The 60,948-nt window shown below is 38.3% G+C and overlaps 2 protein-coding genes and 1 long non-coding RNA gene across 4 annotated transcripts in view; all 3 read left to right on the plus strand.

The window, feature by feature from the left end:
• Nucleotides 1-241, plus strand: part of LOC145778419 (uncharacterized) — a 2,804-nt gene extending 2,563 nt beyond the window's left edge. For both annotated transcript variants that reach the window (XR_014290434.1, XR_014290435.1), the window contains one exon: nt 1-241. This exon is cut by the window's left edge and continues 169 nt beyond it. This is a non-coding gene — a long non-coding RNA (uncharacterized LOC145778419).
• A 29,505-nt stretch (nt 242-29,746) lies between these two features.
• LOC145778261 (dnaJ homolog subfamily C member 25-like) lies at nt 29,747-38,759 on the plus strand. Its single transcript, XM_082589718.1, has 4 exons — nt 29,747-30,352; nt 31,020-31,193; nt 37,150-37,336; nt 37,802-38,759. Exons 1-4 carry the CDS (start codon nt 29,820-29,822, stop codon nt 37,919-37,921), a joined length of 1,014 nt encoding a protein of 337 aa, XP_082445844.1. The 5' UTR covers nt 29,747-29,819; the 3' UTR covers nt 37,922-38,759.
• Nucleotides 38,760-44,906: 6,147 nt separating this feature from the next.
• On the plus strand, nt 44,907-60,461 carry LOC145778903 (TLC domain-containing protein 4-B-like). Its single transcript, XM_082590491.1, has 7 exons — nt 44,907-45,079; nt 47,464-47,553; nt 50,383-50,441; nt 57,025-57,122; nt 57,324-57,397; nt 58,040-58,195; nt 59,910-60,461. Exons 1-7 carry the CDS (start codon nt 44,943-44,945, stop codon nt 60,097-60,099), a joined length of 804 nt encoding a protein of 267 aa, XP_082446617.1. The 5' UTR covers nt 44,907-44,942; the 3' UTR covers nt 60,100-60,461.
• The last annotated feature ends 487 nt before the right edge of the window (nt 60,462-60,948 follow it).

A 60,948-nucleotide genomic window follows, 5' to 3' on the forward strand; every position in this document is an offset into this window, starting at 1 on the left:
CTGACATGAATGTTGCATACTATGTTGCTGGGTATATTGGCAGAAGCACTTCTCGTCGTAGGAAATGTAATGCTTGCAAGGAATTTCTTGTTGCCGGTCAAGATGACACTTTAGTAAAAGAAAGCAATGAGCATTGCAAGCTTCTTGCTTTAGCTGATCGTGATGGTTTATCCAAGCCAACAGAACTATGTTTTATTGTAACCTCTCTTGCAGTGCACCATTATTATACTGTGTTATTAGAGTGGGAAATTAAAAGGAGACTGTTCACGTTTGGAAATCAACGTAATATTTTTGTTTCCGCTCTCACGGGGTCAGTGTCTCAATTTGATCCATTTGATCACCTTCTTGGCATCGTATCTTTAAAGTGTGATTCTAGTCATGCAAACTTTAAGGTGATTGTAGAAACTGCTTTCAATTGTTTCGCAAAGAATGAACTTAAACGTTTTGAAGACATTAAAAAAGATTTGGTTGCCAGTTCATCAAGGAAAATTCAAAAATTATCTTCAGAAAACTAACTGTATGCAACCATTAATATACTGTATATTGAGAAGAGGTTGATTGGTTATAGAACCATATTTACATTGTGTAATTGTTTACTTTTGTACATGACATTTTTTGATATATGAATATTGTTTATAATGCTATGGTATGTGAAATGTATGCAACATAGCTTTTTATAGCCTGTGGCATATAATATGCATAGGCCTATGCCATTTTATTAAAAAAACGTCATATAAGCGTTTTGATACATTTATTACTTTATTAGAACGTTGTTGCCAATCTTTAGTGACAATACATTCATATGTTCAAAATTGATGGTGCTGTTCGATGTGACTGCGTATCTACTTAAATTGTGCAGTGACCCTTCTGGTGTTGGCGGATAAACGGAGTTTCGCGTCCCGTAATATAAAGTCCCTACCCTAACCATAGAGTAATCTATGCTCTAACCCTAGCTGATCGCAGTTTCCGCAAATATTTTTCCGCTGTTCCATTTTTCCGTAGTTTCCGCTAACCCTAACTCTCGAGTTTGTTTGCTGAAGCTCCGATCAGCGAGTTCGGCTTTGTGCTATTAAACTGCAATCAGCGACTTCGGCTTTTTTTAATTTTTTCTCTCGATCTTTTCAGGGTACGAACTGAGGGTACGAACTGTTCAGGGTACGAACTAGGTTGCACCTAGGGGTGTTCAATTTCGATTATTTGAATATTCGAAATTCAATTTATTTTCGAATTTCGATTTCGAATGTCACAACTATTCACCACACTGCAAAATGTGATTTTATTGAAAGAAACGACATGAAAATTCGCTAGAAAACGCGAAAAAAAGCCATGAAAATTTGCGAAAAAAGAACACAAAATAACGTCTACAGCTTCAGGCCCGTGTTGGTGTTTATGAACACAAGCTGATCGACATGGTCACCCGTCAGTCGGGATCTCAGTTTCGTGACGGTCAAGCCAGCTTTTGAAAACGATCGCTCCGCTGGAGCCGAGGTCGCTGGGATCCCAAACACTTCAAGTTCATTTTCACAGCGAGCGATTCACTGCCGCGACATTTCACTGCAGAGTGCAGAGGTTTCGACCCGAAAGCGACGTCGAGTATGTTTGCAAGCGCATAAAGCTAAACGCACGCTCCGTCTACGTAGCAAATTATGTTGTTTTTGGGTGCATTCAACATCTGATGACATTGAATCGACACAAAATGATAGATATTTGCTATGTCCCAGGCAGCAAATCAGTCATTTTTAGATTGATTTAAAGTCTGCAGACATTAAATCATTGTAAAAATGACAGATTTTGTTGTCTGGTGTTGGATTGTAGCATCGCAACTCGTTCTAGTGATTATTTATCGCGAAGCTGTTGCGGTTTGCATTTAAAAAGTGTTTTCCTGCTGCCGATCGCTAGTTCATCTATTGTTTTATGTATCAATACAGCATAAAAAGTTGCCTCCACACAGAAATATGCGTGAAGGCCTGGCCCCCACGCAGGCCCGCAGCCAGCCGGAGGCCATGGGGGGCCTCGCCCCCCCTTGGCCTAATCTCAACATTCTCGAGCAACAGCTACAATTATAATGATTTTGCCCATTTAAATTTTTTCGGCCCCCCCCTAAAAAAAAGTTGCCCCCCCCTTTGCTCTGCGGTCTGGCTACGGCCCTGCCCCCACGGCTTAGGCGCCTATGGATTCGGTAAAAAATGGATAAAATTGCGACAAAGCTCACGCTACACTTTCTGCTATTGCACAACCTAGCTATCTTCATTCTTGAGAAATTTGTGAAATTTGGCTTTAAAAATGCCAACCTGGCATCCCTGGCCGTTGGACCCGCGAGAGCGTGTGATAGTCACGTGATCGACGATGCGCATGCGTCGAAGTCTTTTTTCGCTTGCAAAATGCGACAAGACAGATTTCGCGCCACTCGCGTTACTTTCAACCGCGTTCAGCCGAAAGGGCGGCTATAATTTCGAATATGTCCGATACGAAAAACGAATTTCGAATATCACCTTAATCGAAATCGAATCGAAAATCGAAATTGAACACCCCTAGTTGCACCCGAATAAAAACACCTAAATAAAATACCAAACTTTTCTTAAAGTTCTCTCACTAAATTTGTCCATGAAGTTACTGATTCAGAAAAAATAGCAGAAATTGATCTAAGTTTAACCTTGGTTTAACCAACGAGATATAACACAATGAGTGGAAACTCACTCTTCTCTTAGTGTTTCTCTTTTATCTCTCTCGTTTCTCTACGTCGTTCGTTTCATGGTTCACTGCTTGCACATGGAAGGCTACAGACTGCGACCGTACGGGTGTACGGCGTGCTAAGAATGCACTAAAGCAAGGCTAAAGTGACGGCGAATACCACGAAGCAATTGGACTGTTCCGACCACAGTATTATTGTTAGGTGGTTTAAAAGTTTATTTTCGTTACCGCTTGTCTTTTCAGATTATTGTGTGAAATTTTGAAGTAGGTTAATCAGGATGTTACAGGTCAATAAGCAGGGTAAATACATAGGCTCTTGCTAACAACAATATTAAATTAGTATAGGGTAGCAAAGGTCTACGAAATACGATACAAAACGACTGACTGTAGGCTATATGGTTATCAAAGTTTATCTTATCCAGCTATAAACAACCAACAGGGCTAGAAGAAGTTTGGCTTTTTATAACAGTGCAATGGAAAACAGTTCTGATAATTTAATCGTCGAGTATCTTGTGGAAATAATCGAAGATGAAGAATTTCAAAGTATTCCCATTTCAACGAGCGCGTCTACAGTGCAACGTGAATTTGGGTAAGAAAGCGTTTCAAAGGACCTCGCACCTCTAATTAAATTGTGCAGTTGTGTGTTGAAAGCTGAATAAAATTGTTTGGATATATTATCCGGTATTTTTGCAGATGTCACTTATGTCCGAAAACTTACAAAACCAACGGGGGATTGCGTTTTCATGTCAAGTCAAAGCACGCTGGAAACACATGTAATAACACCAGAAAAGGTATGGTACTACAGTTCCGCATATTACCTGCCTGTAGACCGGCAAGACAACTTTATAGCCTGAATCGTCCATTTACACATTGTTTCTACGTCTGGCGACGACGGATCAACGTTAAAATCTGACTGCAGTCAGCCACTTGTGTGTAACAATTGCTGTGGTAGGCATATCCAGTCTGCCAAATTAAAACATATCGCAAATATTGCATCTATTCAACACCTGCCTACGTCGAATCGACGTAAAAAGGGGAAATTGTTAGACCACATTCCAGACGTCAAAATAGCAAAATGAGGCCCCTAATTTCTTGAAACGGAGGCCCATACCCCCTTCAGGTTGCAACTAAAACATCATATATCGCGTTTTCGTTTGCAGAGGAGGCATTGGTCCCCCTGACCCCCCTCTCGGGAGCCCTGATTCTACTGAATAGCGTCATTACACCAATATATAATGGAAACATAAGCTACCGGGACGCATCTTTTGAAAATGTACCATTACATAGGTGTATAGAGGGAATGGACCAATCAGAGGGTTAGGGAAAAGGATAGTAATAATATAGTTGCTAAGATCGAGTTTTCGACCAAACAACATGGCGTAGAGAGTATGCTATTGGCCAGAAGACTGGAGGTCGTTGGTTTGAATCCTCTATTTTGGTTAAGATGTCTTTGATTTGGGAATTTGTAGACAAGTTTCCTTTTAGGAAACGTATTGTGGTACACTTTCAAAAGGTGCTACCGGGACATCCGCCACTACATGTAGTATTCATTACACAATTTGTATTTTTTTAGTGTCTGAATCAACAGTACAGAAGATGTGGTTACAAATTGGCGGTTCACTTGATAACTTCACTGATGCAGCTCTTCAATATTACATTCGTGCATTCGAATCCACCACAAATGGGAGCGAACTTTTTCACAAGTTTAGCTGTGATGCAATTGAAGTGATCCCAGCCGCTCTGATATCAATCATTCATTAATCTGAGCGGGATATAAATGCTATCATTACTATTATTATTATAATTTCACGATTCAACTAACAACAGTGCAAGACTATAGTAGGGTGTTTCAAAATTTCACCACTTTTAAATTTCAAAACGAGTACCTTTTTTTCTGATGGAGTTTCGGCCGCTGATTACGAATCTGGCATTATTTTTTCATTATGACGTCATCTTGAGGGTGCCCCACGCAATTTTTCGCGTTTTTTTAATATCTCGAAAACTACTTGGGCTAGACGTATGGAATTTGTATCAAATGATGCAGAATATACAATTTTCTATCTCTACTTAAGAGTGTTTAAAGTCGCATCTGCTTCAGGAAAAAAGTTATTTGAGAAAAACACTTTTTTATTGTTTTTACATCCATTCCATATCTATAATCTTCGAGCTATGTGACAATACATTGTGATGTCAATTCGGTAATTGGTAATAACAATGGTAATTGTTTGTAAATCAACGATGATAATTGTTTGTTGACAATACGGGTCTTAAGGGATAAAAACAATTTCCAATTTGAATTTAGTTGGTCAGTTTTAAATGCAGTATAAGCAGGGATATGGCATGGTTGAGATCTGTTGAGGTTAAGTCTCTGATAGTCTCGAAAAAGTTACTTGGAAATACATTACCAACGTGTAGAGAAGTTATAGAGCACTATCATTATATTCAGCAGCTTTTAATGGATACAGACACTAAATTTTTGAAGAAAACTCCAGGATTCAATGATATCAAAGATGTAGTTATGAATGACATAGTTTAACTGTGGAGAAGAGCCAGCTTGCCTGCTATCAAGTTGAGAAGTATCCATACAAAACTGAAGCAACTTATTCACAAGTTTGCTGTGGCAAGAAAACGTGCCAAGAAATTGAAACTTATTTCAATCAGCGATGGCTGGCTCGACCAGCTCTTTGACATAACCAAGTGCCGGTGTGAAATACCAGATATATTTCAAACGTATAAAGATAAGCTGATTTGTAGTTGCAGTTTTGACCACAGAGTTCCAGAAAAAGAAATTATGTTTCTGAAAGATCAAAGGTCCGATAAAAGAATGATTTTATCTTCATCCAAAGATGCACTGTTTAATATACACAAGCTGCAGAGTGTAATCAAGCTCAAGCGACGCACCACGGCGGAAGATGATATTGAGAACCCCACATCCAGTAAATTAAGAGCTACAATAAACGGAGGCCTATCCATTATCCAATTCTAAAGTTTTGTTCAATTCGTTGAGACCGCGCCAGTTCGATTTAAATATAAATTCTAATGAGAGCAATGATGATGTTTTGGAAGCAGAGATAAGTGATAATGTTAGGGACACGTCAACCTATTTCGACCTGGATTACCAACCTGCTCCCAAGCATCTTGCAGGAGGAAAAGCTTACCTTAAAAAACGTTCATTTTCGATCAGTACCAGTGACTGTGTTAAAGCAGACCGTCGTTTAGTGTCGATTCGCCAACAATTCGATCTGCAGCGATCAACTGTTGGAGTAAAAAATATTTCTGCTTCGCCAACAACTGTACTGCGAAAGCGCGAGCAGTGTCGACTTGAAGCTTTAAATCAATGTGAGTAAGAGCTGAAACATGCTAAAGCAATAAAATTATGCTATGATGGAATAATCATAAACAAAATGGACAGGTACATCTTTTTGGGACAATTTGTGGATACAGGAGTCAAGTGTGAAAAAGTTATAGCTGTGAAAACTTTTTTGGAAGGAATTTCGGTAACTTCTCAGACCATTTTTAACTGTGTTACCGAGCAAATTTGTGAGGATACTTTAAATAAAATATATTCAGTTGTGTCAGATACTACTGCATTAAACACAGGGAAAAAATCTGGTATAAATAAGCGCCTGGCCGATTTCTTCATGGAACGGCATGGTCGAGGCATCCACACATTGGAATGCTTATTTCATGTTAATAAAATATATTTTACTCATGTCATCTCAAATATCGAAAATCACAATTGTAATTGTCATATAGCTCGAAGATTATCGATATGGATATAAAAACAATAAAAAAGTGTTTTTCTCAAATAACTTTTTTTCTGAAGCAGATACGACTTTAAACTCTCGTAAGTATAGATAGGAAATCGTATATTCTGCATCATTTGATACAAATTCCATACGTCTAGCCCAAGTAGTTTTTGAGATATTAAAAAAACGCGAAAAATCGTGAAAAATCGCGTGGGGCACCCTCAAGATGACGTCATAATGAAAAAATAATGCCAGATTCGTAATCAGCGGCCAAAACTCCATCAGAAAAAAAGGTACTCGTTTTGAAATTTAAAAGTGGTGAAATTTTGAAACACCCTAGACTATAGCCTAAGGTTTTAAAAATATTGTAAGACTTACGACGCTAGTCTAGACGGCTTATTAGAAATTCAGGTCCTTCAAAATTGATTAAGTTGCTGACAGGCTAACAGTAGCCTGGCTGGGTTAACTTTAGGGCTGCACTAGAGTTTAATTTTAGGCTTCTGACAATAACATAATGTTAAATAATAGGTTGAAAATAGCCTAACATGTGGATAGCACCTTACCCATGGTACAAAACTATATTACTAATTAGCCAAGCACCTTAGGCGGTGAGATAGCTCAGTGGTAGAGCTCAACGCACATAAAATCGAAGGAACATCCCATCTAAAACTCTTGTGATGTCCATTTAATCTACTGCGCAAGTGTCTGTAGTGAAGCGTGACGGCCGACACGTAAAACGGAGCAAAAAGAGGAGTTTCCACTCATTGTGTTATATCTTGTTGGTTTAACTATAGCGTGCAGTGGCGTACGCAGTATTTTCTCAAGGGGGGGGCATTGAGAGTAGTGTAGCCAGGAATTTCTCAAGGGGGGGCTTTGACGACCGGCGGGCGAAGCTCGACGACGTTTTCGCTTAAGACGACACCCAGCGGAGGGGGGGTCTGGGGGGCCTCCCCCAGAAAATTTTGAAAAATTACTTTGAATTTGGTGCATTCTGAGAGCATTTTCAACGAAAATGTGGGTATGAATATTCCTGTAAAATGGTGCTGTCAGGTGGCATAGCAAAAGGATAAGACCATGTTTTCTTCGACATTTTTCGGAAATAAAGCTAAGTCTCTATGTTTTCTTGCTGTTAATTCCTGGCTGAGATGTTTAAATGTTTGGTATTGGCAAAACTCGCTCTTTTAATGCAGTTTTGTTTAAAATTAGGCAAGTTTTTTTTGGACTGAAAGCATCATTCCCAAGCATAAAGAGACTGAAAGCATCATTCTCAATATCGTGACGTCACACGCGTGCCAAAGGGGGGGTTATAACCCTCAACCCCCTCCCCCCCCCCTTGGCTACGCCACTGGCCATTGATATCCCAGACGTCTTCATGATATCCCAGTATGGTTTTAGTTTAGACTTTATCCATTTCTCTCACTAATCACTATAATAGGCTTACAGAACACTATTCTACATTGGCATACCCAAGTAGCAAAGATCTTTGGCGTCTAGACAGCTACACGCTAGCGAAGTTATTGGCGACGCGCCAGCGATAATCGCCAGCCAGCCGCCACCGATCTGCTCATCGTTTAACCGGCGTAACGCTGGCGAAAATCGACAATAAAGTTGGCGGCGCGTAAACGCCCCAAACACGAAAGTCGCTCAAGTCAGTTAACGGCGCGCTATCTGTACGTCAACGAATTTCGCTAAATTTACTGGCACGTTTTTCGGGCTGCGCGCGCTGTCGCTGGACTGACGAATGTCGCCCTGCTGAAGCCCTTTTTTTCGGCCACCATCAGCAGCTGTTGTTTTGCGAAATTATCAAAACAAAACACTAAAATTTTTTGAAGCATTTTGTGTATTAATTGTCTTTTTGTGATTAAAGCCAGACGCAATTCAAGAATGTAAAACAACGAAAACAATGAAGATTTTTAATACACAGTCTTAGTCATTTACCCTAGGGTAAGGGTAAGTAAAATTTACTCCCGATTAGAAACGAATTGTGTACTACTTACTACAGTATCATAACTATAGTTATAAAACTATAACTATATATAGTTATATTTAGTTATTTTCCGTTATATATAACTATATAAATTGATTGAAACTTTATCGTGGCGGATGGAGGCTGTCCTTAGTAATTCTGGAGCTTTTTTCTGCAGATTGGATTACGGTTATAATATTTAATATCTTTTCAGGAATGCAGGTTTAGAGGGTTTTTTTGCAGATTAAATTACAGTTGTAATATTTAATATCTTCTCAGGAAGTACAGGTTTAGAGATTTTTTTTTTGGCAGATTAAATTACAGTTGTAATATTTAATATCTTTTCAGAATTATCGATTCTTTACTGTTTACATGTTTTTTCAGACCTTCTGATGATCCGTTAGGTGAAACAATTTGTAAAGGCTTCAGATAGTAATAACTACATTTGATTTAACTATATATAGTAATATATAACTGTAAAGTTATACAACTAGTTTCGAAAACCAAGAAATTTAATAGAATTTCTTCCTTAAAAATTATTGTTTGCGCGAAAACTGTCAAAATTCACTTAACAGCTGTGGGGCTTTTACAAATAAGCAATAAGCATATATGATAGGTATTCCAATACGTCAAAATCACAGCACTGGAAGAAAATACACAGCAACATCAAGAACACTATTGCTTCCACTGTACTCTATGATGTAGGCTAATAAAGATTAATATATAGCCAGCAGAGAAATCCAAATTAATGAGTTTTTTGTGCTATCTGGCTTTGATGGTTGCCACCACGGCAACCACAATTATAGGGAAGGGCCGCCTGAACGACGACCACAACGCATTTTCGTTTGCACATTTGTTGTGGCGGTCATGCTGGCAACCTTCAAAGCCAGATAACACAAAATTCAAACCCTCATAACATAAAATTCAAAGAAAATGAAGGGGTGTACCAACAAACATCTATAGGATTGGCCCATGATACTAGAGAAGGATCCACAGAGGATACAAACTGATATGAATGAATCAACAAGTGAAATAACATAGCCTACCATTGCATGAAAAAAACGTAAACCCACGTAGGATATATGCAGTATATCAACAATCATCAGTGATTATTGCGTTTCAACATCCATTAAGTAAATATGAAAAAAAAAACTGGGAACAGGTCGTTTTGACGCCAAAGAGCTTGGGTTCGGGGCAATGTTAGGGATTAGGACTGGCGGCAAAACATGCCTACGAAAACACGTTTGAATAACAACAGTAAACATATTAAAAGTGAACACTAAAAGGTCAACAAACAATCAAAAAACGGTAGCGTTCATGTGTTGTCGGAAGTTTTATCTGCGCCGAAAGTTTTGTTTGCCCAGTTCTTTTTTTTTCGTTTCTGTCACCAGCCGCCTTCAAATATCGCTTCATTGCAGATTCGATATCTTTGTCCGTCGCCTTGGCTTGCCTTCGAATCACATCTGTAATAATACAAAATGAGCTCTCTGTGAAAACAATTTTGCTCACAACAACTTAATTACACTACTAACTCACAATTAAATGTACTGTATATTGGTATAAACCTCCAATGACGTAGCAAGACGGGTAGTAATATAAAAAATACGTCAAAAATTGTAATTAGGGAACGTTCAAATATTACGTAACGCCTTCGACGGGGTGGGGGTTATGTAAAGCGTTACGTTAGCGTCATATTGGGGGAGGAGGTTCAAGCCAAACGTTACGTAACGCTTTCGATAACATAAGTGATATATATAATATACCGGTAATTCATCAGTGATAAACTCAGCATTACTGAAACATCTTTTGTGATCAGGTGCTGCCGAAACCAGTGTTTTATCCTGCAACAACAACCACGCATGTGATATTGGGAAGGGAGGGCTAAATAGTAGAAGCTGATCTAATACTGGACGTTGTCACATTTTAACGTTTATATTACAGAAAAATATTCCATTCCTTGATAAATCTTCCAATTTGTCAATCCTCAGTTGATTTGATTTATATTTAACTTGCATTCATAAAAACAAAGAGGCCTGGCATTTTCCGCCATCGTTCTGTAGTATGCATGGTGTTAACATTGGCAGCACTTATTACTGACGGTAGCTCGTAAAACTACGTAAATATACAATTATAGAAATACAAACTTACCAAATAACACTTTTTTATTTTCAGATCAAGAAAGGCAGTTTTTACATTTTTTCCAGTCCAATTAAACTGAGCGGCCAGATCGTCATTCATTAAAATTAAGTCGCATAACTCTCCACACAGTTTCGGTACAATCGACAATCGTTTCCTCCAACCGTTGTTATTTTCCATCGCTGTTAAATGAACATCCACACGTTACTCAATAGTCAGTTTAAAACTGAACAAGGTAACAAGCCAAGTCTAGATCGTGAACTCAAACCAAACAACTACACGTTCTATATATTGGTTAATCGTTAGGTTATGCATTAAAAATCATCATAAATTGGTCTAATAAACATGATTCTATTTTACAAACTAAAGTATTTCTGCACACAAAATGTATGTGGAAGCGTTTAGAGCAGTGGTTCCCAACCTTTTTTTTGTCACGGACCCCTTTAGACAAATTATTAAATCTGCGGACCCCTACCTAAATTTTGCCTGAAACTCAATTAACACACCGGTAGCCAGTGATGGGCATTATCGGCGATAATTTATCGGCGATAATTTATCGGCGATAATTTATCGGCGATAATTATCGGCGATAAATTTTTATCGCTTATCGTTATCGCTTAATTATTTTTTCAGTTATCGTTTATCGTTATCGCCAAAGGCAATATTTGATTATCGCCGATAATTAATCGCCGATAAATTTTATTTCGGATCAACACACAAGTGGAAAGACAATGAAAAGTAATATTTTTACTAGCCACCTAGTTCATGAAACTAAAATTAAAACCAGTTCTTCTTCAGTGCCTGAAGTGTGTGTGCACAGGTCGTTGTCATGGGAGGGGCACGCCTCCTGCAGCGACGGCCCTGACAACACAATAATTTTTAGAGTTGCAAATCCATGCAACAAGCCTCTTGTTGTTTTGCTGCAATCGGCAATCGCGAGTGAATTTTACAATTAAAATGTAAGCGCACAGGCGGTACAGATTCCTTTGAAGCGAAGCGAAAAAAATTGGCAAGTGGTTTATGAAAGTGTCGCAATACGAGGCCGCTTTTACATCGGAAACATGGTCTTTCGCGCCACCATCACTGAAACAAGTCATTGCAGAATATGATATTGCTTGAAGCATTTGACATGCAGACCGACATCACACTTTTTGCATCTTGTAGTACTTTTTGCATGACAATAGGCGCATCGAGTTCGAGTTGCGTGGTAAAATTATGCTAAATACAGTATAACCTTTCTCATTTACCTATGCTGCATAGACGAGTGGTGAGAGCGCTGGAACGGCAATCGAAAGGGTGCCGGTTCGACACCGCTCATGAGCAAACAGTTGCGTATCGAGTTGCGTGGTAAAATTATGCTAAATACAGTATTTTCATTTACCTATGTTGCATAGCCGAGTGGTGAGAGCGCTGGAACGGCAATCGAAAGGGCAGGACACTTAAAGGCATGCCTGAAGGTGGACATGAAGATTGGCTTCCTTGCTTTCCCGTCCACTTAATCTAAATCTTCAACCACCGGGCGTAAGCCTGAATACGACGATGATTTACCTATGCGACATAGCCAACGCTCAATCAAATATTTTTATTCCCACTAATAATGCAGTGCCTATATTGTAATTCTTATTGCAACAACTCAGCGTTCTGCCATTGCTTGATGGTGTTCACAAAGAAAACAGAAAAATTTATCTGAAATTATCAGTAAATTACGATAATTATATTATTGTTCTTGAACAAACACGACTAATTTGACAAGCTTGATGGATTTCACAGTATGCATATTTTTACTACCAATAACGCTTAAGATTACTGATAAATTTTTAAGCATTTTGCGTTTTTTAGAATTTTTTCAATTATTGCTGACTTTGCTGTAAACAGCCCGTAGAAAGCAAAATACAAAGTTTGGAATTTTTTATGGTATTTTCATTTGATTTAATTATTTTGCCTACTGCACGTAAGCGGCAGTGTAACTCAATTGATAAAAGCATCCAACTGGTAACTGAAGGTATAATTATAAGCACGGCGGTTACCTCAGTAGTTTGATTCTGGATCAAGATTCAAGAGGTTGAAGATTGATACCTACTGCCGCTGTTGCGATTCTATTCATGCATAACTTACAAAAAGTTTTGTCCCTTTACAGTATATTATGTTCGATTTTTCGTCATGTTAATGAACACAGTTCGTGCTGCATGGGATGGGGCAGCGCTAATCGAGAAAAAAAATTATCGTTATCGGACATTATCGGCGATAATTTATCGTTTATCGTTATCGCTTAACTTTTTTTTGATTTATCGTTTATCGTTATCGCTTTAGGCATTTTTCGTTTATCGATTATCGTTATCGCTTAACTGAAAAACGAGTTATCGCGCCCAACACTGCCGGTAGCCTACTATTGACTATTGCAAAGAAATTTATTTTCGCACCAGTCAGTTCAATCACAGCACTATTGACTATTGTAATAATTATGCTACTCAACTACCGTACGGTGTCATATTGCATTGCCGCTGTGACTCCTGCGGCAAATATCAGTTGCTCAAAGTTGAAAATGAATGGATTGTTCAAGAAATGTCAGCAGTATTTGAACATTAAGGTGACCGAAAGTGCCATGCCGAAACTTTTTCAACGTAAGCAAATTTATTGAGATAGTTGTTGTTGCCTTTCCTGAACTAAACGACTGAACTGATGTTGAGTTTGTGACAATGCAACACGCATGTCATCTTCAACGTCCACTGTCCAGGCGATTTCAATGTTGCTTTTATTGTAACAAGAGCTGAGAATCCTGCCTCGCAAAGGTTAAGTGGTTATGAATGGTAACAAAACAATAATCGCTTGCTTTGCCAAGAATGGGTAGGTTTGCAGTTGTAAGCACCAAAATTCTTCCACAGTTTTTGAATGAAACTCAATGCGTAATAACTCTTTTGATCTCAAATCAATTAGGTCATCCTTACTGAGATCGTCATCGCTAATGTTGTTCAAGTCAAAGAGAAAAGGATTTCGAATCCATGTTTCAACTTTGTTCGGCAGGTGTTCTAAATTAAAATAACGTTGAAATGAAATTTGCAGGGTTTCAAGTGTGCGCAAAATTTTTCTCTCATAGAGATCAAAAGAGTACATTCTCTTTGAGTTTCATCCATCAAGATAAGATCTTCTAGCCTTGGAAAGTTAGCGTAATTACCTGCTTTCAATCTGCGTTTCCAAACTGGCAACTTGGCTAAAAACGCTTTCAGTTTTTTAGCTGCATCAATTATTGTCACACCTGGTCCTTGAATGCCACGATTAACATTGTTAATAATTAATATGACCCAAAATATCGGCTAAGTAGGCCATGCCGTATAGAAAACTTTTACTCTGGAACAATTTTGAGAGGGGACTTCCTTTTGCTTTCAAAAGAGTTGATACCTCATTTTTTAGCTGCTGCAGTCGTTTTAAACCTTCTCTAGATAACCAACGTACCTCAGAATGGTACAAAAGTACTCCGTAATCTGACCCTACTTCTTGATAGAGCGCTTTAAAAGTATGGTGGTTTAGAGCTCTGCTTTTGATGAAATTAACGACTTTCATGCAATTCGTCAGAATTTGTTTGAGACTTGCTAGTAAAGTTTTTGCTGCTAAGGCGTAGCCTACCTGTGTAAGGAGCAATGGGTAACAACCACGCGAGGAGCTTCGTTTTTACTAAAGCAACAAATCCAGATTTGTTCCCGAGCATAGGTGGTGCTCCATCCGTGCATATAAAACAATTTTTTTTTCCAAAATTCATCAAGGTAATCACGGACCCCCAAATGCTTTCTCACGGACCCCCAAGGGGTCCGCGAACCCCAGGTTGGGAACCACTGGTTTAGAGCAAAACAAACAAATTAAAAAAATTAAAACTGAGCAGTTGAATAATTAGAAGGTTCTAATCTTTTTTAAGTATGATTTATATACCGTAGTTACCACCAGCAAAGCGAAAAAAAACATGAACATCTGTAATGTAACATTAACTCACTTTCTGAAGAAGCAGCAGCTCCACGTTTTGATGCACCAGGTTGATATTTAGACGCATGAGCATGATAAAGCAATTTATAACTAAAATATAAATCAGGAGACAGACAAAGCTTAAATCTAAAATGACAGCCAATGGCGTTAGTGAGTGTTAAAAGTCCTTAAAGTTTCGAAATAGAACTGAATTTCCTTGATATTGAGAGCCCTGAAATCATAGCCGTAGGAGAGTAAAACATTTTTTTTGGGGGGGGGGGGCGAACAAAATTATCCCAAATTATTACTCACAATCTCTGAGGTAGTGTAGTCTAAGAACTCCATACTCATCAAATGTAAGCCGACAAAATGCAAGCCTATTATAAGGTACGGTAGGCTATGCTAGCTACTTTAAACACTTTTCACATTTATTTGAAAATTTCAAGGGGTCGATCTTAACTTTTTTTTCACTAGCCCGCACGATTTTTCACTAGTCTGACCAGTTTACTGACTTTTCACTTGTCTGATGACGTATTAAGATAAGTGCTTTGGTTTGCTGGCTTCTCTGACCTCTCTGTGCAAGCGTGCTCACTACCACACGTGTCATGTCTAGCAAAGTTGCGAGAAAAAAGTAGTCACGTGCCCGTTGACCTACTTTGCAGCCTTCGTGCAATTTCGCCTCTTGCAAGCAAATATTTGCAGTATTTCAGAGTGACGTCACCAACCGCCATTTTGTAAACCAAAACTTTTCACCGGCGAATATTTTCACTAGCCAATCGGACTAGTAGCCTACTGCAACATTTCTACTAGTCCGCGCAAATTTTCACTAGCCATTGGCTAGCGGGCTAGCGTTAAGATCGAACGCAAGTTTTGTGTGTATTGTTTAAAGTATTTATGCTAAATATCTCAAATTTGGGTTACGCGCCGGGCTCAAGATCACACGGCGCTGGTTCGACTCTCGGGGTGTGCGTTTGAGCAACGCATTTCAGGACTGCTCTCCATTCAGCGGCACCTAGTGAATGGAATAATTTCTCGGCAACAAGACTTCAACAATCGGAAAACTTCACTCTGCCAATCTCGGTAACCGGCCCTGCGTCAAGTGCCTCTACAAGTATGCGAACAAGTACCAGGAATAACCTATCAAGGCTTTGTCAGTCCGAGGATAAAGATACAAAACCAACCAACCAACCTTGGTCATCATTGGGTGTAACCAGACAAAAAACTTGCTGTCCACTTTGAAAAGCACTACAAACACATTGATGCAGACAAACAAAAAATAGGTGGGGCTACTTTAAACACTGTCCAAAGTTATGCACACCAACATAAAGCTAAATCGCTAAAGAAAAAAACGCTAGAACACTAGATGCAATCCAAAATCACTAGACCTGGTGAAAAAGACTAGAAGTGGCACCACTGACAATTAGACAAAGGACAAACAGGCTTCAACTCAATTAGCCTACTCAAATCAACCGCTTGTTTGAAATGGCACGTGACTTCAATCAAGCGCAACTAAAACGGTATGATGACGAATTTTTCTAATCAAGCACGAAGCGCGGCCTGTCGTAGGAAACTCGACGGCGCGTTGTCAGCGGAAAACGAGCGAATATCGAAAGCGCGTCTCTCGCGCGAAAGTCGATGGCGTGAAGCCAGCAGAAATCGATAAACATTAAAGAAAAAAATTCATGACGATATTCGCCATTCAAGCGCTAGCCTACTGCTAACGATTTTCGATGTCGCCAATGTGAGCGCTCGCCGCCCTGATGACGCCAGCTGCACGTCGACTGTTGCTACCTGGGTACCTGGGGTGGGGTAGGTGGATTGGGCCATGTGTTTCGTATTGGCTTAGTCTATAAAACAACATTGTTACAGTGATTGCTTTGACAGAGCAATGCAAAACATATTAAATGCCTTAATTTACGTCGTTAACTACTAAACCATTTTTAAGGGGGGGGGGCATGACTTAATGGCCCCCCCTGCGTACGCCACTGATAGCGTGCCATGCATCTATTCGCTCAACTGATCACATTGGTGATGTGGTGAAGTTTTGTTTTATCTTTATCCTGCATTGCGGGAAAGCGGACTTGAGCGCTATGCATCGGTGTACGCCTTCCAACGTACACCTGACCCACGCTGCAGCCGACGACAATGTCTGTTTCCGGTTGTCTACTCTACTTATGACTTAAATTTGGTACTACCCATTACTCGAAATCGATCACTGGGTAGAGGCAATTATCGTGAAGTTTGTTGCCTAGAAAAACAACAGCAAGTGCGGGTGGCTGGAGTCGAACATGCAGGCTCTCGACTGCGAGCCCAACGCGCTAACCACTCGGCCACTGCTGCCGGCTAATTATACGACTGAAGTATCATTATCGTGGTAATATTTTCACTAGTTACTGCTGTAAAAACAAAGCGTAGAAACAGAATACAAATTCAACTATTGGAAGTTGTCATAAGAATTCGTTCTCACCTGTTGGACCACAAAATGTGTTGCAAAGACTTCAAGTGCATCCCAAATATGATTGAATTGCACAACAGTGCAGGGCCGTAGCCAGACCGCAGAGCAAAGGGGGCCAACTTTTTTTTAGGGGGGGGGGGCAAAAACGAAAAAACGGGAAAGATGGGCAAAATCATTATAATTGTAGCTGTTGCTCGAGAACCTTGGGATTTTGCCAGGGGGGGAAAAGTTTTTTTCAGGGGAGTCGAGGCCCCTGGCCCCCGGCTGGCTACGGGCCTGCAACAATGAGAATTTGTATATTTTATCAGAAAATGAATAAACCAACTATTTAGAAGAAATTCTTCAATAATCCAATAAAATATAAGTAAATTTGTTAAATATATGTAATTATTTAACATATATTTAACAAATTTAATTAACAGGTATATTTCATTATTTTTAATATAAACAGGTAAATAGCCTATCCATTTAGCCTTTTTTATCTAATATTTTCCTTGTTTTGGTCTTTTTTGTATTATTTTGCATTAAGACCTTTTCATAGTCTGGCAACCGTGATTATACAATGCTTATTTTATCTTGTTTGAGTTTGGCTTATTTTTGGCCTTTTTTCTGCCTATTTGGCCTTAAGTTGGCCTTTTTTCTTGTTGAGTTTGGCCTTTTTTACAATCTTTAGTCTGGCAACTTTGCTCAGTAGCTGTACGCTGTACTGTAGCCACTAGCCAGGGGTCCACGTTTTTTAGGCGCAGACAGTTATGCGCCGGTCTAATAGGCGCGCACACTGTGGCGCCCGTTCATTTAGGTACTATTTCTAGTGAAGTCTGCAGATTGCATCAGCTTGGCTGGTAGGGCAATGCTTTTCACACGAAATGTTATATTGAACAGAAAAATATGTTGTTTTGTTAATGCGGGTGTGAAGATGAGGTGCGAGACAATGCTCTACTACTCTTGACATTAGCACATCTCCACAGGACATTTGCTATGCATCCTGAACACAGGTTGCAGCCAGGTGGAACTTTACTTAATGTGTTATCTTGCGCAATTACTTCTACTCGGGATGGATTGGTCGTGTGGCGAGTTCGTATGAGACAACGCTCTACTACATGAATACATTTCTATAGGAGGGCATATGTAATATAATAATAATCGTGTTTTTATTTGCGCCCATTGCGATAACATACAGTACACTGCGATCACAGATGCGATACAACAGACTACAGGAAGCAGCGAAGTGACATATAGTCTTCGAGTCAGCTGCTCCCCTTGTTTTGGCTTGCCATTAAGTGTCTTTGCTGAGACACAGCCGCGTGTTCTGGAGCGGTGTCGAACCCACGTCCTTTCGAACGTCGCGCAGACGTTCTCACCACTCGGCTACGCAGCCGACAAGTTGCATGAGCCCTGGCTACTGGTTGCAAGCATAATAGTGTGACTTTGCTCGTTATTATACCTAGTCGGGGTTTTGACAGAAAACTAAGTTACTCTTCACTCAAGCCTACCACCCGCTTGAATATAGGCTACCGGTACGGTATATTTTTGACTGATGTTTAGCGGAATGGCCCGTTTCGGCAAGTCCGATTCGGCGAGTCCGATTCGACTAGTCCGATTCGGCAAGTTCTCTATTCGGCGAGAGCCTTTTTCGGCGAGAGCCTTTTTCGGCCAGTGCCCTATTCGGCAAGTTTTTGAAATTTTTAAAAGGAAATTATCGGGTACCGTAGCCTAATTGCAATTGCCGTTTTTACATCGTTTTAACGTCGCTAAACGTTGAAATCGTGCAGAAAGGAATAAAAATAAAATGTTTGAACTATTAAATTACAATTCGTCATGTCAGTTCAGTTATTTTTATTTTTGACCATCATATCAAAAACAATACACGTCAACATAGCAAAGGTAGAAGCGACAAAACGCGAATGTTAAAACGTGCTTGAATTCGTCATGTCAGTTCAGTTAGTTTTATTTTTGACCATCATATCAAAAACAATACACGTCAACATAGCAAAGGTAGAAGCGACAAAACGCGAACGTTAAAACATGCTTGAATTCGTCATGTCAGTTCAGTTGTTTATCTTTCTGATCATGATATCAAAAACAATTCACGTCAACATAGCAAAGGTGTAGAAAAAGGTAAAAGCGACAAAACGCGAACGTTAAAACGTGCTTGTGACCGAAGTAAGTTATTCAGTTGAAAGAAATTTGGCAAGGTTGCATCACCTTCAGAAAAATTTAAGATATGAAGGAAAAATAAAACAAAGAAAATGTTACAAAAAAAATAATGTTTATGTCTATAAGTTAGTACTTTTGAATAGTTAAAATCATAGGCGCCTAACTATTTTTTTGGCCGTGGGGGCGAAAGCGTGTTTCATCAGCAGCAACGTAAATTCAGCGAAATGTCACGCAGATGGATGACGTAATTATGTCGGCACACTAGGATTGCATTTATTGCCACACTCGGAGTTATCGCTACGTTCGACCTACCGTTAATTATTATAAACAAAGCTTGACCAAAACACATGCTATGCGTCTGCGTTGGCTAGCGGTTGATGGACTGCGACTCTGTAAGCTAAGCGCAACATAAAGTTTAGCAACAAACTAGATTTATTAGCATGAAACAAGAGACGAAAAGGTTTACTAAAAGGTATACTGTAAATGGAATGAAAATACTAACTTGATCATATGCTTGAAAATATACCTGTTGAAAGCCAAATCATTCATGTTTACAGCAATTTAACAGCACGTCACCTTTAATAAATTTAAAAGTTGCTGACATCCGTAAACAGCCCTTGAAAAATAGTTACAGAGAGACGTTTGATTAAGTTTTCGACTTGACATTGCTCTCTTTTCACTACAATATCGCAACTTATGGCTGACCAGCTTTCAAGTTTCAATTCGCTGTAATACGCCCGTTTTCGTGTTGCAGATGAAACAAAAGATGCGCATATTCCCCGCCTTTGATCGGGTTTCTAAACTTTCTATGGCAACGGACGTGTGTGCGCCATGCAGTTTGCGCGAGGTCGTTGTTGTGTTGATTATGCCGCTTGTGCGACTGTGGGCAGTGCGGTTTGTACCAGCCCTTGTTACGTTGGTTAGTGGTAACCTCGGGCCGAGACTTCAAGTTCATTTTCACAGCAACCGATTCACTGCCGCGACAATTCTCTGCAGAGGTTTCAACTTTTGAAAGCGACAGCGAGGCTGTTTGCAAGCGCATTAAGTTAAACGCACGCTGCATCAACGTAGCAAATTATGTTGTTTTTGGGTGCATTCAACATCTGATGACATTGAATCGACGCAAAATGGTAGATTTTTGCTATGTCACAGGCAGCAAAATCAGTCATTTTTACATTGATTCAACGTCTGCAGACGTTAAATCAACGTAAAAATGACAGATTTTTTTGTCTGGGGTGGGATTGTAGCATCGCTACTCGTTCTAGTGATTATTTACTGCGAAGCTGTTGCGGTTTGCGTTTAAAAATCTTTTCCTGCTGCCGATCGCTAGTTCATCTATTGTTTTATGTATCAATGCAGCATAAAAAGTTGCTCCCACGCGGAAATATGCGTGGGGGCCTGGCCCCCACGGCTTAGGCGCCTATGGTTAAAATGATTAGTTTGGATCAACAAATGTGTGACCTACACTCCTACAGCTTAGATTGAAAGGAAATTATCGGGTAGGCCACCGTAGCCTAGTTATCCCGACCAGCAAAAATTTGTTCCAAGAACCCAGTTAGCATAACAGCTCATTTTTACATTGTAGTAACAGAATGAAAAGGCTAAGCAAATGTGTGGCCTATCGTTTTAACGTCGCTAAACGTTGAAATCGTGTAGAAAAGAGTGCTTTTGCTGACTAGGATACGTTGAAACTGAGAAACATTCACAGAAGCCCTACGATACGTTGCATTTTTAAGATAATGTATTCAGACGTTGAATCAATGTACAAATGAAATGTTATGCTAAATGGGTTCTTGGAACAAATCGTAGGGCTTCTGTGAATGTTTCTCAGTTTCAAAGTATCCTAGTCAGCAAAAGCTCCCTTTTCTACACGATTTCAACGTTTAGCGACGTTAACACGATAGGCCACACATTTGCTTAGCCTTTCATTCTGTTACTACAATGTAAAAATGAACTGTGTTCTTGGAACAATTTTTTGCTGGTTGGGATAACTAGGCTACGGTACCCGATAATTTCCTTTCAATCCAAGCTGTAGGCCACACATTTGTTGGTCCAAACTAATCATTTTAACTATTCAAAAGTACTAACTTATAGACATAAACATGATCTATTTTTTTTTTTTTTTTGTAACATTTTCTTTGTTTTATTTTTCCTTCATATCTTAAATTTTTCTAAAAGTGTTGCGACCGTGCCAAATTTCTTTCAACTGAATAACTTACTTCGGTCACAAGCACGTTTTAACGTTCGCGTTTTGTCGCTTCTACCCTTTTCTACACCTTTGCTATGTTCACGTGTATTGTTTTTGATATCATAATCAGAAAGAAAAACAACTGAACTGACATGACGAATTCAAGCACGTTTTAACGTTCGCGTTTTGTCGCTTCTACCTTTGCTATGTTGACGTGTATTGTTTTTCATATGATGGTCAGAAATAAAAACAACTGAACTGACATGACGAATTTTAATTTAATAGTTCAAACATTTTATTTTTATTCCTTTCTGCACGATTTCAACGTTTAGCGACGTTAAAACGATGTAAAAACGGCAATTATAATTAGGCTACGTACCCGATAATTTCCTTTCAAAAATTTCAAAAACTCGCCGAATAGGGCACTCGCCGAAAAGGGCTCTCGCCGAATAGGGAACTCGCCGAATCAGACTAGTCGAATCGGACTCGCCGAATAGTAGCAGACCCGATGTTTAGTGTAGTTATTACTTGACTAAAAGTGAACTCAGTCATGTTCGAAAACTTGAATAATTTATTGATAAAGCTTTCGCCGACGCAAACCTCGACTAACAACAAATAAATGCCGAACACGCGCATTAAAACACAATATATTTTTCTGTTCAATTTAAGATTTTGTGTGAAAAGCATTGCCGGTTTAAGCAGCTTCACTCACGGAAGCCATGACATATTTTTGTTCAATATAAACATTTCTGTGTGAAAAGCATTGCCGGTTTAAGCAGCTTCACTCACGGAAGCCATAACATATTTTTCTGTGCAATACAACATTTTGTGTGAAAAGCATTGCCCTGCATGCCAAGCTGATACAATCTGCAGACTTTACTAGGAATAGTACCTAAATGACCAGGTGCCACAGTGCTCCACACCTAAATATCCAGACGCCACAGTATGCGCCCCTATTTGACCGGCGCGGCAGCGCCTAAAAGACTTGCTCCCGTAGCCAGTGCTTCCACTTTGAAGGACTTTATCTCCAAATAGGGATTTTTCAACATTTCAAAGGATAAAAAAAAGATATGAAGATCAGAAGGATTTTTAGCAATTTTACAAGGAAGTTTTGTCTTAAAAAGGGAATTGTTGTTTTTAGCAATTTAAAATTTTTTTTTATTAGTTTGTATACGGTATATTCTTTTTCAAAAGTTCTAAAAACGACTGGAATATCTGCACTGTCTAAGTACGCTACCAAAGGATCGGTCAACAGCATACGCGCCGACTCCCGGGGGGGCCGGGGGGCGGCGCCCCCCGTAAATTTATGGTTGAGGGGCAACAAAAATGGCTATTGCAAGTGGTGTTTCAAAGATAAAATAATTTGCGAAAGAGATTTAGATCATTTAAACGGACTTAAAGAATGCCGAAATCGATAAACAGCCTACGTTGCTCTTGCCCTCAGACGCGCTATTTTCAATGAGGTCTTCCCGCTGTGAGATCAATTATGATTCAATAGAACGCATTGTTTTGTTCGCAATGGAATTAAATCGAAAACCGATAAAAGAAAAGGTGTTAATGGTCTTGGTCGCAGACATTGCCTCTGTTAACGACACCTCTTACCGCTATTATCACCTAGTCAACCTGACATCATTGTTTTATGCAGCAGCTAAGGTTTGACATCGACTTCAAAGATCATGAAATGTAACATAATAATAACGATTATACGCAAAGATAAAAAAATGATCTCTTAAAACAGCTCTTTCTGCTGTTTTGTCTCGTGAGCTTTGCATATTACTCAACAGGTGCATAAAGTTTAGAATTGACAAGAAATCATTAAATTTGAAAATCAATGAATGCATTCAAAACTTTTACTTCGGCCGACGTCTTTTCACGCTTCATAATCTACGTCGGCCATGATTTTGCCACAGCGAAAATGCGTTTATTTTGAAAACTGCAGAGCTGGAGACAACAGCTTGCCCGTGTATAAGTTCAACCTGTCTGTTTGAGGTGAAAATCACTTGCGAACATCTCGACCTATACTCGAAAGCCTTAAAGCAGCCGGCGGCCATGGCCGCAAAGTAGTGCTTGAATGACCGCCGGTGCTACCTCCTCAGTCGGCCAAGTTTGGACGCCGGTTTCTTTTAGCCAACTATTTAATTTCGCAATAGAATGATCGTGGATTAATTGTTGAAAATATGTAGTATCAAAGAGTGACGTAGAATTAGATCAGCGCATCATAATCACCACTGTTGTATTGTGCGGGAACATTTGCTATTGTATGGAATATTGCGATCACCAGCTTTAAGTGTTGTTTGTAATTGCCAACGTTTATTTTAGCAAAGTGTTAATCCGAAGTGCTAATTTACATCGTTGCAATATTGTCGTTTTTATGTCGATTCAATGTTGTCGGACATTGAATCGTTGTTAAAAAGGAGAACTAGGTTAGCTGAAATCCGAGAGAAAACACGTGCCTTCATAGTTCAGAAATGTTCCCGCTGTGGGTTAGTGACTTCACACCCTCAATGGTGACATCATAACGGTATAAATGGTCAGGTTTTATGAGTGGCGGTATGCAGTTGAAACAATTTAGTGTCGTTAGATGGTCCTGCAATTCCGGATTACAATCCCGATAAAGTAGTTATTGCGTGGTACAACGATTCTATTGCAGGACGTCGGCCAGACTTCAACAACGCTAAGTGATCATTTTAGCATTGTTGCAAGTTTAATTCTATTTACTTGTGCTATCGTTATTTGTGTTTTGGCCTCCAAGCACGCAGATTTGGCCGCCGAGAAGAATCTCTCGGTAGGCCACGATGGCTGCCGGAAAAAAACACGAGTTTTAAGGCCTGTATTAGTGTATACGGTATTCGATAAAAGACTAAATCGATAAAATACAGAAGAGAAAACACTTCGCCGTTGTTAACGCTTTGAAGGTAAGTAATTAGCAAAAGGAACGAAACGAAGTTAACAAAACTGATAGCTGGTTTTCCACTCTGCTTGAGATCATGATTTTTTGCGTTTTATTTCGATAACTTCACTGTCGTGATCGTTGTTATTCACTCGCACGAAAAGGAAATGAATCGGCTTGTTTTCCAATTGTTCCAATTATAGCTAACAATATCAAAATTATTACGAACTAGAACTAGGCGTACTGCATGCGCAAAACTAATCGTTTCAAGCAGCGGTTCTAATAAATTCGGTTTACCACCTAGGTGTCAATATAAACAAGACAGTAAGCTTGATCAAAGATTATTTTAATCGAGTAAACAACCGTTATGGTTATGACGTCATCACCTTTCTCGCCCCCCAAGGTTTTTTGAAAAGTAGACGCCTATGGTCAACAGTCTCAGTATTTTATTAGAAATCGATTTCATGAGAGGCCGTAGCCCTCACATCTTCAGTCTCCTAGGAGACTAGATAGATTTACATAAACCACATTGTATAGGGCATAGGCTAATGTATTGTACAACTTTATTAGTGGAGATTATGAGAAACAGGCTGCTTCCTATAGTTTGACCTGCTTGTTGTGTGTTTTCATTAGGTGAAAACAGTATCACTGAAATTCAGTTTTTGTTTGGTACATTGAATTCTTATTTACTTTCACTATTGGTAAAACCTACGTTGTACCTGTCATTTCATTATATACCGTAGTAACCGTACATACTGTTTCTATGAAAACTTTGGAGTCGTTATGGGTGCAGTATATAGTCAAGAGCTGAAATTAGCCAAGCAGTTGCAACAACTTTGTGACGATGATGGAAAAGAAACTGAACCAGAAAAATCAGCAGAAACACTGCATGAGTTTGGCTTATTATACAAAAGTAAAAGTGCAAATAAAATTAGTTTGATACAAAGTGCTGCTTTTTTAAATGCTGCTATTGTAAGGCAGCCATTAAATCTGAGGTTCCAAAAGGATCTTCAAAAATTGTGTCATCATGTGCTTCATGTTGCCGGGGCTGAAAACCAAATGGCAGACTTAATAGCAATATCTAGCCAAGTTCAATCAAAAATTCAAACAATGCGAGATCACACCAAAGTTTGTTTAGAAAAAATCAAAAATATTTCTTTTGAATTGCCTCAAGAAAAATTGAAAGAAGAAGAAAAGAAAAAAATCAAGCTCATCAGAAATTTGCAAAGCGACATAACTGTAGCATACACTGAAATAATGGATTATATTGCTAACAGTTGTGCTAAAATAATGGGAAAACCTCCATGCAAATACTCTATTACAGGTATGGGTTCACTGGCAAGAAAAGAAATCACCCCATTTTCTGATTTCGAGCACATAATTGTACTTGAAGAGGGATCACAATTTGAAAAAAATTATTTTTTGATACAGGAATACTTCAGGTGGTATTCCGTTGTTTTTCATATCATAATAATTAATCTCAAAGAAACTATTCTCCGGAGTGTAGCTGTTCCGTTATTGAACGATGATTCTATTACTGGTGGTGATTGGTTCTTTGACAATCATACACCTTGTGGAATTAAATTTGATGGAATGCAGTTGCCTGCATGTAAATTCCCTCTTGGCAGGACACGAGAATCGGATAATAAACCATTCACAGTGGAACTGATTAAACCAGTGAGTGAAATGGTTAAATTTGTTGAAAAAAAAGAAGCTTTAAAGCATGGCTATCATCTTGCTGATATGCTAACTACAACATGCTTTGTCTCAGGTAGCAAGGAAGTTCATGATGAGTTTGCATTATGTGTTAAACAAGCATTAGATGACAACGAGTTCTACTTTGATCACATTCAGCAGGTTTTAGATGAAGTTTTAGAGAATTTGAAAGATTTTGATTCATATGCTGACATGGCTATGATGAACACGGCTGCATTTTGCAATATCAAGCGTGTAGTTTATCGTACCACAACACTGTTCATATCAGCCCTTGCAAAGTTTCAAAAGATTGACGAATACTGTTGCTTTGAAATTGTGGAAAGCATGTTTAAGAAACAGCTACTTTCATCTGAAGCAAAACATAAACTTTTGACAGCTATAGCTGTGGCCTGTGAATGTCGACTGAAAGTTTACATGTTGAAGAAAGGCCAAGATGATTTTGTTGGTGAAAGAAGTCGTGAAGTTGATGACAGGAAAACTATCAATATGCTTACTGAAATTATAGGTGAGCAAAGCTTGGGAGATTACTTTGAAGTAGCTTATTGCTTGCAAACTGCTTTAAAAAAAGGCAGTGTTTCTGATATGAAGGTACTGCAGTGCACGCAGGTACAGAAGTTTGGGATACTTTGGTTTCTTGATCATCGTGATCGTATGATGCATGAATGGAAAAAGTATGTCCCAAGTGATGTTCCAACTGAAGAAGAATTATTCGTTAGATACATGGTTGCTGATATATATGAAAGAAACAATCAATTTGTGCAGGCTTTTCATTTGTTTGACTTTCTTGATAAACATTTAAATGATGATTCTGGCAGCTTTGCTGAGCTTAAAGCGCTTGTGTTGAGACATAAAGCTGGATGTCTGTTTTATTTGGGTCGGTATGAAGAAGCCTTGGCATTCATAGAGGTATCAAAAAACAAAGTAAAAGAATTGAACATTTCTTCAGATGTAAATTGTGCAGCACTTTGCAATATGACATCACTGTATGGTTACTGCAACCAACAGTTTGAAAGATATGACACAGCTATTGCTTCTTTTAAAGAATCTTTAAGCCACTGTCAGTATTCCACCGATCCTTTCAAAGAAAGTTTGATAGTGTTTTGTCTCATTAATTGCTCCCGTTGTTTAATGAAACTTAAAAAATTTGATGAAGCTATTGAAAATTTAAATGAAGCAATCAAATTATTTCATCATTCAAATGTTCAAGTTACTTTCATGTTAGATTGTTATTTTTTGTTGGGGCAATGCTACTTACATTTACGAGATTTTGGGGCAGCATTTCAACAGCACCAACTAGAACTTGACCTTCGTTTGAAGTACATACCAGCAGAGTTACATGACTTGGATGAAAACATAATATTGTGCAAAGAACGAATTCATGCTCTTTCTGCATTACTGTGATTATTATTTGTATCACTTAGGCTATATTATATATATGCCTTTGGCGCACATCTAAAGGTTGAAGGAAAGGTGCAACTTTCAGAAACTGAGCTATTTGCATATTTGGTTGATTAGGCAACAAGTATTCTACCTATCACCAACAAAGTTATCTGCAAAATAACGTATGTGTAGTTGTGTACTTCACAATGTTGATATTAACGACCTGTTTTAGCCTGATGCTGCGAGTTCGCTATTACTACATTGACGCAGCATCAGGCTAAAACAGGTTGTTAATATCTACATTGTAAAGTAAACAGCGATCATGCTGGTAAAAGCAAAACTAAACCTATTGCATGATGTATGTGTATTGTACATACATGTTGGTAGTTCAATTTACTAGTTTGGAAATTCATGGTCATAGTGTTCAGTAGCATTTATTTAATTTGTTGTGAATGATTTGATACTGGCAACATTGATCTGATAGCAGAGCAGTTTCTTGTTTTCAAATTTCTTAAGTGAAGGAGACATGCACTTTAAATCCTTTGTATATATTGGTTTTTTATCAAAACAGCATTAACTTATTTTTGTAAACACTTATTACTTTATTAGTTGCTTGTGGAAAGACATTTTATATCTGTTTTATGAGATAAATCTGGTTAATTGCATGATCAATTTACCAAGCTTTTTCATGTGATTAACTGAATTATGCTATGGATTTATCCTGAAGTGCAAAATTCACTTCACAATGTAAATAGTTTGTATAATGAAAGTTTCACATTACATGAAGTTGGTTTGGCAGTTTAATAAGTTTACATACAGTTCTGGACTGATGTTTGGGCAGCTCATTTCTAAAATTGCTTGTAGGTGATTATTCGGGCCGATTTGGTGATATGAAATAGTTTTATAACGTGTTTTTTTAATCACACTTTTTGAATTTGTGCTATGCTTGATATCATACAAGTTCCATGTAACAAACAAAAAATTATAGAATAATAATCCTGGAAAGAGCGTGAAACGTTATAATACCATATAAATTCTGAGTATTAAAAAAGATGTAAAGGAAGTTGTATAAGCTTGCTATAATTATATTTAATAATTTTTCTATATTATTACCGTTGTATACTTGGGTCTGCTACCATTCGGTGAGTTTCTAACCCCTATCCGTAAAACGGCAATGATAATTAGGCTACGATTTCCGATAATTTAAAAAAAAAAAATCAAAAAATCACCGAATAGGGAATCGGACTCACCGCATTGGACTCACTGAAACGGGCCATTCCGGTATACTTAGTACATATGCATTTATAAAAAGTCTTAGCCCTCAAACATGTTTATAACAACTGCTTTTTTGAAATATTGCTTCTTCCATATTGAGTCTTCTAAATTTGATTGATATTCAACAGATTGCACATTCTTTGTTTGCTGAAAGATCCTACTTAGTGCACTGGTTGGCTGAGGGCATACAAGAAGATGGTCCGCTGTTTGGGGCTTGATGCCACAAATATATGTAATTGAACCTGTTTTGTAGCCCACTGCCATTGCAGATTTTGCAGGTTGGTTTTTGAATGTTGATCCTCGGATTGACAAAGCCTTGATAGGTTATTTCTGGTAGTTTCGCATACTTGCAGACTAGAGGCTTTTGAGTGACGCAGGGCCGGTTACCGAGATTGACAGCTAGTGAAGTTTCCAATTGTTGAATTGTTGTTGCCAGGAAATTATTCCATTCATTAGGTGCTGCTGAGTGCTGGATGGAGAGCAGTCCTTAGAATGCGTTGGTCAAGCGCACACCCCGAGAGTTGAACCAGCGCCACTTCACCTTGAAGCTTCTTCGTTCACAAAGTCACGCTGAGCTATTGGGGTGAAACTTAAAAGCATATACAGTTAAAGTCCTATGCCAATAAACAAAATATAAGCAAGGTGCTAGGCAGCCACTGAATTTGAAAATTGTTTGTATGCTTAGTCAATTTTTCAGTCTCCAGTGAACGTAATCTTTTGTTTTGCAAATTGTGGTTTTACTATTGTCAGTGAGTAAAAAATCGAGTGGTTTTGCAACTGCTGTCTATCCAGCAGATATTTTAGACTTGTTATGTCGACAGCATCTATTCTGCTGTGCTGTTTTACTTGCCTTGAGAGGTCTGATATCATGGAGACTATTTAGAAATATTGTGTACTTCACAGCTGTTTAATATTGATGTAAAAATCTTTGCCATATTCATGTGTTATTGTGTATAATGTAATGAAATGCATTATGTAATATATATATTGTATCAATCTTTTGCCACTTTATTTTAGATTGTTTATACCAACACCTTTTTGTGAATTGAAGTTCCATGCATGTAATCGTTTATTTCATTTCTACATTGCTATATTATTATAATGTATCAGCTCATCAAGCTAATTTTATGTCTAATCTTGAGATTAAACTTTACACATTTTGTTGAAACTTCTTGTTTTTACTTATCCTGCATTTATTATAGGTGTTGTTATATATAGCGGTAGGTGTTTTTTCTGCACTTTAAGTTTCTTAGTCTTTGAATCACATGCATGCCTACAAACATTTGTACATATTTCTATGGGTTTTCCATGGCACTCTGGGTCAGAAGCTGGTCCCAGACATGTATTGTGGCGTGGAGAACTGCTACAATGTGCTTGGATTAACAAGCTCTTCTAGCAAAGCAGAGATTTCAAAGACATACAGAAAGTTAGCTCGGGAATATCATCCAGACTATCTCCAATCACATGGAGCATCAAAGGAAGAGATCGAAAAAGGAGTTGAAAAGTTTCATTCTATTGCAACGGCATATGAAACATTACGAGACTCTCGTGAAGAATACGACTACTATCTACAACATCCCGAAGAGTATCTTTACAATTATTATAGATATTACAGACATAAAATAAATGTTGACGTCAGAATTGTGATTGTTGGAACAATATCTGTCATTTCTGTCTTTCAATACATTAGCTGGATGACGTCTTATAACACTGCTATCTCCTATATGGCACAAAACTCAAAGTATCGAACGGCTGCTAAAGAAGAGGCTAAAGCACAGGGTTTGTGGAAAGATAAGAGGTAACAGCTATATATAGTTAATTACAGGGTTGTGGTGTCTAGTAAAAAATATGACTTTAATTCCTCGATTTTTAACCGTCCAACTCAGCTCTGGGGTTGACAAATTTTCTAAATTTTTGGGAAATGAAAAAAAGTGATTTTATGAAAGTGCAGTGGATTTTGCGGACCGCTAACCAGAGCATCGAAGGCACGATTATTATTTTAAAAGAGTTGCAATAAGAAATTCAGAAGAAAATTACGCAAATCTATGCTCACATTTTCAGTGAGGCTTACGCAAATATTTCAGTGTATGCTGGAACTAACTTTATTTTCAAGTTGCTTCTAATTGTATAAAATACTTTTGACATTGAATTACAAATTGCTAGTACGCAATAGCAGATCCAAAAACATGTGCAGGGGCATCAGAACTTAAATCACTCAAAAACTCTTAGCGAAATAAACAATGTAATTTTCGAGATCAGTGTATTTTATTTTACTTGTTTGGAATGTAAAAAGTAGGACATGTCTTTCAAAATGAGAACGTACGTCGGTAACTCCTCAGTGATGTAGTTTGGTTTAGACATTATTGTATATTTTTGAATAAGCACTTCAAGCAGTTTTGCAATTTCTTTGGATTCACTTTCCTTGATGTACATTTTTGTTTGTCTGAAATATCTTCTTGCTTCAGTGAGCAACGTAAAAAGAATCGCTACAAGAGCAAGGAGGAAATCAAGCAAGAAGAGGAAGATTTAATTAAAAGAATAATAATGGAGAAGATGGACATTAGAGGAGGATACCAAAAACCAGAGTACACTGACGTTTTATGGATGCAAATTATTTTATTCCCATATTATTTTACAAAGTATGATTTCTTTTTTTTTTAATTCTTTGTAGTGTAAAGTTTATAAACAGTGGATTGACATGATAGATAAAGCCATTTTTGACTGCTACTGCATAGGTTGTTGAGGGAGGTGGCTTAGCCACATCTTTACCTGTTTATATTGCTCGACAAACATGGTCATTGTACAGGGTAAAACACACCAGTCGGTATTCGTGTGCAGGAGCCCCGAGAGGGGGACTGGGGGAGTTAAGTTTGATCCGATTAACTTTCCTCCCTAGCATAATATTGTAAAGGAAAAACGAGTAGTTTGTTGTGTTTTCATTTTTAGGAGCCCATTTTTTCTATAAAACTGTTATATATATATAATTATATATACCAATATTATAATAATACAAATAAAGGATACAAGTGTTCTTTCACTTTCCCCTAATGTACAGTACTGTACATAAATGTGAAATATTTTAACTTACCCAATTGTAGTATAAATTACCTAATTGTTTCCAACAATTAATGGAGAACTTGTGGAAAACTTTGCGTTCCATCATGACTCCAAACCGATTGAACAGTCTATGAATGTTCTGCACAATTCAGATATTGCAAATCTTTATTATAGGATACTATAACCCATAACTTTGCATTGCAAAATATCCGGAAAAGAATGAATTCCATACGGTACATGCTTTGTTGAGGTATTTTTGCTGCCTCTATAGTAGGGTGCAACAAAAAAAAAAGTTATGTTTGGTTAACAATTTTCTAATGCCAAATGGTCTAACTAAAAAAATGGCAAAAATTTTTTTGAAAATTTTTGTCGTTTTAGCAAGCCCCACGGCCATGGCAATCGGGCCTGATTTCACGAATTCGGTCTAACTCTGGCTACAAATGTCGTGAAGAGCTAAAATTAGTGTCAAAACACTCGGAATAGCCAAGTTTATATATTACTTCAAGAGGAACTATGGGTCTAAACCTTTTATTTTTTGAGATAATAGCCAAAATGTGATATTTCCATGGTTTATCACTATTTAATTGCAATTTCTGCCTTGTATGACCAGACAAATAGCAACATATTTTCAATTAACATTTATTTTACTTAACAAAAACATTTTTGCACCAACACTTCAAAAAATAGCATAACCAAAAGAATGTCAATCAAGGTAATAAGCATGATTGATATATCTTTGCAATTTGTGATTTATGTCTTGATCATCATGCAGCATTTTCTTAACCAAGATGTCTTTCATACGCCCGATTAATCTTTCACAACAAGTATTGTTGTTGCGGAAAGCCAACGAATCGGCTTTAATTCCTCTGGTTAGACAAGGTGAAGTTGCAGACGAAGCATTCAGGAATGCAGCAAGTGGTCGGTTTGACCACAGTAAAGTCTTGGTGTCAGGGTTGCAAGCAGCCAAACGAGTTATATCTAGAGGTCATCCGATACATATCGGCCGATATCAGGTGTAGCCGATATACTGTATCAGCTATTTTTTGTCGATAAATGTCGGCAAGCAAAAGCAAACTCAAAACCAGCCATGCATGCCTCTAGAACAGTGGTTCCCAACGTGGGATTCGCGGACCCCTTGGGGGTCCGTGAGAAAGCATTTGGGGGTCCATGATTACCTTGATAAATTTTGAAAAAAAAAACAACTTTTTTCTATATGCACGGATGGAGCACCAGCTGTGCTCGGGAACAAATCCGGATTTGCTGCTTTAGTAAAAAACGAAGCTCTTCGCGTGGTTGTTACCCAATACCCATTGCTTCTTGCACAGGTACGCCTTAGCAGCAAAAACTTTACTAGCAAGTCTCAAAGAAATTCTGACGAATTGCGTGAAATTTGTTAATTTCATCAAAAGCAGAGCTGTAAACCACCGTACTTTTAAAGCGCTCTGTCAAGAAGTAGGGTCAGATGACGGAGTAGGCTACTATTGTATCATTCTGTGGTACATTGGTTATCTAGAGAAGTTTTAAAACGACTGCAGCAGCTAAAAAAATGAGGTATCAACTCTTTTGAAAGCAAAAGGAAGTCCCCTCTCAAAATTGTTCGAGAGTAAAAGTTTTCTATACGGCATGGCCTACTTAGCCGATATTTTCGGTCATATTAACAATGTTAATCGTGGCATTCAAGGACCAGGTGTGACAATAATTGATGCAGCTGAAAAACTGAAAGCGTTTTTAGCCAAGTTGTCGGTTTGGAAACGCAGATTGGAAGCAGGTAATTACGCTAACTTTCCAATGTTAGAAGATCTTGATGGATGAAACTCAAAGAAAATGTACTTTTTTGATCTCTATGAGAAAAAATTTTGAGCACACTTGAAACCCTGCAAATCTCATTTCAACATTATTTTAATTTAGAACACCTGCCGAACGAAGTTGAAACATGGATTCGAAATCCTTTTCTTTTTGACTTGAACAACATTAGCGATGACGATCTCAGTAAAGATGACCTAATTGATTTGAGATCAAAAGAGTTATTACGCACTGAGTTTCATTCAAAAACTGTGGAAGAATTTTGGTGCTCACAACTGCAAATTAACGTACCCATTCTTGGCAAAGCAAGCGATTATTGTTTTGTTACCATTCATAACCACTTAACCTTTGCGAGGCAGGATTCTCAGCTCTTGTTACAATAAAAACAACAGCGAAATCGCCTGGACAGTGGACGTTGAAGATGACATGCGTGTTGCATTGTCAAAAACTCAACCGCAGTTCAGTCGTTTAGTTCAGAAAAGGCAACAAAAACCATCTCATTAAATTTGCTTACGTTGAAAAAGTTTCGGCATGTCACTTTGGGTCACCTTAATATTCAAATACTGCTGACATTTCTTGAACAATTCATTCATTTTCTTATTTGAGCAACTGTTTAACCTGATATTTGGCGCAGGAGTCACAGCGGCAATGCAATATGACACCGTACAGTAGTTGAGTAGCATAGTTATTACAATAGTCAATAGTACTGTGATTGAACTGACTCGTGTGAAAATAAATTTCTTTGCAATAGTCAATAGGCTAGTATGTTAATTGAGTTTCAGGCAAAATTTAGGTAGGGGTCCGCAGAATTAATAATTTGTCTAAAGGGGTCCGTGACAACAAAAAGGTTGGAAACCACTGCTCTAGAAGAAACACAAGTTGCTCAAATGTGCTTGCATAGCACAAACAATTGTTGCGAGAATATGATTTCCCGCCCATTCTAGTGCGTGCATCTAGAAAATGTTAATACTGTATCCCTTAGCTTCCATTCAAGCAGGAAAACTTTCGAGTTTTATGTTGCTTCAACAATGTCTGGCTTTGATCTCCGATTGATATTGATAAGGCAAGATTCGTTACAAAATTAGATCATACGAGTAGGCTATCACAGCAAGATGCAGCAAAATTTGTCACGTTTTGGTATTACAGTAAGAAAGAAAAGGCCCAGGGAAAATTAACTTTCGCTCACATGACATGCAAAAATAAACCCAAAGAAAAAATCCTAGTGAAACTTTGCACAGAAGAAAATAGCAGCGTCATTGTAGAAGTTGCAAAAATAACCCCCCCAAAAAAAAGCCTAGTGAAACTTTGCACAGAAGAAAATAGTAGCGTCATTGTAGAAGTTTTCCGATCCGTGCCCAGAGCATTGTGACGCAAGAAGCCACACGACTTCGTTCCATGGAAGTTAATCAGTTATGCGGCGTATTGCAGCTACACGGCGCTTTGACTCTCAAAGCGCACCTCGTTGGTCTGATGAAAGCCTTACAAACCGTAGCCATAGCTCTTAAATGGCGAAGAATTCAGACCGGACACGTTTGTCCGCCGTCAGCAAAAACGAATTTCGAGGCCTGGGTTGTTTCTTTTTTGTTTGGTGTTTTTTTGTGATTAGTGTTAAGAATGATTTTTCCATTACAGCAACTAATGCATAAACTTCTTGGACTGGTTTGTTGCTTAATAACTTTGTTGGTAACAAACTTTTCGTAGCTGATATATATCGATATCGGCCTAAAAATTTCATAAATATTGGTATCGGCCTGACAAAGTGATATCGGTCGAGCTCTAGTTATATCCATGTCTGCTTCTAAAACTCCAAGTGCAGCTGTTTTTGGATTTAGCCAAGTAGCAGCATGGTCAATGAAACAGTTCTTTGCAGGTGATGATGCTGTTGATGCTTTCATAAAATCCCTGATGTTCAACACCACTTTTGGTCCTTGAATGGCGCTTGGATTGAAATATATTTCAAAAAATGATGGGGCATAGACATCCACTATGAACTGGACAATGTTGTTCAATTAGATTTGTTGCTCAGCATTTAAGTCTTGAATGCCAAACAGCTTGATTCCTAAATAGCCATTTGCAGATGTTAGCCATCTAGCATGGCCACTAGTTTCCTGAGCAAAAAGCGTTTGACTTGTACAGAAGTTGAAATTCGGGCTTCATGTCTTAATGATATGAATATGAAACTAGGCTGTTATAAAAATATATTACGCACCTAAGTATGAAATCGGTACAGGCAGAAGCGTTGCAGGATTCGTTTTCCCAAAGGTTTTCAGGCCAAGAAAATACCCCCCTTCTTTGAACACTGCTAGAACAGCAAATCTTTCTTTACCGAGCACCTTTTTGCCGTCAATTGCAATTTGAAAAGGTGCATTTTTCAGCTTGTCCGCTCCTTTTTCAGTAGCTTCACGACGCAACTTCTTCTTTTTTCGATAGAGTGTCATGTGGCTTCGTTTACTACCAACACTTGACAGATTTTCAGCGACATCATTCAAAATATCACTGGTTGATCGCAGACTAATATTGCGCTTGTCGCTTATCTTGCATGCACCAGAGCTAAAGATCGATTTTTTGGTATAACTGCTGTATTATGTTGCTGGGTAACTAAAAAATGGAGAAAATTTGACATTTTGGCTATTATCTCAAAAACTAAAAGGATTAGACCTATAGTTCCTCTTGAAGTGATATATAAACTTGGCTATTCCGAGTGTTTTGATACCAATTTTAGCTCTTTGGGACATTCGTAGCCAGAGTTAAACCAAATTTGTGAAATTGGCCCCGATTGTCATGGAAACGGGCCGTGGGGCTTGCTAAAATGACAAAATTTTTCAAAAACTTTTTTGCCACTTTTTTAGTTAGACCATTTGGCATTAGAAAATTACTAACCAAAACAAATTTAAGAAAAAAAGTCAAAAAGTGTTACACCCTACTCTATAGTGTAGGCCAGTGGTTCTGAATCCCCCGTCCGCCATCTGCAGCAACTTTTGTGTCGGTCCGCCGAAAAGTTGGCTTCAGTTGTTTAGTTTGCTCGATGAATTAGCCTACTTTTCGCTTCGTTGTTTCAGCATTTTCTTCATGTACCTAAGCGTAATTTTTCAATCGGACTTTACTAAAAATTTTTAGCTTTGATTTTTGCTGAAAAGTATTTTGTTGGATCCCATTTTTCGTGTTGTTTCCCGACCAATCCTGATTGCTCTTGAGAGGCCCTGTTTGTGTGATAGCTTTAGTTTGTTCACGGTGTTTGCCAGCTGTTTTGCGATGATGTCTATAGCCAACTATGACTGAACTGGTTTACCATCGTGATGCTTTGTAGTGCTGACGTGCCAAGTGATGAGTTGAAGACCTATTCGTTCTTGCTCTGCTTTGGTAAAACAAACTTGATTGGTTGGTTTTGAATCATTATCCTCGGACTGACAAAGCCTTGATAGGTTATTCCTGGTAGTTTCGTATATTTGTAGAATATAGAGGCTCTTGACACAGGGCCGGTTACCGAGATTGACAGAGTGAAGTTTCTGAATATTGAATTGTTGTTGTCGGGGAGTTATTCCATTCACTAGGTGCCGCTGAATAGAGAGCAGCAGTTCTGAAATGTGTTGTTCAAACGCACGCCGCACACCTTGAGAGTCGAACTAGCTCAGCGTGATCTTGAGCCGGGCGCCTAACCACTGAGCTAACGGGGCGAACATAACTTGCAACAATGTTCGTATAATACAAATGTTTCATTTTTAATGATTTCTTCAGATTCATTGGTTTCTACTTGCATTGGTTCTTCCATTACACAATAATGAAAGAGGAGTACACAGAAGAAGCCAAAATATACCTGATATGTAAGAACCTTGGTATCAAGCAGGCGCTGTGGGGGATGCAGAAGGAAAATGACAAGCAAACCTTCATGAGAAAGGAGCTATGGGTGAAGAGCAACGCTGAGGTGAGGCAGAATCGTTTGAACCGTTTTTCATGAGGAGTTTGGTGTATGTCTGTCTATTTTTGGTTTTGTATGTTTTGTTCGGTGAATATGATTGAAAGTATTGTCTGGACGCATAGCAACGTGTCCTGAAGCAAGCGGTTTGTGCCCTAGACCAAGACTAGAGGGTACATAAATGCAAGACTTGCACGATGATGTGGAGTAACGCGGCTCTGTAGTTAACGTTCAGTTGAAAGACACCCTTTCTCCAGGATCTCGTCAGGTTGAACAAATGAACATGGTTAATTGGTTAAGCATGAACGGCTGAACGCCTTATTTTTATATTCTGAGCTACAAAGTACAAGTAGTCTACAGGTTCAAAAAAGGCATCAACGCTGATTGTGAACTAAGTAATATGTGTTACTGTTATAGGTCTTTTTTGCCTGTGATTGGGTTACTTTGACGGTTCATTTGCAAACTCTGGTTCAGGTTTTTATGGAGGAAAAGAAAGAGGAAGCAAAAATCAAGATGGCGGATGATCCCAAGATGAAACGATACAGACGATGGATGAGCAAGGGTGGCCCCGGCCGAATGACTTTCGAGGATTGATCTCGACTTCCATGTGATGATGATGACGCATCATTTGCACTGCTTCGTGTCAGACTCATGGAAATCAGGCAGCAAAAGATAAAAGTTTTAGGATTGATAAATGTCCACTGATGGTTAAATGCTGAAATATAAGCTTGTGTCATATTTTTCTTTTGTGGTAGTTAGTGCAATTACGATTACGGGCAATAATATGTTTTCAAATCAATCCTGACATCCATTAGTAACTAATTTTTGAGATGTGAAAAAGACTTTGCTGAGAGAGCGAGAAGTTATTTTTATTTTAGTTGATTGTGCCAACGTAGCACCCAAACGATCGCAAGTTGGTCTATGCAGCTAAAACATCACGATGCATTGAAAACTGTATTGCTTTTCCATTGTTTTTTTTTTGTTGCTCACTAACGGAATGTATTGATACAATTAGATAAGTTTGGAAACACTATTTTGAAACACCAACTTCAACGTTGTTTTGGTCATATCTAAGCTTGTTTTCCAATATTGTGTCGTTATGATATGCGATTGCAGCTGACTAGGCAATTTTTAAGGAATGTTCAAATATCTTACGACGCCATTTCTTTGCTATTCTCCACCTCGGAATGTCAAGTTTTTGTTAGAATATTATGCTTAACAACTGTGGTAATCATGTTGCAAGCACAAGGGCTACGATGAAAATTTATCAAGGCTTTTTTCGTAATAACATTACCAAATCTATAACTAAAGAACTTTTGGTCTTCTTCAAACACTACAGACAGAACCACAGAATATCACAAAATATTTATGTTGTGTTGCAATAAATCGATGTAATGCTATCCCTTTCTTGGTATCATTTCTACTTAATACATATCAGGGGTGATGAAAATGTAGCCTACTGATAGTATTTAGTTGCATCTGTCCAATAGGCCAAATAGACATTCGCACGGAACATGCTGAATAGGAAAAGTCTATGCACGAGGTAGAGCGAATGTAAATGTAGAGCGTACTAAGTGAATGTCCAAACCATTTTTTAGACTGAGGAGCAAAGCGATCTATGCAAGTTGATGGATTCAGTGACAACATAAAATCGTCGTTGGCTGCCAAACTAAACAGATAAATATAGCAAAATTTTATGAAAAATTTATCAATGTGATACCGCTACCTGGTGTGCCATCGTAGCCACCAAGGTTGGAAAACAGCATCATGCAGGCCGTGCTATCCACCTTCCTACCCCACTGCCTAGGTGGGCGGAAAAGGCTGATTAGATTAGGGCTTACTCAATTTAGTCCAATGTTACAACACCGTACTTTAAAAGCTTGATAGTCAATAACTAATCTAATGACGCAAGGTCGTATTTACTGCTTTCCAAACTTCCGACAGGGGGCCTACCTCTAACTAGGAGCCCACTCATATTTAGTTTGTGCAGCGTTTTTCGGCTTGTAATTTTACATTTTTTTTCCATTTTTGTAAAAAACTTCGCTCAACTACATGTTCATCTCCGCGATGTTGGACAAGCATAGTTGGGGATTAAAGGAGTGAAACTTTTTTGTGTCCAAAAAAACTAACAAAATGATGCAATATTTTGAAGTAAACACTGCTCACTCAAATAACTGAGTTAATTAATAACTTGATAATTAAATTGATAAATTTCAATGTGAATCGAGATAGGTTATGAAGTGAAAATGTTATATGTGAAAGTGGCGACACCTCAGGTAAAATTTTCAAAGTTCTAGCCTGCTGAAAGGCTACAACACAATAGGCTGTAGCCTACAAACTTTCAATAAATAAATTATTGAAATCCTTCTTATCTGTGGTTGTGAATAAGAAATTAAAATGGTAGGCTAACTTAAATTTTAAATAAAACTTCTATCCAAATCCAATTTTATATTGATGAATTTGGTTACATACAAAGTGTGCATCTTGATAAAAAAGATATTGTTCCTCAAAATGCCTAAAACGCTATTACATTTGTCAAAAATTTCTTGGGGGGGGGGGGGAGGCAAGCTCCTCACACCCCTTTTCCGTTTCGTTTATTTGGACATCAAGTTTTGCATTGCATTGTTCATTTGTTATAAATTTTACTTTGTTAACACTCCGGTCCTTTTCTAACGTTTTTCTAGAACCCTTTCTGCATTTTTGGCATAGCCTATTGGGCTAAATATTTTTTGTATAAATCCTGAATTGATTCTATCTAAAGCATTTGACACCATCGACCATAAAATATTGCTAGCTAAATTATATCATTTCGGAATAAGAGGCGTGGCCTATGATTGGTTCATGAGTTACCTGAGTAATAGAAAACAAAGAGTTCACACAACATTCAATGATATAATTATGTGTAAACAATCAAGTAGCCTAACAACAAAGTAGGCTAACCCTCCATATATTCCTATATATTGCAGAATTGACACCTGCAAACAATCAATACGGTACATGGGGCCAGCAGTTTGGAACAAGCTTCCAACTACCATAAGAAATGAATGTAAAACTGTAAAAGGCTTTAAATCAAAAATGAACAAGCTAAATCTTCCTTGAAATAATCCTATCTAAGTATTACATAACCAAACATACTAATATTTCTTTGCCCAGCAATGATAGGCCAATGTGTGTAGATTTATTAATTAGCAAAATAGTAAGGTTGTAGGTACTCCTACTGGCTTTCTTATTCTTGTGTTTATTGTCTACACAAGTTCTACAGAGTCTTCAGAAGTTTTTCCATCCTCTTCGACCAATCGCCATCTTTCGGTGAAGCGGTGGCCATGTGCTCCAACTAGTTGTTTTTTTTTTGTTTTTTTTTTAATATTAATGTCTTGGACTGGATCGTCATGCTATTATCTGTTTGTCTGCAATTTTTTCTTTGTAATATGCCGAATTGGATTTTTTTTACTTTTATTTTGGTTTAACGTGTAAAACATACGACAACCCAAATTTCTCATATTACTGTGACATGCCACTACTACATCTCAGCTAGCTATGCCTGTCATTTTTGCATTAATTCAACGTTTGCTAATGTTGGATCGGTGTGGAGGTGATGAGTTTAGCTGACTGGGGTCTAAAATTATCGCTTTATTAACGCAACTTTGTAACAAAGCACGCTTGATATCTTCAAGACTCAAGACTTTGGGGCTCAAGTTGTCAACCTCCACGTGGTGAGCCCTGGATTCGACTAATGACAACAAACCGACAAGTAGCAAAGAGAAAGCAAAGCTTATCTGAAGCAAACATCTTCAAGACATAACTTTCCTGGGTATAATTGGATTTCCGCAAGATGATGATGTTGTTTTTGCTAGTTTTTTGTTTTTGTCATTGTTTTCATGTCGTCAAGTTATAGCCTATCTATTTTGTGATTCGTGCAAGGTATGGTGCGTTGCGCTTGAAATGGCTTTTCCCGTGGTAAGATTTCTTTGTGAGGTTTTCTTTGCCTGCCTTGCTCTTCTTTGCTATGAGCTAAGCGCATCAAGACGTGTTCCCCTCACGACCATCTTGATAACGCACCATGGCCGATCTTCATAGCAACTGTCCATACAAATCTTAAATATATCAGCTAAAGCTATGTAGGCTAATAAAGCTATAGCCTCAATTTATGTTTTTTATTTTATTTTTTTGGAACATTTTCTTTTTGTTATAGTCGTCATTTTATTTACGTTGAATATATGTAACTCGTGACCAGCGTCACTACATAATCACAGTTCAGCGTTTTCTGGTACAGACGTTGGAATTGATTACCACCGCACTGCGCGTGTAATCAATTGAGCGTTCTGTACCACGTTTCTTAGTTGATTGTTTTGCGTTTCTTTCTTGATATATATTGAGTTGTTTTTGTGCACATAAGTCAGTAAGTAACAAGAAGTAAATGGTTTCTCACTTGGTTGGCTATCGCTACAATTGTTATTGTTTATTTTATATTAAACGTCTGGAAATACAACAGACATTTAACTGGCGTCGTCGGCAGGTTCTTTACAGAATTTCTACAGGATTTTAGAAACATGGAGAAACTGATCGAAGTCCTGCAACAACAAATTGCCAACCAAGAACGCCAAACGAAGGAACAAATTGCCAACCAAGAACGCCAGACGAAGGAGCAAATTGCCGGACAAGAAGAACGTCACCGAGAACAAGAAGAACGTCACCGAGAACAAGAAGAACGTCACCGAGAACAAGAAGAACGTCACCGAGAACAAGAAGAACGTCACCGAGAACAAGAACAACGTCACCAAGAACAAGAACAACGTCACCAAGATCAGACAAAACTACTCATGGAGCAACTACGAGAAATGCGAGCCCAAACTTCAAGACCACAACCAACAACAATACAACAGCAGGTATCTTTACCTAAGTTCGTAACGTTCGATGCCACCACTGAACTGTGGGCAGACTATTGAAAGAGGTTTAACACCTTTGTAGCAGCACATTCAGTCGCACAAGACAAAATGCCGCAGGTTTTTCTGACCAATCAATCACCTACAATCTACAAAATGTTAACAAATTTGGCTGCGCAGGAAACAAACCCAAAAGAAGTCAACGATCTCACCATGACGGAAATTACAAATTACATGGCTCAACAATTCGACCCAAAACGCTTCATCGTGAGGTGCCCCTTACCCGTCCTTCCGTCCTTCAGTTGCTTCATGAAGGACATTTTGGCATTGAGAGAATGAAGCAGTTGGCAAGGACGTCCGTCTACTGGCCAAACATCGATCGAGACATAGCGGAACTTTGTCACAAGTGCAGTACCTGTGGCGAATATCAACCACAATCTAAAACCCAGGTCCAATCATGGACGGTTCCAGAAGCACCGTGGAGTCGCTTGCACATAGATCATGCGGTAGAATTCATGGGTTACCATTGGTTACTCAGCATTGATGCTTTTTCTAAATACCCATGTATTCATGCTACTACTTCCTTATCGTCAACAGCTACTATCAACCTGCTAGAAGAAGATTTTGCTCATTTCGGCTATCCCCATACTATAGTCACCGATAATGCTACTACTTTTAAATCCACAGAATTCCAAACTTTCTGTAAGGAGAGGGGTATGGTGCACATCACGGGTGCCCCTTACCATCCGGAAACCAATGGAGCAGCGGAGTGCCTCGTACGTACGTTCAAGCAAGCACTTCGCAAATCTTCCCTGCCTCCGAAACAAGCCGTCTTGGAGTTCCTACAGCAGTATCGACGCACACCCACTCCGAGTGGCTACTCTCCAAGCCAATTACTCAACAATCGTCAGATTCGAACCAAGATCGACACGCTTCTCCCCACACCGTCTCAAGTGGTACCCCTACAAAACCCTCACAACACGGACGCCTCTGAAGTTACAAAACGACATTTCAAACCGGGAGATCCTTGTTACGCGCTATCATTCACTCCACGACGGAGCCAGGATCCTCGTTGGGTTCCAGCCGAGGTGATTAAGCGACAGGGTAGCCGAATCTTCCTGGTACGTCTGCTGCCACATGGTCCGACGTGGAGGCGCCATATGGACCAACTGCAACCTCGCTATGCATCATCGGAGGACCAGGAGCCGGGAGAAACTCCTGCACCAACAGTCGACTCCTCCGCTGTCTCCACCTCAGCTCGAACGGATTCGGACGACACACTGACTGTACCGGAATTCGGGCCACACAACCCACGAAGGTTGAGCCGTCGCCGCAGACCTCCGGCCCGTTTCGGACTTTGAGAGTTATTGTTTAATTCGGTGTCTTGTTCATATTTTTCTTTGTGTATAAAAATTATCGGGGGAGGTGTTATAGTCGTCATTTTATTTACGTTGAATATATGTAACTCGTGACCAGCGTCACTACATAATCACAGTTCAGCGTTTTCTGGTACAGACGTTGGAATTGATTACCACCGCACTGCGCGTGTAATCAATTGAGCGTTCTGTACCACGTTCCTTAGTTGATTGTTTTGCGTTTCTTTCTTGATATATATTGAGTTGTTTTTGTGCACATAAGTCAGTAAGTAACAAGAGGTAAATGGTTTTCTCACTTGGTTGGCTATCACTACAATTATTATTGTTTATTTTATATCAAACGTCTGGAAATACAACACTTTTTTTTATTTTCCCTTTATATCTTAAATTTTTTCTGAAGGTGTTGCGACCGTGCCAAATTTTTTTCAACTCAATAACTTACTTTGGTCACAAGCACGTTTTAACGTTCGCGTTTTGTCGCTTCTACCTTTTTCTCGACCTTTGCTATGTTGACGTGTATTGTTTTTGATATGATGGTCAGAAATAAAAACAACTGAACTGAACGATCCCTACTACTCTCGCAACAGACAAAACAAATGTTTTCTCTCTGGATCAACAATAAAACTTTTGTTTGCAATTCACTTTTTTCAAAATATTGTTTCTTATTCTCTGTATTGCGCTCCAAACCTTAACCAAAAAATAGAAGTGTTGGTTCCTGTCAGTTTTGTGAAAGTCTCCGTTTCAACTTTGATTAAATTTAAAGAAATTAATTTTTAAAAAGATGAAAAGGACTAAAAGTCAGAAAAATCTGGCAACACTCAAGCCGGAATCGGCTTGTTACAAACAATTTTAGTATTTTACAAAGCAAGGAATGGGGGTCTTACATTTTTTGCGGCGCCGGCCGCCGATTCCACACTCCACAGCCAATCAGACAGGTGTTTATGCTACAACCTCTTCTTTTTCCTTCAATCCTTGTTTACTTCAAATTGTTTTACAGTATTGTAGCTGGCAACTCTTGTAAATCATCTGTGGTGTTATTGAATACCGTACTGATCATTGTTACGCTGATTCAAAAGCGCCTGATTCAAGATCAAGCAGTGTTTGTTCGGCTCTTATCCCTTGGGGTGTGCGCTTGAGCAACGTATTTCGGGACTGCTCCAATATTAGAACATTATAATCCCTGCAAAATACTGATTAAGTTGATTTAAATGCGTTATAGGCTACTGTTAAGCTTGACATTTAGACTAGCCTATTTCATAGGAATCAACTTATTGTCAATATTTGCACAATCTGCATTTTGTTTAACAGGTTCTATTTATATCTATTGTTTTTGGTGCGTTTTTATAGTTTTGTAGTATGAATAGTTTTTATTGTGTTGTGGCAAGCTTTTCATTTTTTTTATTTTTTGACAAAAAAGTGAGTCATTTTCTTTCAAAGAATATTCCTAAGTACCAGCAATTATCTGCTCACCATAAGAAAGAATGGAATAGCAGGTTAGTTGCATGTGATTAAGGCTCGGTGAAAAACATAACGCAGGACATGGTGAAAAACGTACAAGTTGCACATTTTACAAATTGATAATCAACAAAATAGCAGTTAGGCTTGTACCAAAGCCTACCTACACGTAATGTTATTGTGATAATTGCTTCTAATACAATGCATTGTTGGTTTGCAAAATGATAATAAGCATTTTCAGGATTTATGAAAGGATATCAAATCAACACCTGTCAGCAAGATTATTATATACGATAGGCTACAGTACCTGTGCCTTTGCTACTAAGTTAATGGCTGATGAACATTGAACATTCATGGATAATATGTTAATCACTTAATAAAAGGTAAAGGTGATTCTCATGGGATATAGGTGCAACCTATTTTGCCACCTGTACAATTTGTCCCTCGATGTCGACCCCTAAAAAAATCAAGAAAAAAATACAACACAGCCGAAGTCACTGATCGGAGTTATTGCAAACATTTCAAATTTTTTTCCTTGAAAGAATCAAGAAAAAAAATACAGAAGCGCCGAAGTTGCTGATTGTAGTTTGCGGGAGTTACCGAAACAGTTGACCACTCTAAGTATCTTGAAATAATAGTTGATAAACTGAATTTCGGCTTAGAGTTATTTTGATAAACCGAACCTCACATCTTGGGTTAGTGTTATCAAATTAAGACTGCAGCCCCTGCATTACAAATGATCATAAGCTGCCACACTTCCAACTAATATTTCTAGACAAATTTACAAAGAAAAAGTCACATTTATTTTGGGGTTCCACGAATTACTCGTAAGTACCTGTAGGCTAAGCACCTTAAGTCACTTCAAATTAGCCATAAGCACCATAAGTCGCTTCAAATTCCCCATAAGCACCATGGATGCAACCTAGTTCGTACCCTGAAAAGATCGAAAGAATTAAAAAAAAAGCCAAAGTCGCTGATCGCAGCTTCCGCAAACATTTTAAAATTTTCCCCCTGAAAAGAGAGATTGAGAGAAAGATAGCACAAAGCTGAAGTCGCTGATTGCAGTTTTCGCAAACATTTTTCCGCAGTTTCTGCTAACCCTAACCATAGACTAATCTATGCTCTAACCCTAACCTTCGCTGATTGCAGTTTCCGCAAACATTTTTCTGTAGTTTCCGCTAACCTTTACCCTAACTCTAACCATAAAGTAATTATATGCTCTAACCCTAACCTTCGCTGATCGCAGTTTTCGCAAACATTTTTCCGCAGTTTCCGCTAACCTTTACCCTAACTCTAACCATAAAGTAATCTATGTTCTAACCCTCGTTGATCGCAGTTTCCGCAAATATTTTTCCGCAGTTTCCGCTAACCCTAACTCTAACAATCGAGTAATCTATGCTCTCTAACCCTAACCCTCGCTGATCGCAGTTTCCGCAAACGTTTTTCCGCAGTTTCCGCTAACCTTTACCTTAACCATAATCTATGCTCTAACCCTAACCCTATTTTTTGCAGCAGAAAAACTATAAGTTTTCTTTCTCCTCGCTGATCGCAATTTCCGCAAATATTTTTTCGCAGTTTCCATTTTCCGCAGTTTTCGCTAACCCTAACCTTCGAGTTTGTGTTCGGAAACTCCGATCAGCGAGTTCGGCTTTGTGCTATTAAATTGCAATCAGCAACTTCCGCTTTTTTTAATTTTTTCTCTCGATCTTTTCAGGGTACGAACTGTTCAGGGTACGAACTAGGTTGCACCTAAGCACCATAATCACGTAGAATTATTCATAAGCGCCATAGGTCGTGTCAAATTACCCATAAGCAGCATAAGTCGGGTCAAATTACCCATAAGCACCATATGTCGCGCCAAATCACCCGTAAGCACCACAAGTTGCGTCAAATTATCTATAAGCACCATAAGTCGTGTCAAATTACCCATAAGCAGCATATATAAGTCACGTAGAATTACCCGTAAGTCACATAGAATTACCCATAAGTAACATCGAGTTACCCATAAGTCACGCCAAATTACCCACAAGCCGGACATACTGTGAGCATTCTTCTCAAAGCACCTTATGATTGCATCGCACGATGTCCACAATCACATTGTCACCTGATCTTGATTGTTATTCTATAAAATATGAGAGATTTTCTTGCAGAAACCTAGCTTAAAGTTTACAATGTTTAGTGGTTATGATACAATTTCAAGTCTTGGAAATTTAAATTAAATAAACAAGAAAGTAAATAAACGAATTTTAAAGCTCAATGGGTAGCCTATTATATATAATGGGCATGCATGGTTTGAGGTGTCTCATGTTAAGTAGTACAATATATTTATATAATGTGCTTGATAACCAACAAATTTCATTCAAAATTTTTTTTTCTTTGTGTTTAGGAAATGGATTAATATGGTTTTAAAACTTTGTTTCAGGAGTACTTCTACAGTCCATGCAACACTGGTAACATTTATATGCATCTATGTTCTAATATTTGAAAAGACCATTCAAAATGATTTAGTAAAGTAAGTTGCCACACTTCTCTAACTTATGAAAATTTTTTAATAAAATTGCTAAGTTGTTTAAGTTACTAAATATGAATTGTATATGCAAAAGTTGATTCATTGATCTCACTAGGTCTCATACATAAAAGTTAAAACTATAGTGTAATTAATAAGATAATATAGTTTCGGAAGAGAGAGTTTGCTTTTTTATACCAAAGGCAGGCAAGACACAACAATAACACAGGGTTGAGCATTACAACAGTATATTACATATTTACAAATAGTTCAACATTCAAACGTTTTCGGCTTAACTTAAGCCCTCATCAGGAATCTGTAAAGTGTAAATATTTATAAACTACAATAAATTTCACTTCTTGACAGTGACTACCGTAACTAACTAACTAAACAACTAACTAAAAGCATCGAGAAACACGCAACGATTAAAAACAATAAAGTGGAAACATACAGACAGACGAAAAAATTACATTAAGAAAAGGCAACTGCATGACTAAGTTACAAAGGAATTTGCACCACAGGGTACGTGATACAACTAATAAATGTTGAGGAAAATAGAAGCGCCACCCGCAAATAATTGTTTGTTTAAATTTGGGTTGTAGCGTTTGATTAAAAGTGCTTCCTGAATTTTTGTGTCAAATTGGGATTTGCCTTTGCGTAAAATTTTAAATGAGTCAGTAGAGAATTTTTGATCTGTGCAAAAAGAACAATCCATGATATGGTCTTTGATGGCACTTTTCTTTAAGTCTCTAAAGTTCAGATGCTCTCGTACTCTCGTGGTCAAATGTCTGGTGGACATACCGTACCGATGTACGTCAATGCCGAATCACACGGACATGTAAAACTGTATACGACATTTGAACAGAGAGACGAAGGCGTCTGGGACTTTAGTTGAAAATACGAACTAATTTTAAATGTTTTATAAATAGGAAAAACGTCCACATCAAATTTATTTTTCATAAACTGTCCGATTTTACGAGCAAACGTTTTGGATTCTTTTCCCACAAACGAAATGGACAAGCAATGCTTTAATATTGAAACAGAGAAATTAAAACAAATGTTTTATAATAATGGTTATCCAAAATTGTACTTTGAGAAAATATTGAATCGCTTTATCTCTGAGAATTCCAACCAAAAAGAAAAGGCTGAAAATGAGTTAAACGTGAAGCAAAAGTTAAATGTGAATGTCATGAAACAATATTACATCACGAGCCGCTTGTTTCGTACTTGACAAGTTGACAATAACAACACTTCATGCTGGAACGGGTTGATAGTATGTGCAATGTGCATGAATAGCATAACCAATTACGAAAAGCGATGTAGGCATATAGCACAAAAAAGGTCAGACGGCTGAACAAATGAAAGCACAAGTTTCGCTGACTGAGAAGTGAGAACACAAGACGTTGCGAAAATTACTTCGGTAACCTACAAAACAACCAGCCACTACACGAAGAATAACGAAACGCATTAATTAATTTGACAACAAAATCAAAATTGTAAATCAAAGAAACCGCTAGCAAGTTTTGCCCATGCGAAATTACTACAAATACATTACCGGGACATAAAAGATAGTGGCGATTTCTTGTTGTTTGGTCTATCTACCACAGCAGACACTTTGTACATTTTCAAGCGAACGTCATTAGTACTTAAATGCCATAGTTTTCCTTTGAAATGTAGATTAAGAACCTGTTTCACGATGCTGTTACACTTGCTTATGTGTGGCCCATTCCAGTGAATGAGCAGCTCGTCACTAATGTCTTTATTTATTTTTTGTTTGTGGATGTTTTTGTACCTCCGCAAACATTTCAAATTTTTTTAATGACACTTTCCATGCTTTTTACAACGCTTTCAAGGGAATACTGCAATATATTTGTGCAATTTTTCTTGTTCAGCTCCGAGTTACAGGTTGGAGGTCGTAAATACGCAGTGATACAAATCAGTGTCGGAACTGCGGTGTGTCAGCAAATTACCATGACAGGGAATGTTAATGTTAAGCAAATTAGGATGACGGTGAATGAAAGACGTTTAAAAGTAACGTGATTCTTACGGTAACAATTTCCCGCAAACCGGAAAATTTCCCGGGAATCTCATGCCCGGATTCCCTATTTTGTCCAGGCCTGTGTCTAATTAGTGAAGCATTGAAGTGAATGCAGATTATCACCCGAAACATCTTGTGATTGTTCAGCTTAGTTTACACCAGAAAAGCCTGTCACATTATTAAACAAAATTATCCATGATTTTGACTTATCTTGTGTTTTTCAATGAATTTGGTCTTGTGTGGCATTCTCATTCTGTTGTTTTCATCCTATTCATCTCTTCGATCTTCAGGGCCCATCCTTTGGCTCCATGGCGCATTGTATATAATTCTTATGCATGTCTTATGAACGGTGCTTTTAATTATGCATAATTGATTAATGCCGTGTGTCGTAGCTATGCCCCGAGCCACAAAAACTCACATCATTGTACAATGTACATTGTACAAATGTACAATTTAAAAAATGTTCAATACTTTATGCTTTTTGGTTTGTAGCACAGGATCTCAATGTTTTGAAGTGGATAAAAAATGTGTTTTGAAATGTCACTTTTACAGTATATATATATATATATACTGTTGTAAAAATGCAAAGTGTACCAGTAGTGGTTTTATGGTAAGTCCTCATGATTTTCCATGCTTCAATAAAATAAATATCTGGTAAATATATGATAAATAGTGACAAATATGCTTTCATTTATTTAAGCACCGAAATTGCAATATATATTTTACGCAACTGTCTTAGTTTACACTAGGCAATGTATTTAAACTGTATAATAATTTTAATCAACATGTCTTTTCAGAGGTTACTCAAGAATTGCAGAAGGAAATATTGAGGTTGCAGTTGGCTACCTCTCTGCAGGTAAAGTGCTTTACTATTTTTAGCTCTGTTTACGTTCATTTTATTTGTCGGCAGCAGTGGCCGAGTGGTTAGCGCGTTGGGCTCGCAGTCGAGAGTCTGCATGTTCGACTCCAGCCACCAGCACTTGCTGTTGTTTCTCTGGCAAGAAACTTTACGATAATTGCCTCTACCCAGTAATCGATTTCGAGTAATGGGTAGTGCATAGCGCTCAAGTCCGCTTTCCCGCAATGCAGGATAAAGATATGACGAACAAACAATTTTAAAATTAAGCCTTACAATGAAAAGTGAAAGGACTTTTGTGCAAATATAAAGCAGCCAAAATTAATTTGATTTTCTTCATAAAACTTTAAGTGTGTTGGCAAACTAAGACTATGTGTTCCTAGCAAGGTTAATTTAGTTAATTTTAGTCTCCAGCTAGCTTGATTGAATGATTGTTCATGCTATTATATCTGCTTTATTTCAATTCCACTGTAATTTATCTGTGTAGTGTACTAGTGTATTATAATTTTTCAGTTCAATACCAAATGTAATGAAGGTTTGTTTATCAGTGCTGACTGCTGAGTGCTTGTTATTGTTTGATGGACGATTTGCGGGTGGGGTGACCATTTTGAAAACATTTGTAAGGTCAACTCAGGGATCTGGGTCATCTTTTTCAAGTTTTCGCTATCATTCATTCCAATCAAGAATATGAACTGTGTGATATTCTTCTTCGTACGAGCTTCTGAGGCCTTGAGTCCATCCTTTCACCGCCCTAAATTCATGATGTTCCCAGACTACACTGGAAGGCTACTAGAGTAGAGTAAGCCAGTCTTTGCATGCTATCTTTGATTACTTTACAAATGTAGATATATTATATACAAACGACCTGTTTTAGCCTGATGCTGCGGTTTCAAGCTGAAGCAAAGAATTTTATAAAACAATGACTCCAACACACTCGTCACACACTGACTCCAACACACTCGTCATAGCACATGACTAGGGAACTGTGTTCCGAAAGCTATTGCAATATGCTATCACCACATCGAATCCGCAGCATCAGGCTAAAACAGATCGTTAAAATCTACATTGTGAAGTAAGCAACGATCATGCTGCTAAAAGCGAAACTTGTCAGGACCCGATAGCTCAGTTGATTAGCGTGTGACTTCTAGAACGAAGAAGCTTCAAGATCAAGCGGCGCTGGTTTGACTCTCTCTCGGGGTGTGCGCTCCAGCAACGCACGTTAACGACTGCTCTTCACTCAGCGCCATCTAATGGATGGAATAATTCTCGACAACAAGACTGCAATAATTAATCGGAAATTTCACTTTGTCAATCTCGGTGACCGGGCCTTCGTCAGTGATTCAAAGCCTCTACAAGTATGAGAAACTGCCAAGATTAAGCTCTGTAAGAATCTTTCCCATTCCGAGGATGAAGATTCATTCAATCAAACTCAATCTACTGTATCTTTGATTAAATGTGAAAAGCAAGAGTCTAAATTTTGAAATGACCTGGACAGACATAATCCAATAAACATGCCTGGCTGCATGTGTTGTTTATGTTTGTTCAACCTGACACATTTTCTTCAAAGACACATTTTCTTCAAAGTACATTACACAACACACGTCCTCGGCATTTTTTATAACCAACATTGGCGATATTTTAAGTAAATTTATTAATTTCAAAAATATTACTCATTTTATTGTGAGGATTAATGGGGATTGCAGATCATTCCTATCCTCCGTGTTCGCATCGCTATTGCTACTACTGTATACTAATTTTGTTTCATATGATTTTCTTAATAATGAAGTGTATATCCACAAATAAAGCAATCCTCAGTTTATTGAGTCAAAGTTATTTTTATGTCATTTTCTATGCCAGAACCTAATTGTGCTCTTCCAAGATTATAGACGCCCATCGATGTTTCAGCACAGATGTAAACGTTTATAGAGCTGCAGAAGAAGGATATCGTGTGATGACTCGTTAGGTCCTTTGGTAGATGATAGAAATTAGAGATTGCAACCACTAAAGCTCTTTAGATTTCTCCTAAGTTTTCACAAAAAAAGTAGAATGGAATGTGCAGTTTGCACAACCAGGACATAGTCAGGGCAGTGTGGGGTATATTTCATAAACTGACTTTTGTGGGCTCGGAGACCTGCATAGTGCATAGCATTACTATATATAGTATAATATAGTAGTGTTACGTTCTTTTGAACCGGATTAATTATGAGATTTAATTATATACAGAGATGTTGCGCTAAATTCTTCGCTAATTTGCATTGCTCTCAGTGGTTGACGATACTAATAGACAGGGTTGGTTGGGTAAAACCTCTGGGAGGTTTTTCCCAGTTTCCCCCGGGTAAAACTGGGGGAAACCGGGTAAAACTGGGGGAAACCGGGGGAAACTGGGTAAAACTGGGGGAAACCCTTAAAACTTCTAAATGTGTTGTTTGCGGAGTTTCTTATGCAATATAATGACTAGCCAGCTGTTTAGCTGTTATCTCATGACATTTTCCAATTGAATTGCATCAATACTTAGATAAAATAGATAAAGCTTCGGATCATCACAGAGTGATATTTCAGGTTTTTCTTTTGACACTTTCTCAATGCGTACTGACCCACTGTCTGCTGGCAGTACCAAACTACCAATAGTAATTTCTCATTGAATTCAGATGGTCTACCCCCAGCTCAAAGACCACGCCAGTCAGTGTTGTGTTGTTGTGACTAATTGCTTCAGTTTAAATTGCAGCTTGCGAACCAACTGATATCTTCCAGCACTTTGCCAGAAAGCAGTAGAGGTCGTCCACATAGCCTTCCCAGTCCGAGTCCCTCAGTGGTAAGCACTTTCCTAAAAACGCTTCCTCGCACAGAAAAAAAAGAAAGGCCTCAAAAACGATGTCTAGTGTGCTACTCTCAGGGAAGGAGAAAAGTGAGAAGAAAAATGAAGGAGACAATGTTGATCAGTTTCAAAAATATATGACTTTATCTGCAGATGAGCAAGAAACTGCACGCAACTTTGTTTTTGAAAAAGATGACAATTTATTCTCCTACTGGCAGAATATGAAACTAAGGACTAAGGATACATCTATTTTTCCAAACATCTCTTATCAAATCAATGAAAAAATTGTCACCAAGTGCTTAAATCTTGGCAATACATAAGAAAAGCTGCAAACAATGAGCCAGTAAAGAAGTTTTGTTCATTGATGATTGCAATATCATCATGCCCACCATCCAGTGCTGGAATAGAACGCTTGTTCAGTAGCATGGCTTTAATCCACACAAAGCAAAGAAATAGACTGGGCAATGAGAGGGTTGCCAAATTAGTGCATGTTTATAGACACTTTAGATGGAAAGAATCTGAAACCCCAGATGAAGAGCTGTTCAACGTCGACAATGAAGACTGTCGACATGTTATCAATGACTGAGATTACACCGGCTCTTAATCTTTCTTTCTTTGGCTTTTATTGTTCAATGTTTACAATTTTGTTCGCTGACTGCATGTTAGGCACAGGTGAGCATCTAACTTGATAACATACTGGTATCATACGTATGTTCATCTATGTAAACTAATGATTGGACCTATCTATTATTAGATATTAGTAAATCACAGCATTTTTTTTTTTTTATAGGATGAGCACAGGAAATCTTATAGGTTCATTCAAAATATGATGGTAATAAACATTAACTATGAGGAGTAATCATTATTAGTCATTCACATTTGCAAATTTCAACAACTCAAGTTTTACCCAGTTTCCCCCAGTTTTTCCCAGTTTCCCCCAAAAGGTTTTTCCCAGTTTCCCCCAGGGTTTTACCCGGGTAAAACTAAAGTGGGGGAAACCTCCTTGGCCAACCCTGCTAATAGATCAAGTTTTCTACACCTATTACACCTATTTTGATTAATTACACTGGCCGACACAATTTTTGGTGCCGGCGGTTTTTGAACTGATTTAGACTAACTTTGGGGCGCTGAATCCGAAAATGCAATCAGTTTTTCTCCATCAGGTCAACTTTTTAAGTTACAGTCATTCCACTGCATGAGTGAACTTGTGCATAAGGGCCATTCCGTGTCAATTCACACAGTCAAGAAATTCAACCTTTCGATTTTCTTTAAATTTTACACACCTTTTTACTATTCTATATGATGAACACTTGCAAAATTTGAGTGAAATATATTGAGAAACACGAAAGTTATGAACCATTTAGTTTGGGGGGTCTGCTGAGGGGGGACAATTTTTTTATTTTTGGCCATGTTTGAGGCCCTATTACTGCTAAACTAAATCAGGTAACAACCCAATTTTTTTACAAGTGATAGTACTTCTGCACAATAATAAAAAACAACATCGTTCACTTTGTCACTCTAAAAGGTCAAAGGTCATAGACTCCCAAAGTTGGCCGTTTCCAGCTCTCGGCTAAAATTTTCCACAATTTGAAAAGCTCACCAAGACCCTATTTCTCATTGATTTTGGCTGAAATTTGGTGAAAGTGTTGTTTACAAGATTCTCTATGAACTGAAAAAATTTTAGTACAAAATATTAAATAGATTGGGAGATATTTTTTATGAAACATGGGTCAAAATGGAAAAAAGCTAAAAGTGGGGTCCTTTTAATATCCCGGTTACCCATGACTCCAGAGAAAATTTGCACTGAAAGTTTATCGTCATATTCACTAAGATATGACAAGTCTACCATGAAAAATTGATCCATGGTTCTCAATGTTTTATAGAAAGTATGCATCAAAGTAAATCCAATTGTGGCAACCCTTCAAAAACAGGAACAGGAAGTTCTTCACTGTGTACAAGTGTGTAGCACTGGCCTGATTGCTGAAGCTAGGATTGGATATTGCAAGAAAGTCCTATTTTTCCTGTTTATGCCTTTTGTGTTTACTGCACAAAAACAGCAGTCGCTAATGATATTTTGGCTCATGCCACACCATTAGACTTCTTTTGTTTCGTCCATTGACGTAAATGTTCTTTCAAAGTTTTGCAAACAATGTGGGGAGCCCAAGACTTATCTTGATCTCCAACTTCACTTTACAGTAAAGTAAGCATAAACTTTAAAGTAAACAATAGTAAAGGTGTGGACACACAACACCTTCAGACTCCACACCTTTACTTTGCTGTAAAGTGAAGTTGGGGATCAAGATAAGTCTTGGGCTCCCCACATTGTTTGCAAAACTTTGAAAGAACATTTACGTCAATGGACGAAACAAAAGAAGTCTAATGGTGTGGCATGAGCCAAAATATCATTAGCGACTGCTGTTTTTGTGCAGTAAACACAAAAGGCATAAACAGGAAAAATAGGACTTTCTTGCAATATTCAATCCTAGCTTCAGCAATCAGGCCAGTGCTACACACTTGTACACAGTGAAGAACTTCCTGTTCCTGTTTTTGAAGGGTTGCCACAATTGGATTTACTTTGACGCATACTTTCTATAAAACATTGAGAACCATGGATCAATTTTGCATGGTAGACTTGTCATGTCTTAGTAAATATGTGGATAAAATTTCAGTGCAAATTTTCTCTAGGGGCATGGGTAACCGAGATATTAAAAGGACCCCACTTTTAGCTTTTTTCCATTTTGACCCAAGTTTCATATAAAATATCTCCCAATCTATTTAATATTTTGTACTAAAATTTTTTTAGTTCATAGAGAATCTTGTAAACAACACTCCACCAAATTTCAGCCAAAATCAATCAAAAATGGGGTCTTAGTGAGCTTTTCAAATTGTGGAAAATTTTAACCGAGAGCTGGAAACGGCCAACTTTGGGAGTCTATGACCTTTGACCTTTTAGAGTGACAAAGTGAACGATGTTGTTTTTTATTATTGTGCAGAAGTACTATCACCTGTAAAAAAAATTGGGTTGTTACCTGATTTAGTTTAGCAGTAATAGGGCCTCAAACATAGCCAAAAAAAAAAAAAAATTGTGCCCCCTCAGCAGACCCCCCCAAACTAAATGGTTCATAACTTTCGTGTTTCTCAATAAATTTAACTCAAATTTTGCAAGTGTTCATCATATAGAATAGTAAAAAGGTGTGTAAAATTTAAAGAAAGTCGAAAGTTTGAGTTTCTTGACTGTGTGAATCGACACGGAATGGTCCTCATGCACAAGTTCACTCATGCAGTGGAATCACCGTAACTAGAAAACTAGATCTGATGGAGAAAAACTGATTGCATTTTCGAAATCAGCGATCAAAAATTAGCTGAAAACAGCTGAAAAATCTTCGGCACCACAAAAAAAAAAATTTTTTGTCGGCTAGTGTTATTCGCAGAATTGTTGAGAAGGAGCGATCTTCCTGGCGTCAGTCAGCACTACCTGACTACTCACTATAGAACAGCGATCATTGTGTTTCGCTAACCATGCCGGGGTAGCCTCCGCACTAGCCATCAAGACTTTTCCCAAAAACAAATGTTTTTGGGAAGCCGAGTGTAGCAAGAACTCAACGATAGACACGTGTTTCTGGGCTCATCAGTATCGCACCACTAGTTCTTGCCACATAGTTCTCAACCGCTGCTTTTGCCAGTCAATTGCATTCTTACCTTTGTGGATGTGGTTGTGCTTTTGCAGCGAGTGACATGGCAGTCATTAACAAGTAGTACTTTGTTTAGATTTTCTTCTTCTAGCAGCGGACACAAGACATTTACGAAGGAATTGGGGCTACATGTTGCACCACGCAAGTGCAGTGTACGCCTACTGCTTTGCATTGGTGAGTGCTCCATTCAATGACAATGTTTTGTTGTCTAAAGCCGTGATGTGGATGAAAGTAGCTGCGTGTTTGTGTATTTTGCCGCTCAAATTGCACAATTTAAGTTTGAAAATTAAAAATGTATTTTAGCCTACTTACGTACGAATCAGTTTATTTTCAGAATAAAGCAACCGAATAATAGTCAACGGTGTTTTCCCACAGAGATACAATCTTCTTCCTTATTTTGCCAACTTCCGGTTGCTGGCGGAAATGTCAACTCCCTTCGTCAACTTGAGGTGATTGTTCAAGACTTTCTACACCTATGTTTTCTGTTAACGACTACAATAAATGATATTAATGTAACAAGAAAGAGCTTAAATACTGAACTGTATGTCATGTTATGTGGATAACTTGGGACTAGCAAGGTGTTTAACAGCAAAATTTTAGTCAGCAATAAATGAGAAAGTATTTTAAATTGATGAAGCTAATTTCTATAAAAGTTTCCAGAATTGGGAAGTTTTCTTTTCAAATTCTAAATCAAGATGATGGCATGCCTGAGTTGGTAAAGCGGTTTAAGTCTTAGGTTTGAACTATACTGCGGTCAAATGTTTACATTTTTCCTATGTTACTGTAACCTGGCAGTTGCGTGCATTGATAAACGACGTTTTTAAAAATACTCGCGCTGTTTCTGCAAGTTCATCGCATGGATCACCTGACATTTGATTATGCGCCATATCCATACCAACACAAAACGTGTATTAGTGATTTTTTGGAAAGTTCTTGGGAACACGACTTTGGACTTTACTGCTTGATGCCATGCCGGCGGTTCATTCCGATTTTGGCGTTGTATTCTTTTAGCTTTATCCATTCTTTTGTATTTGTGTTACTATGCCTACGGTTGAATTTTGACCGATGTTTTTATTTAATTGCATTGATAGGTGGGCTCTATCAGTCACCGACAGCAAAGCAGGGCCGTTGTACTTCTACAATGGCTGCGTCATGACATTAACTTTCTTCCTGTCTCGCATTGTCATCATGCCATATTTCTACTACATGGTGTCCCAGGTCATTTCTACGGACGGTTACAACGCAAAGTAAGAAAAGAGTAAAAGTGAATCACATTTTCTTTCCAAACCACAAATGTTCTAAAAACCACGTTTCTTTCTTCCACTACCTGGTATGTCATAATTCCTTATGCCAATTGGGGAGCGGGAAATAAGAATATTGATTGTCAGAAAATTTTGGACAGACTATTTAATTGGTTTGTAAGATGTTTATCCATGTGCATTTCATTTCACATGCAATGTGATCTACTAAATCGCAACAATGAGAGATTGTGCGGAATCCATAGCTGGCAGCTTAGTAGTTTTCAACTTCATTGTCTTGGCCCATTGTACTTTCACAATTAACGAGGCTAACTACTACTCTTAGCTTTTGTTAATGCAGGCCTCGAAATATCCGGCGGTCATGGCGGACATGACCGCCGCAAAATTCTTGACAAAAATAGAGCTAATGCAGCAAAAATATATTTTAAATTTGAATTGTTACAATTGTTTGTTTAACGCGAACAAATACGGAGCTGAAACAATAATAGTACAGGCAATTGCTTTAAAGATCACATTAGAGTGGCGTGGTTAAACGAGCTGATGGCAAAAGTAGCCATTTTTACATCACTTCAACGCCTTGCAATGTTGCCTTGAAATAAAGTTGTCTGAACTTTTCGGCAGGATATGTATTCTAATTTTAACAATGAGGATTATTGCGTTACATTGATCGTTTGTTAAAAAGAAACGTCACAGAGAAGCAAGTCTCAGCTGGGTTCCGCACGTGCTTAGGCGAATGTGGAGACCTTATTCACGCTGATACAGTTCACGCAAAAAATATGTCCGGTTGAGATATTAAATGTCCGCTGAAAGGGCCAGTCCGGTAGGACATGCTTGACCGCCGGGAAAAAGTACAAATTTCGAGGCCTGGTTAATGTGTTAACAACTTGCTCGCTGTTCTTGTGAGTGCTCAGCCCTGTGTTCATAGCCAGGAAGAACGCCCCTTTCTCCACAATGTCCTCCCCTGGCGCTTGCTGGTTTTGTTTTGCGGTTGTGCTCTTTTTCTCAACAAGGATAAGGGTCAAACGGACTGGTAAAGGTGGTGGTCGAATACCCTGGTGGCATGAATTAGTGGTGCGATACTTACGATCCCAGCCTCATGGGGGAAATATGGTGTCTATCGCTTTCAATTCTTGCTACAATCGGCTGTCGAAGTGTGGAGAAACAAACACCACCCTTCTAGTAAATGATGTGTATATACGGATTTCTCACCCATTCGAATTCTTCAATCACAACATTACTGACAAAGTGCGCTACAAAAACTGTCAATTAAGGCATGAGCAAGAGACCAAGTAGGTTAGCCAACTGCAACAAAGTGATGTGTTGGCGTGCAAGCCCCTTTTTCTAAATAAATCTCTTGTATTGAGATCAAAGTGAAATAATTATCGACACAGGATTTACGACCCAATCCCATCCCTTCGCTGCCCATTGATTGAGAAACACTAGTATAGCGGGCAGCAATGGACGTGTAAAAGGTGGCTGTGTTTTGCGAACTAAATGATAAACCTTCTAGTTCTACTAGAAGCACGCATTATTATTGCTGGTAGTAGCAAGTATGCCTAGTGGTTGATTGATTGTTATCGATATCTGGCATATAATATATGTTTATCGTAGATGTGTAATATTGTCGAAATGTTCGCGGCTGTTCTGCCTGGATGTATTTAACAGATGAAGCGTTTTCTTTATCTTTGCATTTGCATTGCAGCGTCGGTACCATAATCCACGTATCGTGGATATCAGTTTGCATCGTGCTTGATGCCCTTAACATCATGTGGTTCCACAAGATGATGGTTGGAGTGCTCAGTCATTTAGTCAACCCAGACACAACGCCAAGTCACTTGGCCTTGCCGAATTCCAACTCAGACATAGCAGTCACTTCGAACAAATCAGACTGAATGGGCGATCCATTCAGTCCGAAGTGAGTAAATTGTGAATGACTGTGCATTTTTCACCTTTACCACAAAAGATATTTGGATCAAGTATGAAGTAGAAGCACTCTTACGAACAAAATTACACTTTCTTTTGACTATCTAGTGTCTATGGCAACCAAGTTGCTGAGTTTTTTTTTTAATAGTTTTGAAAACTGGCGAAGACTGTCCAGTGGCAGTTGCTTCCTCGACATACGGTGTTTCATATGTTGACCCTGGATTACCAACTGGTCTACACTGCCTTTCAACTGACATGTCAAACTTATTTGTTGTTCTATTTATTTCAAATTTTTGATGTTACTGATGGAAATATATTTCTAGATGCAATGGTGCAGGTTTATCGAACAATTTGTTAGTGAAGTATATTATGTGCTTGCCATCTCACATCAGTTCAGACTTGCTTTTGCCTAAACTTAAATCGGGGTTTCCAAATTAGTTAATATTATCTCTAGGAGTCGGCAGAATCAACCAAGCAACCGTCTGCTACAGAGGAAGCTCCAATCTTTGCTTGGATTGAATATATTTTCAGCTTGGGAGTGAACGGTTCATTTAATCAGCTGAACGCTACTTTGAATTCAGTTTAAATTGAAATTACTTGAAACATTGCTTTCAAACGTACTACATGGGAGGACGACGTTTTTAACGTACATTATGGAATTCTTTTTTTCTCTTTACTGAATGCCACAATTTGATTATCAAATTTTCTTTGGGGGATCTTTGGTCTTATAAACTCCTGCGCTTCAATGGTATGCATAGGTCTTCAAAGTAGCTCGGATTTGTCGAGCAATCGCTGCCGCAAACGTACCTAAACCTTTC

This window comes from Aplidium turbinatum, chromosome 10, assembly GCF_918807975.1.
Source record: "Aplidium turbinatum chromosome 10, kaAplTurb1.1, whole genome shotgun sequence".
Classification (NCBI taxonomy): Eukaryota; Metazoa; Chordata; class Ascidiacea; order Aplousobranchia; family Polyclinidae; genus Aplidium; species Aplidium turbinatum.

Coding starts and splice junctions, on each gene's coding strand:
- LOC145778261 (XM_082589718.1), top strand. CDS start 29,820: ATGCATGCCTACAAACATTTGTACATATTTCTATGGGTTTTCCATGGC. Junction 30,353..31,019: donor GGTTTGTGGAAAGATAAGAG/GTAACAGCTATA, acceptor TTCTTGCTTCAG/TGAGCAACGTAAAAAGAATC. Junction 31,194..37,149: donor TTCCCATATTATTTTACAAA/GTATGATTTCTT, acceptor TGATTTCTTCAG/ATTCATTGGTTTCTACTTGC.
- LOC145778903 (XM_082590491.1), top strand. CDS start 44,943: ATGAATAGTTTTTATTGTGTTGTGGCAAGCTTTTCATTTTTTTTATTT. Junction 45,080..47,463: donor AAGAAAGAATGGAATAGCAG/GTTAGTTGCATG, acceptor ACTTTGTTTCAG/GAGTACTTCTACAGTCCATG. Junction 47,554..50,382: donor ATTCAAAATGATTTAGTAAA/GTAAGTTGCCAC, acceptor ATGTCTTTTCAG/AGGTTACTCAAGAATTGCAG.